General features: G+C 45.3%; 1 protein-coding gene across 1 annotated transcript; it reads left to right on the top strand.

Annotated features, from left to right (window-relative positions):
* The first annotated feature begins 29,115 nt into the window (after nt 1–29,115).
* Nucleotides 29,116–51,193, top strand: LOC138497974 (lymphocyte antigen 6E-like). Its single transcript, XM_069621748.1, has 4 exons — nt 29,116–29,205; nt 31,478–31,594; nt 46,083–46,303; nt 51,047–51,193. The coding sequence occupies exons 1-3, from the start codon at nt 29,154–29,156 to the stop codon at nt 46,277–46,279; spliced, it is 366 nt and encodes a 121-aa protein (XP_069477849.1). The 5' UTR covers nt 29,116–29,153; the 3' UTR covers nt 46,280–46,303; nt 51,047–51,193.
* The last annotated feature ends 20,896 nt before the right edge of the window (nt 51,194–72,089 follow it).

Raw genomic sequence — 72,089 nt, 5'->3', positions numbered from 1 at the left:
AAGTGCGAGGTTAACCACTTTTAAAGCCCAGAGAAGAATATTCTCTGTACCTCTTAAGACTATTCAATCCATCTATCGCCCTGACCATGTCCATCTCACTTGTTCTCTTTTTTATGAGTGTTACAAAATCAGGGCGATCACGCATTGCATCCACAGTAAGTTCTAATTTGTACAGGTAATCTTTTGTAAAGATGTACAAATCTACAACAAACATATTTGGATTTATTCAAGTCTTTTCCCAATAGTTGTAAACAATAATTTGAACAGAAAGCCATCTTGTCTAGTTTGAAGTATAGAAGAAGCCTTTTAATCGACCAGCATGCGAACAGAGGCTGTAAGCCATACTCCAATCTCAGGGCCTCTACTGGAACCCCCTTGGGCATGTTCATAATTGAACGGAGCAATTTGGCCTCCATTTTATCAAGCCGGTCAACTTCCACGTTTGACAAGGTCTCCAAGGCATACAGAATGGCCGTACATGTACTAGTTCTATATATTTGGATGAATCCTTCTATGTTGCTTCCACCACCATGGTCAACATAGGTTTTAATGGCTTTCCATCTCCTCCATATTTGTGTGCATATGTGATCCTCATATTGAGAGGCGAGATGGTGTAAACCTTATAGGAAAGTCCAAATACAGAACTTCTTTAACAGTAACCAAGGCTGTACTGTCCAGGTGGCACTGTGGTTTTCTGGGCGTAGTTTGGGAACCCTTCAGGCACATGGTTCTAGTTTTATTTTGATTTATGACCATAACATTTACTTTAGCATATTGGCTTACGACATTTAGTGTGCGTTGAAGGCCAATCTGCATCTGGTCAAAAATTATGATGTCATCTGCATATGACATGCTCATAATTTTAACACCATTTATGGTCGGAGGAAAGTTTCTAACCATCTTAAATGCTTGTTCCATGTCAGCCGTGTATAAATTGTAAAGGATGGGTCCCAAGACGCAGCCCTGTTTCAGCCTGTGGTATGTGGAGATATACTTTGAGAGGCACCCCTCTTGGTTAAGACGGACTTCTACCGAAGTATTTGTGTAAAGAATTTGGATATAATAGAGCAAGACAGGATCAATGCCTCAGTCTTTTAATTTTTCCAAAGCCTACTTCTGGAAGCCAAGTTGAAAGCATTTGAGAAATCGACATAACAATAAAGCTTTGTCTTCCCTTTGGGCCATAATGCCCTCAGGTACTGTGATGTCACAATGTTAGTTGTTGTATTGTATTTTTTCCTAAATACTGTTTGGAATATGCTCAGTATGTTATTTGTTTCCATCCAGGTATTTAGTTGTTCCAATAAGACATTGGCGAATAGTTTCTAGCTTGAGTCCATCATTGCAAGAAGGCGATATTTCTTTGTTATAAGTCTATCCCCCTTCTTTAGAATCGGCACCAACATAGACTGGCACCATCTCTCAGATATTTGGCCAGTCTTGAGTATTTTCAAGTAGTATAATTCCATAATCCTGGCCCAGAGGATTGGATTATCCTTACAGACAAGGTTGGGGGATGCCATCAGGCCCCGGGGCACGAGAAGCTTTAGATTTTATTATTAACCTTTCTAGGTTTTCTGCCGTGACCTGAACTTCTAGTGTTACTTTTAGTGGCAATCCCGCCTTGCCCCAGGCCATAGGCACCTCCAATTCCGTCTCCATCCTTACACTTCCAGATGGAGAATACAGATCTTGTATATATTTGGTCCAAGTTTCCTGTGAGATTGGATTAAGTTCGATCTGAGAGGAGGAATTTCTAAAACTATTAAATTTACGCCAAAATGTAACATTATTGTCTAGTCTCAACCACAATAACAAATTCTGCAAATTTGCAGTTCTTACATATGCATTGTGTTTTGTGCCAGTTTCTATATTTTGTGGCAAGATTAGTCGCCATCTTCTGTTTGGTGTTAGGAGATATCTCATATTTCTTTTAACAGCTGCCTTGTCCCTACGATGCTGTCTCTTTCTTTCCAAAACCATTACATCGAAGCACTTATGGTAGCTGTCATGAGGGTTATTAAACTGGTCTTTGCTGGGATTTATACAAGATGTTATCATAACCCTAATCATTTCCTTCAGATTCCACTCATCTGTTATTAACAAAGTGTCTACATTTTCAGCATTTTTAGTTAATGTGTCATTCACAAGTTTGATATCACTATGTACCCGGCGTATTCAATTGCCCACTAAAATTTTTGTTACTTTAGCGCATTTCTGAAGTGGCTCAGAAATAACATTTAAGATTGTTGACCAGTGTAATGCTCCATGTTTGGTAACCCTATTATGGAGTACTGTTATTGGGCTACACAACAAGCTCATTTACATATCCACTATAACATAGTCGATTAAGGATGCCACAATGCCATTTGTCCCTGTGTATTGTGGTTTCAATGTCATTACTTGGCGTCATACCAAGAGATTCAAGGTCAAAAAATTCAAACAATATATGCCAAGAGTGATTCTGCCCCAAGTTGTTACTATCGGACATGTGTAATAGTTGCCTATTAAAGTCACCAGCAAGCAATACGTGGCCGAGAGGTGATGTTTCCGACCATCGAAGTATTGCATCTGTTATTAAGGACTGTATTGTCTTAGTCAAAGAGCCTCCCGGTGGATCATAAATGTTGATGATTAGAATTTCAACAATAGGGAGAGTTGAGGTCTGCAGTATGCCCATTAATACATTTGGGGACTGGTTTTCATTTGTAAATAGCGACAATTTTAGGTGTGCCGTAGCTTCTATGGCAAGGCCTCCACTCGCCCTCCCCTTCTTAGGTTGGGTGGCATTGTTGAAAAGGATTTGGTATCCATCAATATGGAAACTCTTCTTACACCATGTTTCTTGCAACAGAAATAGATCCGCCTCTTGCAAGAGTGTCTGACCTTCTGGATGAAGCAGGAAGGAGCGGTGCCCTCGTGAGTTCCATGATACCCATGACAAGTTTAAAGTAGCGTTCCCTTGTCAGTTAGCTCCATTATATGAGCATGATGGCATCCAGAGGAATGAGTACGCTGTTCTGTCCCTTATCTGTGAGCTGTGATTTTGCAATGCTCTTAATGCTGCTCTCTCTGTTGACTGTGTTAAGGTTGGTATGCTTTTCACTGCATTTTTGCAGGATCCAACTTATGGCCAGACATTTTCTGACATCCTATTAGTGTATATCCTGCATTCAAAAGCATATCTGCGTGTGTTTTCAGTATGGCAACCATTAAAGGTGATGCGAACTCTACCAGTGCCCAGTTTGTGTTGCTATTCCATCCTGGCTGTTCGATTTTCAGTATATCTATAGATTGAATGAGCTCCAAATATGGCAACTGCTTGAAGAGAGACAGTACAGCTGATCTGTTTAGAAATGTATTGTAAATCGTTGGATTATTCCCTTCCAAGATGACCAAGGTGCCCCTGTCTTTTAGGGCACTGGGGGAGGATAATCGGCAATGCAGGATTTATTTCTGCTGGGTGCGAGAAAATATGTGGTTCATTTTCCAGCTTTTAGGGGGGGCTTTACTGACCACGACAGATTTTGTTAAGGCTCGTGAAGAGGATAGTGCTTTGTTCTACGGGTTGCCCTTTTTTGGGGCCCAAATTGCATGATTGTGGATTTAATGGCGGATCTTTGTCTTTAGACCCCTGCGAATGTGCTTGTTTTTTCAGGCTCTTCAGGTGCACAGTTTTTAAATCCAATGCCCTTACACACACACTGTTTCACCGCCTTTAGATGTCCTTTTACGTTTGTTTGCCTTGGTACAACTTCAGGTGTCTGCAGAGTGGGTAATGTGTGTGTTTTCTGAGGAGTGCGTTCATTTTTTAGGACCTTTTTTAGCTCAGCAGGTGGAGAAATGTAAACATCCTCAAAATCCCAACTCTGATTAGGTTTTCCCGTGGGCCCACTAACAGTCAGTCTCTGTATAGCAACTGGTTTTCCTTTTGTGAGGAATTCATTGATTTCAGCCAGTGTGAGGCAGTATTATTCTGCCCCATATCTTTTTACTTGTCTCTGCAAATTGTGATGATGTCCACTTTCCTAGATAAAGATGTGATTATGTCTAAGAGTTTCAGAGAAGGTTTTTGACTAGCGCCAAGCTCATTCATTATGGATGCCAGTATTGAAGCTTGGCCATTCATCTTACGCTCTAGTGCAGCCATGTAGTCCTTCATTGCAACTTCGCCAGCCAACCTTGTTCCACCATCAATGTCTGATTCAGTATCAGCGTATATTTGTTTCAGTATAATTACCCATCATTAAATTCACAACAATAAGCAATATTTCATATAATTCAGTACATATCAGATAAACTGGCAATCAATGTTCTTGTAAAACAAAAAGATTTATTTGTGGCCCAACGCGTTTCTCTTCTTCCGAGGGGTAGTAATACATTTCAAAATAATATCTAGAAGAAATATTAAATAATAAGCATTAATGCATGCTATTCCCAAAACATTTCAATGATAAAGCAAAGACGCATTTGAAACACTATTCACAGTATGGGTGTTTGTGACATCATATTTTATGCTTTTGTATTTATGGTTAGCCTAATGACCTGTGTACAAATCATCATTTAGAAATGTTTAGTTAGTTGTTGACAATGACTCATACCGGTCCAAAATCCTAACCGGACATTAATACACTTATTGAAAATGTGTGTATTCAATTGGTAAATATATTCTAAATGAAAGAACCTTAATTGTTAATACAACTGTCTGAACATTATGCTGGTGGTCTTGGTAGCTTACCAAAAATCGCGGCATCTGCTAAGTGCAATGATGCTATGTTCAAGTAAATATCCACAAGGATGTGGGTAAATGATCCAATCGTCCCGATCAAGTGGGGTACTTCACAATACCTATGTGGAAAGTGAAAGGTATTGTATCAAAATACTGAGGATTTATTAAGGTAAGTTAAAGAAACTTATGAAACTTACCCAAAAATGGTCAGTTGAATAGAAAGGAAGGATGATCATTAAGGCAGAAGTCCAAGGTCCCTCTAGGGTCGAAGAAATGATATGGCTGTACATCTGCTAGGATCGCCCAGTCAGGTGTGTTGTGATATTCAGTGTAATCAAACAAAACCTAATAACAAGAAGTATCTAGATCAGAAAGACTGAAAAAAAGTATTTGGAGCAACGAAGTGTTAAGAAACCTAACCAAGAACACTTACTAGGTTCAGTTTCGCCGGGTCCCATCCAAAAAAGGATTCTGGATGCTGATAGGTTACACAATGGGCGCTATAAATAGTAGCCTGTATTCATGACATCATCGCGCAACAGCGTGTTGTGACGGAGGAAAAGTAAACAGTGTGATGTCATTGTGCGCATGCGCAGTGCGACTGTCATGATCTCTGCTTCCAAAAGGTCAGGGTTTTCCCAACTCCCTTGGAAGCAGATCCATAACCCAGGTTCCGAGTGCCAACCAGTCCCAATTGGGACCTTTTGGACCCAGTCCTGGCGCCAGTGGCACCAGGCTCATAAATATGCCCAGTCCCAGCGCTGGAAGCGCCGGGCTCATAATGCTTGGGTGGACTTACCTGCAGCAGACCATGCTGCTTACTTGCCTGCCAGTTGAGCCTCTGATCCTCTTCTGTTTGGAACTACTTTTCCTGTTGGGTGGGGCAGGAGCCACTCCCTAGATTCAGAACACTGGAACTCTTCTGGAAAGCAGGAACTCTTTTCTTACCTAGGCGTGGCTGTGGAAGGAGACACCTAAGCACTACAGGAGGCTATTTAAACCACACCCGATGGATGAATCTTGCTTTGCGTTATTCTGCATCCTCTGCAGCAGAACGCTCATCGTGTCTTCTGCATCTGATCCTGGGCCTAAGGAAAAAGGCTTACCATCCTGAATCCAGTCTTCAGCAACACCTATAAAGACAAGAAAGAACAGGTTAGCATTACGGTCTTCAGTGACAGCTCTTCACTTACCTGGTCCATCGGCTGTCACCAACGCCTCGCGCTGCATTCCGGCATCTGAAAGACAAAGGCTTACCTACTCTTCGTGCGCTCCGGAGGTCTTCACACTGCATTCCAGCATCTGAAAGACAAAATCTTACCAACTCTTCGCACGCTCCGGAGGCCTTCGGCGCTGCATCCCGCATCTGAAAGACAAAACAAGGTGTGTTTAAAGACATTGGGGAACTTTAATACTCACGTGCCATTACTCCTTTCCACATCTAACCCAGTGGGTATTCCGGCACCCTGCAGCCGCTCCGAACTTGTACCTGCAAAATAAAAAGACAGAGCGCATCGTGAAGCAGGCAACAAGCGCTTACTTACGTGCTTCCAGGCGCTTCTATTCATCACACGGGCTCCATCTTCAACTCACTTCAGCCCGTCATCCGCCATCGCCGGAACCCTGCAAAACAAGAAACATCATTACTAAAGACTTTAAAGACATTAGAATTACTCGAAACTTACCGTTCGTGCAGTAAACGACGGACAGCAGTCCTCTGAAGTCAAGAGGCCTGCTCCCCTTATCCAGTGAAGAAACTGGTTACAGCACCCTGCCCCGAGGCAGATGGAGAGCACGGCGTTCACTTACCTAAGGTGAGAGCGTTAACCTTTGGGGTTCTACAGGAGAAGAGAAAGGGAAGAAGAGAGAGACATTCAATAACCCAGTTCCTTAATCCCATATTTTCTATCTGCAGACATCTTACCCTTCGAGTCAGACATACAGTGCACAGAGGTCCAGCCCAAAGAGCCAGCCGTGTGTTACACATCATCTTTGAAGATACGGTATACGCCCAGTCAAGACCGGCACCTCTACGGGAATCAGGTGAGCGTTACAGCGACATCAGATTTGGAAGATCTTATTCCTACGGCATAGCCATCAGAAATATAACTGATCAGGCGTAATCATGCGCATACGTTACGCCATGATTTGAAGAGAAGTAAGTCCGTAGACAAGAAGTTAGTAAACATTATAGTTTAAAATAAGAGGAATAAAGTCTCAGTAAAGAATTGTGAAGAGAAGTGTGTTTGAAGACAAAAAGATAGTTTACATTGATGAAAAAGATCTGAATAAAAGAGACACCAAGCTAAGAAGTGAATCTGATGCGAGAATATTAGATGGTACGAAAGGACCCAATCAGATATTATAGTGATGATAGCAACTTAATAGTTAAAACCTTGATGTAATAAAATAGAGTGTTTAGCTCTGCCTACTCCAGTGAGGAGGTATATCATTCATCAGTTTGTTTTTATATGTGTTAAAAGTTCAAGTCAAGTGCTGGGTTTAAATTAAGACCTGTCTCAAAAATTGAGATCACAATCTGTGTGTTTGGACAAATTGAGCACATAGTCCAATAACTCGAATACTCTGCAGTGTTACATGATTCAACCAAATTAATCGTGACCTGTCTCTTAAGAAGTTCACATTTAGATTTTTTGACATTCTGTGAAAAAGAACACAACCATATTGTAAACAAGAAAAGCAAGGAAACGCGCAGATAAACTGGCTCATCTTAAAAGTTTGGACATATGCAACACATAGTCCAATAACTCAAGCACTCTCTGGTGTTACATGAATTTACCAAATTAATCATGACCTGTCTCTTAAGGAGTTCACATTCTGATTTTTTGGCATTCTTTAAAGAAGAACCATAGCACATTGTAAACAAAGAAAGACAAGGTGACATGCAGATAAACTTCTTATCTTAAAAATGTACTTATACGCTGATGCGTTTGTATAGCTCAATTTGTTTAGGGTCAAGGTAATCTTAAAGAAAAGGACCTAAGTAGAAGTCCTCATTGAGTCCAAGTGGGGCTAATGAATCCAATTTCTGGATCCAGTATAGTTCTTTTTGGCAGATGCGTTTAGCCAGATCAACGCCTCTAGGCAGTAGACGGATCACTTCTAAGATGGTCCATCGAAGTTGCGAGATGTTATGTCTGTTTTCATGGATATGTCTGTACACAGGAGATTTGATATTACTTGTTCTGATGTTTGATTTATGTTCCATTAGACGTTCTTTTATTTTCCTTGAGGTTTTATCAACGTAATATTTACCACAAGTGCATTTTAGAGCGTAAATCAAATTTTTACTCTCGCAAGTTGCATAATCTTTAAGTGGCATTTTCTCACTACTATTAGGGTGGCGAATATGATCTCCTTTCAAGATTTTGGAACAATGCTGACAATTTAAGAATGTGAATGTTCCATGGTTTTTGTTTCGAAAGAAACATCTGATGTTGTTTTTTGTTTTTTTATGCCTTGCTTAGTGAGTCTCTCAGGTTCCTACCTCTTTTGTAGGCTAACATTGGTGGTTCAGGAAACAATTTATTGAGATTAGCATCAGATTTAATTAGGTCCCAGTTTTTTAAAATAATTTTCCTGATTTTAAAAATTTGGCTAGAGTATTTCAGAGTATGTATCAGTCTTTTTAGGTTTATCTTTTAAAAGGTCTTCCCTTTTAAGTGGTTCCATACGTTCTATGGCAGTATTCATTGTCTGTTCTGGGAACCCTCTTTTCATGAATCTTCCTTTCATGTTCTTCAATTACAATTGTTAATTGGTTAATATCAGATGTTATCCTTTTGGCCCGCAAGCATTGGCTATACGGCAGGTTCTGTTTTAGGTGAGCTGGGTGGAAGCTTGAAAAATGTAAAGTGTTATTAGCATTGGTAGGTTTCCTGTAAATTTCAGTGGTGAAATTGTTACCGACTCTTGAGATATTAACATCTAAAAAATGGATGTTAGGTTTGCTGATTTCTAAGGGAAACTGAATTTTTTCGCGACAGCTATTCAAATAGTAAAATAATTTTTGTAGTTCTTCTTGAGTACCATGCCAGATACCAAAAATATCGTCAATGAAGCGTTTCCAAAAAATTAGTTTCGTTTTCCATGGTTCTTTGTCCAAAATATGAGTTTTTTCAAAATGGAACATAAAGATGTTCGCATAGGCTGGTGCTACCGACCGAGGAGCCATGGAAGTGCTTGAAATCTGTAGGTAGTATTTTCTGTTAAATCGAAAATAATTATTATACAGAATGATGTTGATCAGTTCAATTGTTGTAACGCTCACCTTGTATCCACAGGGACACCACTCGACTGGTCTGGGATGCTTCTGGGACCGCTGCACCTTCTCCGGGGCTCGCCTGCTCAGGGCCAGTTCTGGAAAACAGGAGTTCGGTTTAGCTACAACCCTCTCTCTCTCTAGGAGCCCACCTTCCCCTTGCTCCCCTGCTGATGCCTCCCTGGGAGCCCTTCTCACCTTGGTTTTCGTTAAGGTGTGCTCTCCGTCCTGCCTTGTTGAGCAGGGGCGCGTCGTCGCTGGGCACCGATCCGCTGAGTTACTTCACTGGCGTGGCCCTGGAGTCCAGACCGGCTGTGACTCCACACTTAAGGTAAGTCTCTCGTTTGATGATTAAGAATGAATGTCCGTAATTGTGGTTGCCCCGAATAACCTTCGCCTTCTGTCTTGCAGATGCAGAAGGGATGATGGAGACGTTGAGCTGATGTGGAGAGCTAAGCTCGGGGAGGTAAAGTAAGTGCAAGGCGCGACGCTGTGAGCATCCTTTGAAGTGGGCTAACCTGTGCTGTTGTTCTTTGCAGGTCGCCGAAGACTCCTGGAAGATTGTGGCCGAATAGAACAGTATCCGTACTGCGGTAGACTTCCAGGACAGTTTGGTAAGTAAGTGAAGCCTGGAGGTGATGGAGCCGATGAATAGTCACTTACTAATTGTCTTCTTCTCGTCCCTTTTCCTTAGGATGTTGCTGGATGAAGATAACGAATTCCAGAGAAGACTCCGGATTGATTGAGGAGCTGGATGCTGAGCAGGTAAGGATGTATAACGTGGTTCTTCTTCTTCTTCTGTCACCCATGCAGGCTGAAGATGCTGAGCAGGACCCGGTGCACATCACGCTGCAAGAGCAGAAAAATGCGAAGCGCGTGCCTCCAGTCGGGCGTGGTTTAAATAGCCAGCAGGTATCCCAGGTGCCTTCGGGGTGGGCCACGCCCTGGATGCTAGACTGCATGCTGCAGTTCCAAGTTGATCCTTGTGGGGGCAGCCATGTTGGTCCACTTCCCAATGAAAACTACACCTGCCATATGAGCCTGGCACCAGCAGAGCCAGGACTGGCTCCAGGGCACCCGAGAGGGGCATGATTGGGCCCTTGGGGCTTTGTTAAAATGCTGTGGCGAGGGCCAGAGGCCCCGAGTGTCCTGGCCAGGGGTTAAGGTCGTGACAATTGTAAATTCTTTGTGTATAGAGATATCGTCTTGTTGAAGCAAAAACCATTCCAAAGCTGCAATCCCTTCTACATGGAGGATGGAGGTGTATGAACTATTGACATCCAAAGTAAATAGTATAAGAGTCGGTTAATCGTTAGTAATTTCATTCAATAGACGCAAAAAATGTGAAGTGACTTTCAGGTATGTGGACATTTTCTGTACCAATGGTTTCAAGGCTCTGTCAAAATAGATAGCCAATGGGTGAAAGATGCTCTTGGTCCATGGCACTATAGGTCTGAATGGAGGATCATTCATGTTCTTGTGTACCTTAGGTAGCGCATAAAGTACTGGAATCACTGGGAATCTTTTGTTAAGGAATTTACTCGTTGAATCATTATCTAATACCATGTATGATCCTTCATCACGTAGTAATTTGAGACATCCTTCACTGTACATGTCAGTGTCCATCTTTACCAGAGCTCTGCCTTCATCAGCCGGTTTGAGTGTAATTGTATTGTCCTCAGATAGTCCTTTGATTAATTTCAATTGATGTCTCCTAATGTTGATTTTGTTTGAGGTACTGTACTTCAGGCGTCTTAGTTCTTTGGTGGTTTTCAGCTTGAATAGGTTAATGACTGGATGATTAATTTGAGGATGAAATGTACTTTTATTTTTTATTTCCAGGAATTCATGTTTTTTCAGTTGTGCAGTGGATTCTGGTATGGAGTCGAAAAAAACGTAAAATTCCATTTTCCGGATAAGTTAAAAAAGATTAAATTCTTCCTCAAAAATAGTAGTATGATTGGTCGGAATGAATGAAATACCCAGATTTAACGTGTATTCTTGTGCTTTACTCAGATGTTTTGATTAAATATTGAAAATAATTGAATCCTTTATTTGTTTTTTTGTCTGGGCTTTCTTTTTCCCTCTGTGGGTTTGTTGCCTCCCTCTAAAAAAGGAGGAGGTTCTACTATTGGTGCTGTAGACATCGAGGGATTTGCCGATATTCCGCCCTCCCTTGTTGTAGGTCCAATGTCAGTGGTACTTGTATTGTCACATTCACTGCTCTACCCTAGAGGGACCTTGGACTTCTGTCTTAATGATCATCCTTACTTTCTATTCAACAGACCTTTTTTTTAGTAAGTTTCGTAAGTTTCTTTAAGTTACTTTAATGAATCCTGTGTATTTTGATACAATACCTTTCACTTTCCACATAGGTATTGTGAAGTACCCCACTTGATCGGGACGATTGGATCATTTACCCACATCCCTGTGGATTTTTACTTGAACATAGCATCATTGCACTTAGCAGATGCCGCGATTTTTGGTAAGCTACCAAGACCACCAACATAATGTTCAGACAGTTGTATTAACAATTAAGGGTCTTTTATTTAGAATATATTTACCGATTGAATGCACAAATTTTCAATAAGTTTATTAATGTCCAGTTAGGATTTTGGACTGGTATGAGTCATTGTCAACAACTAACAAAACATGTCTAAATGATGATTTGTACACAGGTAATTAGGCTAACCATTAATACAAAAGCATAAAATATGATGTCACAAACACCCATACTGTGAATAGCGTTTCAAATGCGTCTTTGCTTCATCATTGAATTGTTTTTGGGAATAGCATGCATTAATGCTTATTATTTAATATTTCTTCTAGATATCATTTTGGAATGTATTCATATGCCCCTGAAGAAGAGATTGCCTCGAAACGCGTTGGGCCACAAATAAATCTTTTTGTTTTACAAGAACATTGATTGTCAGTTTATCTAATATGTATTGAATTATATGAAATATTGCTTATTCTTGTGAATTTAATGATGGGTAATTATAATGAAACAAATATACACAATACTACTAAATTACCTGGACTCAAAATGTTTTGAGCCTACTGATAGTGTGCAGGTGACGGGAGTTCCTACTTTGGGAACTTATGTTCTTTGATTCATATTATGCAACCCATATGCCAGGGTTGGTTATTATCTCCTCTGCACCTTAAACTTTTTCAAATATTCTGCTTAGAAATCCCAAAATTCCATAAATTATTGGACAACAAAATCGGAGAGCAGGTCGATTTTTTTTTTTTTAGTTGGTTGATTCAGTATTAGCCCCAGAGTCCGTTGTGTTAGAAAAATCTGAATGTGAAGCAAAGACTGTCATGTCTGGTGTGTATGACAGGCTTATGACATCATTCATGTCAGTATTTATTATATCCTGTCTCGGAAGGATAGCACAGGGGAACCTGCTCTCCTTGGAAGCAAGACGACATGGATCAACAGATTTCGATCCTTGTGTCCGCGCTTAGAAACCTCTGGGTATTAAGCGTGTTATAAATAACCGATCATATATATCCGGCAGGAGTTTCTCACCCCCCATTGAAGCTCTTTTGAGATTTGTTACAAGATTCAGTAATGAGTTGTTATCATCAATTGAGTCGGCCAGCTGCTTTTTATTATCTTCTGCCAAAGTTTCAGAGGAATGTCTGATCGTATGGCTATCTTTAACTCCAAAAAATGCAGTTATTTCAGCTTGTGAGGGGAGATCTATTTTTGAGCTTTTTATTGCGTTATACTTACTGCCACTACGTAAATTAGTGCATTTATGCTGCTCTCCAGCGTTCCGCAAAGTCCCCTTTCGCGTCATTCCTCAGTTGATGTAAATTCAAAAGCGTTTCTTATTTTTTACATTGTTGAAGATCCCGTCAAAATTTCCACGTTCTGTGGTCAAAAATAGTATTGTGGAAAGTAGGGCACGCTTACAGGTTCATTGTCCAAAGTAGCGCTTTGAGAAGTTTATGAACCACCAAAATGAACAAGCTTCCCAAAATGCATTGTAAGGCGCTAGCGTATTTTTGCTTTTCCAAATGTCAATACAAGGACAAGGTAGTAAATATCCTTCATGTAAGCAGAGCACGCCCACTCATAGCGTCTTACCTCGTGATTAAATGTTCCGGGGCAAAGCAGTAGACAGAAGCAGCTTCTTTAGGTTGTCAGCAGGACAATCACAGCAACAAACTTCCAAGATGATCCCGAGTGCACGTCACCCGAACACCGGAACACACTGCAGCACACCACTGCGCTCCGCCGACAGGTGAGCTTAAGAGGGGAAAGCACCTCCCTCACGCAGTCAGGCAGTGTAGAGATAGTGAACAGACTCAACCAGAGTCATGCGAAGACACTCCAGCTCGAACTAGCACACCGCTGCGCTCCGCCGACACGGGAGCTTAAGCGGGGAAAGCACCTCCCTCACGCAGTCAGGCAGTGTAGAGATAGTGAACAGATTCAAACAGAGTCAAGTGAAGACACTCCAGCTCGAACAGGCATACCGCTGTGCTCCGCCGACATGGGAGCTTAAGAGGGAAAAACACCTCCCTCACACAGTCAGGCAGTGTAGAGATTGTGAACAGACTCAAACAGAGTCAAGCGAAGACTCCAACTCGTACAGGCTGATGTCTTTGGACATTGTGCATACTCATGAACACCACATGAAATGAAATTGGTGCCAAATCCTTTGGGGTTGAGGGGGCTGAGGGGGCTGAGGGGACAGCTTCCTCCTCAGGGCTCAAGGGTTTGCTTCACTGGTTGCCTTGTCCGGGGGGATTAGGCCTGTTTGATTGGTGTTGTCGCCCCAACTCAAGCTTGGGTGCCATGGTCATGTTTTACCCTCTCCTGTGGAAGCTGAAACCTCTGGGCCTACGCCACTTACTGTGCCACATTGACATGAGCTAGCTGCACCTAGCGGTGATCGAAGGGGAAAGTGAGCTGTGCTCTGGGGCTGCAGGTGAGAACGGCATGGCTTGGAAAACCAGTTTAGGTATTTGGCTTGCATATAGGCATTAGGCAGGCACTGCTACAATATGCCCAGGTAATCAAACAATTTCTAGCTGTTCCCATATTATGGCTGGTAGTAACATAATGGGAGTGCCTGGCAAATGCATATCCCATGCTTACGCAAAGGCCAAAACAGAGTGAGCTCAAAGTGATCCCAGGATGATATGTATTGGGTGCGGAGGGGCAAGTAGGGGGTGGAAATGGCCATTAGCATACCCCTGGGTCGCTAAATAACCAAACAACACCCAAAAGCTGTGTGTCCCTCCTGACATATTAGGCATCAAGGGCCCCACCTCAGTGCAGTGAGGTGGCTCCCACAATGCAAACCAGTAGTAGAAGTGGTCCCCTTTTGTGCTTTTATATAAACTTAATATAAATGTGATATAAAAAGGATATTAACAATGGTTGATATTGATTTGATATCAAATGCATATTGACTATAATGTGTTTTCTAATTTATATCAGTTTTGATGTAAAGTGAATATACATTTTATATACAATCTATATATAGATGGGTGTGGCTGTGAGCGGCGCTCACCGATGTTGCTAGATCGAGCGCCGAGAGTGAAGCGAGCTCTGAAGACAGGCACTGTGAATCTAGGGTTTCTTAGAGTGAAGTGGTGATGATATCACAGAGGGGTTCCGCCCCATGGTGATAGGAATTGGACATACATTTTATATCCACTTGATAAACCCCCCAAGGTTTCTGATAGCAATTTTATTGAACCCCATTAAACCCATTCTGTGCCAGCGTCAAGACCCATTGATCAATCATTTACAGGACTTTTTGGTAGTTGGAGCCACTTTGTCTTCATGAACAAATGTCAGCCCAAGGCCGTCCCTTTTGCTGGCTGTGGGCAAACCTTCACAAGGAAATCTCCCACTCCCAGCCTGGATGTCACATCTCCCATTTAATTACCAATTGAAATAAAATGTCCTGCTAAGGGCGTCAAAATGCAATGTTCTCCAGACCTGCTTGCTCTGAAAGCATTGACTTCAAGAAAAGTTACCCTTGGCTGGAGCATGACTAATATGTGTGAAAATGGGAGCACCCACTTCAAAGAGCAAGCTTCCAACACAAAGGAGATTGATTAAAAAATCTCTGGGTACAAGCTGACCCAGTGAAAACAAATGGCCGGAAGGCAGGAGGAGGCCATTTGTCTTACCTGTGGATTCACAATTAATTTAAAAGGACTATTATCATTTAGGCCTTTTTTCTCAGCCACCATAAGGTGGATGGATGTCATCTATGTACCAATTTTTATGTAATTTCCAGGCGATTTTGGGGATATAACATTCATCTACCTGTGACTCAGAGAGCTTTAATGGCCAGTTAAACTAGGTTTCTGGCTGATCTGAACATGTTCCAAATGTGAGAGTTGGTGGGCGGATGGAAAATGGACTTAGGGATATGCTTAATAACTTTCATATTCATAACTGTTTTGCTTTTTGTGGAAATAACAGAAAGGTGCCACATGGCCGTCATACATGGTACAGATTTGGTGGTTGGCTTATCTAATTCTCCATGATTAGCTGAATCAGAAAATATGTTTAGTATGGCAGTTGCTAGTAAAATTATGGAGTTGTTATACATAACTAGTTTTTGCCAAAAAGTTGAAAGGAGATCAAAGGGCAATTACAAATGGGAATTGCCATATGTTGCTCCAGACCCCTAAACCAATCCTGACTTGGAGGCTGGGTTTGGGAGAAGAGAGAAGGGTAACTGTCCAATCCTAGTAGCAGGAATTATTGCAGGGTACTTCTCCAAGATTGTAAAATGTGTGGTCTCATCGCTGCTATATAAGGGGGAGTGCACTAGGACAGAGAGACACAAAAAAAAAGGAGACGGAAAAACAGACAGACAGGAGACAGAGAGGGCTGCGGAAACTCACCATCTGACAGCTGGAAGGAAACACCAGAGGAGATTGCTGAGAGTGCATCTTGGTGGAGCTGTCTATCTCTTCGAAGGCCTTAAAGCTGACTGGGTCCTATGGTGGAGAGCAGAAGTCCTTCTTTGAGAGTGGAGTGACTAGACCCCTGCTCTATATTTCCAGAGTGTCCTGAGAGCTGGTAGAACTGAGCCATGGGAAACAAAAAGGTGGGGGAGTCTGCTTACCTTGAATCCTTTCTCTTTATAGTGGGCAGGGGGCAATACTGTGTAGATCCTTAGTCTATTTAACCAAAAATATTAATTTCATTTATTCCCCATTTGGCAGTACACTACGGGGTGAATTATGTTAAAATATGAAATTAACAAAGCTCACTTCCCAGTGTGTGCTGAAAACTATAGCCTATAAATTAATTGGGAAATGCTGTTGTGGTTCCAATCTTCAAGAAGGGCGATCGGTCCTGTCCTATGAACTACAGGCCGTTTGCCCTTCTTGACGTCGCTGGAAAAATCTTTGCCAGGTTCGTTCTAAGGGATTTCAATCTATGGAGTGTAAAAAATCAAAAGTGTAATCCCTTCCAAACTGGATTTGTAGCAGGAATGGGAACAACAATAAATGTACTTACGATTAAAGCAATCATAACACACCACAAGCGCATTAATCAACCCATTTATCTCACATTCGTAGATCTGAAGGCTGCCTTCGATTCAATATCCAGAAAATTACTGTTCTTAAAATTGACAAATGCAGGTTGTCTGCCTTACTTGATAAATTGCATTAAGGCTTTCCACAAAAACACGAAAATGCAAGTAAAACTTGATTTAGAGGGCAATTTGACATCTGAGATTGAAACACAAAGAGGATTGAGACAAGGTTGTGTACTTGCCTCAACGCTTTTCAATTTCTTTATTGCAGATGCACAAAAAACATTGAGTGAGTGACATCAGATGCCCCAAAAATGGGAGGTAAAGCTATCCCAGCTTTGTTTTACGCAGACGACTTGGTTTTGCTTTCAAAACCTCCACAAGGTCTTGAATGCAGTAGATGAGTATGTAATGCAGAACTATTTAACCATTCATTTAGAAGAAAACAAGGTAATGGTTTGCAACAAAAAGAAAAAACATACTTGGAAATTGAATCAAGCTCCTTTAGAGCAAGTCTCTGAATATGTATACTTGGGTATAACTTTGGCAGACATTAATGATGAACAAATATATAACAGATGTATTGAGAACAAACTTGCAATCTCAATGTCCCAGGCAAGGCTCATTCAAAACAAATATGGAACATTTTCAATCAAACCCATTGTACAATTTTTCCAACAAAAACAACACTGATACTCTTGTATGGAGCTGAAACCAAGAGGGTTATAATGGAGAATGTATGGAGTAGATTAGAGGCCAAATTCTTGAGGGGATTATTGAAACTACCGAATTGCACCCCAGGACCAATGATAAGATACAATTGGGATTGATCTCCTTGAATGCCAGGCATTAAATATCTCCTAGCAGATAATCCTAAAAGCATAATCAGGTTGCTGTTGAAACATATGAGTCAAATAGATGACAAGTTTGTAAGTGGATGGAGGAAGAAAATTAGACACATTTTGGAAAATGCAGAAATATCAACTGAAATGGTAATCCAAAACCCAGTAAGAGCCAAAACCAAATTATTCCAGCATGACTGGATATGTACTCAGGAAAAAAGTATGAAATTCCAAAATTTTGTGAAACAACCATTTGCTGCAAAAAAATATGGTGAAATAGAATTGTATTTGAAAAAATCTCCCTCCATCCAACACAGAAAGAAATTTCTCCGTCTAAGAATCAATCTATGGTGGACGCGTTACGTTTTGATGAATCGCAAACAGATAAATGGTGAAAATAATGTTTGTCGATTTTGCACTAAGGTTAACAATAAGGAGACATTGAAGCATTTACTACTAGAATGCGAGGCTCTGAGTCTGCTTCGCATAACCCTTATGAAGTCACTAGTGAAAGAATATAGAGAGCTCTCAGCAGATATGTTGTGGAATTATATATTTAGCGGCCAAATTACCTCACATAGATATGCTGTTATAAACTTTTTACATAACTTAGCTCTGGAGGTAATACACTGAATCATGGATATCATTTGATTTACTTATTTCCTTACTATGACAAAGGATTAAATCAGATATAATTGAAAGAATTTAGAAATAATAAGAGCTTTAAAATCACAAAATTTACAAAATTATAAAAAGTTATTGTGACTTATATTTGGTCAATGTAAATAAGTGAATGTCATGTTGATTTTAACTGTCTTGCTTTTGGATTTGTCCCGTTCTCTGATATGTGATATGTGTAAACCTCTGTGTATTCTTATGAAAATGTATGATTGTAAAGTTGACTTTGTCAGCTAATTTCAATCAATGAAAATAAAAATAAAAAAATTAAAAAAAATAATTGGGTAATCCTTGTTGTCCTGCTGACCCTGACCTCTTCAAGGAAGAGGGGTGTCTTTGTTCTTAAATCAGTCCAATCTTTTTATCCAACTTCCACAACACAGGCCTTTTAGTAAGGGGGGGTTCTGAAATCCAAAATTCCCCAAATCATTTAAATGTTTCTGTCTGACTTGTCAACATAGACCAACACAAGGGGGGGGGTCTGAAAAACAAACCGATAAATCATCCTGTGTTTATCATAAACCAAAAGTGTGGGCGAAATCATAATTATCAATCTTGAAATCCTCCTGCTAGCCTTTTAAGCCTGCAGGAAAATCAAAATCGCACAACCTTACATGATAATTGCCTCCAAGATTGATCAGTGTAATTACTTCGGGAATAGAAATTTGCAGGAAGTGAAGAATTGTGACGGTGCTCTTTTTAATTTCCCTTTTGTGATTTATTTATGCTGAAAGAAGTTGATTGTGTTGTGCCACGGATAAAGTGGTGTTTGACATTTTTGTGACAATTTCTATTACTTTTAATTTAAATAAATACCAATATGTTTCCCATACACCGGCCTGGTTCTTGGCTCATTGTTAGCTCAGGGGAGAGGAATCCAAGGGGCATGATATGTGTCTGAGATAGGGCTAAAGAAAAGAATCAGTTAAACATTTTTTTGCGTAACCATTTGAGTGGGGTGGGAAGGAACTCCCCGGTTGAGGGGGGCTTCTCAATACACCGTTACAGCTTACTATATCCCTGATAAGCAAAGGTGGGGGAGTTTGTTGTCAGTAAAATAACGTGTTGGGAGTGGCATGCTGGTCTTCTTTGACACCCAGGAAGTAATTATAGCCCAGAGAGACCGGATGTATAGCAGTCGCTTCTGTTATATGCCAAGTTCTTTTAATGAAAATGTAAAGTCATGATTTCTGTTGGCGTGACTAGTTTAGTTTTCATGAGGCACCTTTGTATTATGTCATTTATTCTCACTGGTTCCTCCATTCAGGTGCTTCTTACCTGCGGATTACACAAATAACTCATGGTGCTCTGGTAGGACAGTAGTACATCTCCTGTGATGTTTGTTGTTTGTTGCCGGTTGCTTTGAAACATTTCCTGCCCTTGTAGATGGTGCAGAGTTAAGAGTCTTTTTCCACAACTGACCCATCCTTCCACCTGCACTGCATATAGTGCCTTGGCATCACGAATAGCACAAGGCTACCACCTATGCCCAAAGAGAAAAAGAATGACCATACCGCAACAAGCAATCACAATTCTACACTCTATCTACATAACAATGACATGGAAAACAGAATCAAAAGAGGATGACCAAAGAGAAACTGACTTCAAATAAATTAATTCTGCACATTCAACTAGCCTGTCACTGCATCGTAGGCTCACCTTGTCCACAACCAGTGTGACAAATTCGACCATCCGCACGGGAAAAAGTGTGTTCGTCGGGGCTTTTATGATTGTTTTAAAAAGAGTGAATGATTTGGCCATTCCCATGCACATTTTCCACGCACACCGCACAGCTGAAAAATAGTCTTGTACTCTGGGAGGACACAGATTACCAGCGCTGCCCTCCCATGTCATGTGTAGTTGACACCTGACAGCCGTGGGTACATCGAAAGCCTTTGGCCATTGGCAGCCTGATTAGAATTTCAAGGCCCCAGGGATTTTCATCCCTATTGTGAAACCTTGCTGGTGGCAGCAAATACTGAAGAATGTTAATTAGCAGGCCTTAGGGAAGGCCTGTGTGCAGGGAGTGACAATGGAGACCAAACACCAGTCACCTCTTTTTAATGCAAGGTGTCAACTTGGTACTAACACCCCTCCTTGGTATGAAAGGGCAGTGAATGTCCTGTCTGTAACCACTCCTTTGGGAGCAGGGAAGTATGTGAATTGTAGGAGACGAAAGTCTGCCTTCAACACCCCCTACTTTCAAGGAGGCCCATGTTGTGATCAAGCGCTGCATAGGGCTCAGTTAATTAGGGAGACATTTTAATGCACAGCAGACAGGAATATGGGTGGGACTTAAAAGTATATGTTGTCATCCTTCCCCTCTCTGTTGCTAAGCGCCCTGGTTCTGACCAGAAGCATCACTGAAGATTGTTGGTTGGGACCAGGATTGTTCCATTAAGGTGGGCATAGCCCGCACCAATCGCTGGGGAGCATTTGGCTTTAAAAGAGGGCAGAGCCCCTCACTGAGCAGATCATATGAAGACTTTGCAAGGAGTAAGAAGAAGGATTCATTTGGACCCAAGCTGAAGGTAAAGTCTACCCTACATCTTCCGCCAGTGAAGGAAGGCCAGGAGTTCCAAGAGGGAAGCAGGGGCCCTCTCCTAAACATCTACCAGGGAATAGAGGGAGATACCGGATTCAGAGGACCCGTCCAGCAGCTCCAGAACTGGTACCCAGACAGTACACCGCGTGCCCTCCTAGGTTCTGACAGCAAGCTTCCTAGGTGTGAAGTGCCGGAGAGTCTCTGGACAAAGGGCAAGGCCTTTGCCTGCTAACGACCTCCTCTTTGGGGGGTCCGCCTTGATAGGACACAAGCCCTGTGAAGAAGCAAAGAGGAGTAGCACCCAAGCATCATCCAGCGTCCATCTTTTTAAGGGCAATTTAGAGACAATCGAGTCCTTGAACCGCATCCGAGTGCACCGCTGACTGTTGTCATACCGCAGTCACCAGAGCTATTTGAGACACCTCAACCAGCATTCCAGATCTGCCAACCAGCACAGAGACAACGATTCTTGGACCCCAGCCACCGGGCCTGAAGACATCCGCCCAGTCTTGCTTGCCGAAATGCTTGCCGCCTGGTACCCGCAGCTGTCTCCCGCCACTAACCCTGTCTCACGGGCTGCTAAGCGCCCTGGAATCGTCTTGATGCTGTTGAGCACCGAGAACTTCTTCAGCACCAGGTACATTGTGGATCTGCCCCCCTGGTCCTTTTCTGAACGCCCCTAGAGACTGTTACGACTCTTTGCCCCTTTGGTGTTGAAACCAAATAACCTTGAACAGTAAGACTGATTGCTTTACTAACTACCCTCCTGTCAGTATCTAGTGTGCATCCCTTTCCTTCGTGAAACTGTCTGTCCTCTGTGTTCCTTTACCGTGGGGGTTGTAATTGCAGTGTGCTAGAACTGTCTGATGTAGTAATAATAAAGTAGATATTTATATACAACCTTGACTGGACAGTCCCATTTATCATTGGGTAATAATTGTATTTTCGCTGTGCTGCAACTAACCAATGATCCACGACCTTGTGGAGATAAGTCTGCCGTTTTGCCCACGTTACCAGAATTGGACAAGGAGGTCTTATAATGTACTGGGCTAGAGGTGTGGGGTTGATTGATGGTTTAGAAAACCGATATTCCTCCCTGGACCACTGGTGCCACGGAAGTTGATTCGTCACAACCGGCCAGGAAGGTTATCGCACAGTTGGCCATGCATAGGAAGGTCCAGCAACAATACCAACCACCCATTCTAAGGAGAGTGGCATCAACGGACCACAACACTGACTAGAGGGTTTACCCGCACGGCTTCTGGGAAGGAACGGGACAATTCAAACACTGACTTGCAACCTATGTTACCCAGTAACCAAGACTACAATTAAGCCTGACGATGGCATTGCTCCATGGAGTGCGAATACCAAAATGGACCTATCAGGCATGAACACAACCAGGCCCCTCAAGACAACGAACGCCAACTTACCCACGACAAACACATGCCACAAACTCTGCTCACCAGATAACAGAAACAGGTGACTTGCAAAGATAAAATGAACCCAGGGCGACAGGGGCTTTGAATTAAAGAGGAGTGCTGTACAAATATTCAAAATCACACAGTTAAACAACACTGGCCATTCCTATTGTCAATGACAATTCTTAAAACCAGCATTGGCTAAGGCCAATAGTTTTGGTGTTTACTGATGTTCTTTCCATTTTGCATTTCTAAGAAGGAGAGTGCACAGTTTCAAAGGAGGATGCGATAAGGGGTGTAGGTGTGCAATACAATGGGAAGGGGAATAGAGCAAGGGAGAGAGCCATTGATAGAGGGTGCCATCGTTGATGAGCTATAGGAAATATGAGCGAGAATGAGCGAGATGGTAAGAAATAAAGCGAGAGTGTAAGAAGGGATAGGGAGAGGGGGAATGCCAGTGGAGGAATAGAGGGGTAGGATGCGGTAAGGTGGGTGGGGGGAATAAAGTGTAAATAAAGGGGTTAGTGGAGCCAGAGAGAGTGGAAGTAAGGTGTGTGGTGGGGGTAAAAAGAGAAGGGGTAGGTTTGAGTAGAGAAAGAGGGTGACGTATGGGTGGTGGGACAGAGAGGGAGTGGGTTTGTGGGGTTAGAGAGGGTGAGGATAGGGTGGGGTTAGAGAGAGTAGGGTTAGGGTAGGAGTGGGGGCAGGGTGCATGAGTGGGGTATGGTGGATGGGGTAGAGAGAGTAGTGGGGGTAGAGAGTGGAGTTAGGATGGGTGAGGGTAAAGTGAGTGGGGGTAGAGAGAGTGGGGTTGGGTGGGGGTGGAGAGAGTGGGGTGGGTGGGGATAGATAGGTTGTAGGTAGAGAGAGTGGGGGTAGGGTAGGTCGGTGGGGGTAAAGAGGGTGGGGTAGAGAGGCTGGGAGTAGAGTGGTTTGAGGTAGGGTGGATGGGGAGAGAAAGTGGGATTAGGGTGGGTGGGGGTTGAGAGGGTGTTGGTAGAGAGAGTGGGTGAGGGTATAGAGAGTGGGGGTAGGATGAGTGTTGTTAGAGAGAGCGGGGATAGAGTGGTTGAGGGTAGAGTGGGTGAGGGCAGAGAGAGTGGAGGTAGGGAAGGTGGGTAGGTGGGTAGGGATATATAAGGGGGTAGAGAGGGTGGGGTAGAGAGAGTGAGATTATAGTGGATGGTTGGGTAGGGGGCAGTAGTGTGGGTGGGGGTGGGGGTAGCGAGAGTGGGGGTAGGTTGGGTGTTGTATAGAGAACAGGGGCAGGGTGGGTGTAAGGGGTGTGAGAGAGCAGGGGGTTGGGTGGGTGGGTTCCTATAGTGAGAGCAGGGGTAGGGTTAGTGGGTTTAGAGAGAGAGGTGGTAGGGTGGGGGCACATAGAGAGAGCAGGGGTATGGTAGAGAGAGCAGGGGTAGGGTGAGTGAGTGGGGGTCAAGAGAACGGGGTAGGGTGAGTGCAGGTGGGGGTAGAGAGAGTGGGGTAAGGTAGGTGGGAGTAAAGTGAGTGGTGGTATGGTTGGTTGGTAGGGGTAGAATGAGTGGCGGAGGGGTAGGAAGGGTGGGTGCCAGTAGAGCGAGCTGCAGTTGGTAGAGAGAGCGTGGATAGGGTGGGTGTTTCTGTAGAGGGAGCACGTTTAGGGCGGGTGGGTGTAGAGAGAGCAGGGTTAGGGTGGTTGGGTGTAGAGAGCGTGGTTAGGGTGGGTGGGCATAGAGAGTGCGGTTATGGTGGGTGGGCGTAGAGAGAGTGGGGTTAGGGTAGGTGGGTGTAGAGTGAGTGGGGTAAGGGTAGGTGGGTGTAAAGCGAGTGGGTTTAGGGTGGGTGGGTGTTCGTAGAGAGAGAAAATTAGACTGCCTCAATAGCCTGCTCAATGGATCTTCCCATTCATATATAAAAAGCCTACAGGTGATCCAGAATGGAGCAATTCTGGGCTGTCTGTGGCCTTGGCCGACGCACCCTTGTTATTTGATGCCCGTAGAAGACTACACTGGCTACTTGTCAGTCAAAGAATCAGATTCAAAGGCACCATGCTAGTCCATAATTGCCTGACAGGTAAAGCCCCGAATTACCTGTCAACTAGAATCTCTAGAATTCCCCTTCGGCGAACTCTTCGTTTCAACAAAGACATTCTTCTACAGCAACCAGGAGTTCTGCTGAAGAAGATTGGCGGCTCAGGCTTTCATGCCTGGGCCCCGAATCTTTAGAATCAGCTCCCCTCTGCTCTCAAGTGTTGTGAGACAACCGCCCAATTTAAAAAAAACAACTTAAGACACATCTTTTTGATCTGGGTCCAGGCTATGCCTTTTTCGCCCCTCGACTGACTCAGATTCCCCTCTCTATTATTGCTTTTTGTTTTCTGTTGTAACTGCCTCGTGAGCGCCTTGATGCCCAGGGGGTATGGCACAATATAAGAATTTAATAGATAGAGAGAGCGGGGTAGGGTTGCTGGACTGGTGGTGGTAGTGAGAGTGGGGGTAGGGTGGTGGGGGTAGAGAGAGCGGCGTAGGGTGGTGAGGTTAGAGAGTGCAGGGGCAGGGTCGGTGGTGGGGTTAGAGAGTGGGCAGGTAGAGAGAGTGGAGTTAGAGAGAGTGGAGTTAGGGTGGGTGGGGTAAGGGAGCGGGCTTGGGTGTGTGGGGGTAGAGGGAGTGGTGGTACTTAGGGTGGGTGGGCATAGAGAGCAGGAGTAGGGTGGGTGGCAGGGTTGAAAGAGCTGGGATAGGGTATGTGTATAGGGCGTAGAGCGACCAGGGTTAGGGTGGGTGGATGGTCTTAGAGAGCGGAGGTAGGTTGGGTGGGTGGACATAGAGAGTGTGGGGTTCTCATAGAGAGAGTGGGGTTCAGGTGGGTGGGCATAGAAAGAGTGGGGTTCAGTAGAGAGAGTGGGGTTCAGGTGGGCGGGTGTTAGTAGAGAGTGGGGTTCGGGTGGGTGGGTGTTCATATAGAGAATGGGGTTTGGGTGCGTGGGTCGGTGTAGAGAGAATGGGTTTCGTAGAGAGAGTGGGGTTAGGGTGGGTGGGTGTAGAGATAGTGGGGTTAGGGTGGGTTGGTGGGCGTAGAGAGAGCGGGGTTAGGGTGGTTGAGTTGATGTAGGGAGAGCAGAGTTTGGATGGGTGTTCATAGACAGCAGGGGTAGGGTGGGTGGGTGGTCATAGAGAGCGGGGGTAGAGAGAGTTGGGGTAGAGTTGGTGGGGGTAGAGAGCAAGAGTAGGGTGGATATGTGTGGTCAGAGAAAGCTTGGGTAGAGTGGGTGGGTGCAAGTAGAGAGAGCAGGGTTAGGGTGGGTGGTTTAAGAGAGTTGCTGGTAGTGAGAGGGTGGGTAGGTGAACCTAGAGAGAGAGTGGGGTTGGGTGGGTGGGTGTAGAGATAGTGGGGACAGTGTGGGTGGAGTAGAGAGTGGGGGTAGGGTGGGTGGGTGGATAGATGTAGTGACAGCGGGGCCAGGTGGGTGTAGAGAGACCTGGGAAAGGTTGATGGAGGTAGAGAAAGTGGGGGAAGTGTCAGTGGTGGTAGCGAGAGTGGGGGTAGAGTGGGTGGGGGTAGAGAGAGCGGGGGTAGGGTGGGTGGGGGTAGAGAGAGCGGGGGTAGGGTGGGTGGGGGTAGCGAGAGCGGGGGTAGGGTGGGTGGGGGTAGAGAGAGCGGGGGTAGGGTGGGTGGGGGTAGAGAGAGCGGGGGTAGGGTGGGTGAGGTTGTAGAGTGCGGGAGTAGGGTGAGTGGTGGGGGTAGAATGTGCATGTGTAGGGTGGGTAGGGTTAGAGAGAGTGGACGTTGGGTGGGTGGGGTAAGAGAGTGGGCTATGGTGTGTGGGGGTAGAGAGAGAGGTGGTAGTTTTGGTGGGTAGGCATAGAGAGGGCAGGAGTAGGGTGGGTGGCAGGATAGAAAGAGCGGGGGTAGGTTTTGTGAGGGTATAGAGAATGGGGGAAGGGTGGGTGGGTATTGGTAGAGAGAGTGGGGGTAGCATGGATGAGGTATTGGTAGAAAGGGCTGGGGTTGGGTGGGTGGGGCTACAGATAGTGGGAGTAGTGTGTGTGGTTGGTGTAGAGAGAGACGGTAGGGTGGGTGGAGGTAGAGCGAGCAGAGGTAGGGTTGGTGGGGGTAGTGGGAGCGGCGTAGGGTGGTTGGGTGGAGATAGTGAGCACAGGGAAGGATTGGTAGAGGTAGAGAGAGTGGGGGTAGTGTCAGTGGGGGTAGCGAGCGCAGGCATAGGGTTATTGGATAGGTGGCGGTAGAGAGAGTGTGAGTAGGGTAGGCTGGTGGGGTAGAGAGGTTGGGGTAAGGTGGGTGGGGGTCGGGTGGATTGGGTAGAGAGAGCAGGGTTAGAGTGGGTGGTTGGGGTAGAGAAAGGGTGTAGGGTGGGTTTGTTGGGGTAGAGAGAGCAGGGTTATGGTGTGGCGGGGTAGGGTGGTGAGGTAGAGAGAGCAGAGGTAGAGTGGGTAGGGGTAGAGAGAGCAGGAATATGGTGGGTGGGGGTAAAGAGAGCAAGGGTAGGGTTGGTGGGGATAGAGAAAGCAGGGTAGGGTGGGTGCGGATACAGAGCCGGGGTTGATAGGAAGAGCAGGTGTAGTGTTGGTGGGGGTAGAGAGAGTGGGGGTAGGGTCAGTGGGCAGGGGTAGAGAGTGTGTGGGTAGGGTGGGTGGACGTAGAGAGGCTGTGGGTAGGGAGAGTGGGGTTATAGTAGGTGGGTAGGTTGGAGAGCATGTGTAGGATAGGTTGGTGGGGTAGATAGAGTGGGGATAGGGTGTATTGTTGGGTAGAGAGATTGGAGTAGGGTGAGTGGTGTTAGAGAGAATGGGGGTAGGATGGCTGGGGGTAGAGAGGGTGGGGGTAGAGTGGGTGAGAGAGAGGAGGTGGGAGAAGTGTGGATGGGGTAGAGAGCAGAATTAGTGTGGGTGGTTGGGGTAGAGAGAGCAGGGGTAGAGTGGGTGGGTGTAGACAGAACAAGCAGTAGGGTGGGTGGGGGTAGAGAGAGTGGGGGTAGAGAGAATGGGGGTAGGGAGGGTGGGGGTAGAGAGATCTGGGATAGGGTGTTTGTTTGGGGTTAGAGAGAGTGGGGGTAGGGTGCGTTGGTCGGGGTAGAGAGAGCATGGTTGGGTGGATTGGTGGGGTAGAGAAAGCAGTGGTAGGGTGGGTGTGGCTAGAGAGAGCAGGGGTAGGATGGGTGCCTGTAGAGTGAGCGGGCGGTGGTAGACCGAGCTTGGGTACGGTGGGTGCGGTAGAGAGCGGGTTTAGAGTGGGTGATTGGGGGTAGAGGGAGCATGGGTAGGTTTGGTGGGGGTAGAGAGTGGGGTAGGGTGGGTTTCTGGGGTAGAGAGAGCCGGGTTGTAGGGTGAGATGGTGGGGGTAAAGAGAGCGTGGGTAGGGTCGGTAGGGGTAGTGAGAGCAGGGGGTAGGGTGGGTGGTTGGGGAGGAGTGAGCAGGGGTAGGATGGGTGGGGGTAGATAGAGCAGGGTAAAGTGGGCAAGCAGGGGTAGCTGAGAGCAGGGGTCAGATGGGTGGGGATAGAGAGAGCAGCGGTATGGTGGGTGGGTTGTCTTAGACAGCGCAGGGATTTGTGCGTAGAGAGAGTGGGAGTACGGTGGGTGCGTGGGGGTAGGGGAGGGGTATGGTAGGTGGGTCGAGATATAGAGGGTGGGATAGTGTGGGTGAGGGTTGGTGGACTGGGTATAGAGAGCAGGGTTAGAGTTGGTGGTTGTGGATAGAGAGAGCAGGGGAGGGTGGGTGGGGTATTGAGCGGGGTAGGGTGGGTTTGTTGAGGTAGCGAGAGCAGGGGTATGGTCGGTAGGGGTAGAGAGAGCGGTGGTAGGGTGGGTAGGGGTAGAGAGAGCAGGGGTATTGGAGAGAGTGTTGGTAGGGTGGGTGGGGATAGAGAGTGGGGTAGAGAGAGCGGGGGCAGATAGAGAGAGCAGGGGCTGATCGAGAGAGCAGGGGTAGAGAGAGCATGGGCAGGATGGGTGGGGGAGGGAGATGAGGTAGGGTGCGTTGGCGAGAGAGAAGGGGTAGGGTGGGTGGCGGTAGAGAGAGTGGGGGTCGGGTGGGGGTAGAGAGGGCGGGGGTCGATAGAGAGCAGGGGCTGATCGAGAGAGCAGGGGTAGAGAGAGTAGGGGCAGGGTGGGTGGGGCTAGGGAGATGAGGTCATAGCGAGTGCGGGGGCACAGTGGGTGGGGATAGAGAGCGGGAGTAGGGTGGTGGGGGTAGAGAGAGCGGGAATAGAGTGTGTGGTTGCGGGTAGGGTGGGTGGGTGTTATGTTAGGGTTATTATTACAGCCCTCAACAACATTCTACCGACTAAACCCTTGTGAAGTGTTAACTAAACACGCCGAACGTGAGCCTACTACATGAACATGGCGTCAATGTGAGGAAACCAGCCTCAGTGCATGTTAACTACCCTTCACACTACACACTAGTAAAATGGCGCCTCCAAATGTCCATCACTAAGTAGCAACAGCAAAGAATCTTCCTTGTTATGCATTGAAAGCACCGTATCTTCACCTGACTGGATCCAACCACCCCTGTCCCACTCCCTCCTTCAATGTAAGTGTCATTCCTTGCCATTCCCCTGTACAACTTTAAGTTCCTCTGCATCAGGCCTCTCCGTGAGACTCATAGGGCCCCTCTGGCTTTAACCACAAGTTACTTTCCAAGTCGAGAGATACGGCAGTCCTGGTTCTGATGGACCCCCAATCACAAGGAGGAAGACATTTGCTCTGGTGGTGATGTTTGGTGGGGAAATATGCAGCGCAAAGAGATTATTTCTAAGGTTGGCCACTCCATAGACGCACCCATTGTAATGTATGACTCCTTGGATACCATAGGGGTTAAGTGCAATACACCCAGAGTGTATCAGCAGAGCTTTAGCCGATTCCGTTGTGAGGTTTCGCATGAATAGAATGAAAGGGCGCTTAATGACACCTTAGGAAACCGCAGTGCACAGTGTATAATTATTGATGGTTGACATTGTTGACATGGAAATTAAACATGTTTGACGCAATTATTTTAGAGGATGTCAAATTGTTAGCAACCTCCTCTGTTTCCAGAGACGCTGAAGTCAAACACAGAGACAGTATATAAACCCGGTCCATGGTAAACCCCCGACACATCCTCCCTGCTGAAGGCACCAACCACCTGTGAAGATGAAGGCATTTCTGATCTCCCTGCTGGCTCTGGTCCTGTGTGTGGAAAGAGGTACGGGTGGATAAGGGGCACTGGTGGGAGAACCCTGATACTAATCCAATCACAGCACAGGGATTTATCCGTGTGTGTATTTATTGGAAGAACAGAGATGCCAATCTCGACCAGAAAACGACTTGCTGATGCGAGAAGCATTCCCTCAAGGGTTCCTGTACATTATCACAAAGTGAAGCCGTTTAAGAGGGTGGGAACAACGTGGGAAATAGACCAGAGACAACACACACAGATAACAGAAACAGGTATCTTACAAAGACATTGGGTGTAATAGAAAGAGAGTGGGGGTTATGCACTGGTGTGATCAGAGGACACCGTCTGATTTATTGATCCTGACTACCTTATTTGCATGACTCCTCTATAAGCAGTGAGAATTTGCATCTCCTCACCTGTACCCCTGAACCAACCGCTCGCACCAGTCCAACCACCGTCCCTTCACCATCCAACACTGGATGGCAATGTGCTGCCTGGTGTTTAGCTCTTGTAAGACAGGAGCTTACTTTGTGCCGGCCTATGGGCGTGCACCTACGCTACCCTTTCCCCCTGATCTCTTCCCCAACCCCAGTAGTATGCAACCTAGGGGGCCTCTTTGACACCCCCTTAAGCTTCAAGGGTTCATCACCTTCATTGCCAGGGCTACCATGCTCATATTACCCGTCACTGATCTACGTTACTCCTTTGTTGGATGGATTACTGCCCCATCATCCTCATGGCACTCACCCTCTACTCATCTGACCCTTTTGACAAGGTACTGAGCTTTTCTATATTAACACCTTACACCGCATCGCTTGTTCCTCATGCGCCTCTGCACACCACCTTCGCGTGGAGTGGCTTTCCAGGCTTAACCAGTCCCTCTTTTTATTTCATGTCCTGGTTTTTAAGGCTATTCAGGGACACCCCACTCCCGCCTTCTATGCAGTGGGTTCAATCTCTTACTCCCTTCATTTGCAAGCCTTATTAAGCCTCTCCAATCTCTGGCCACAATGCACTGTCTCCTGCCTTCACCCACTGGCTTCCTAACACTTGAAGCCCGTACTCCCTGATCTCAAGAAAATGAGCACAGCTACAGGATTCAAGGTCACTCTTAAAAACGCCCCTTATCAACACCAAGAACCACTTCCTCTTACATTGGTATAATCCCTTCCCCAAAGCCAGGGGTGTTGCTAGGTCTGGACAAGAGCCGGGGCTACTCTGATGTCAGAACTGTCAGGACTGGGGGCTAGCTAGTCTTTTGGCTGTAGCTCCTGAGATTCTATCCGGGGCTACAACCAAAAGACCAGGGGCTACAGCCCTCTTAGCCCCCCGAGCAACGCGTCTGCCCAAAACCTCGTAACCAATTCCTCAATGTCTGTCAACTCTAAATATTTTAATTTGCGCATCTGATGATTCTATGTGTGGGTCCCCTTTCTGCCCTCTGTTGTCCCAATTCTATGCTCTCGCCACTCCCTTCCACCAATAAGTTCACGTGGCCTCCATTTTGTTCAATGCTCCTCTAATGTAAAGCCCGAGCAATGGGATTGATGCAGCCTTTATATTCACTCTCATCCAGTGATTCTTTTTGGAGCCCAATGATCTTCTATAACAAATAACAAATTCCCCAAATTGATCAAACAGGTTACCGAACACACCTGCAACCTACGAACTAGGATTAGGTGGCCGCCAAGAAGGTACCTATGCCCGACATAAGGCAAATGAGGGGTGGCTCTTCGAGGCATTTGGTTTTGGATAGCTGACAAAATCCTATTATTTTGATTACATCGACAGAAGGGTCAGGGCGCATGCAGGAAGGAATTTCTCATGCATTTGTACCGGGGTGCTCCTTACGCCCCTATGCCTGCAACAGCAGACCCTTATCCCTACCCTGTTTTAGTTTTCTTTTAGACTGCTTCACCAGCACTTAGACCATCAGTCTAGGCACATAATCCAACTGTTATGGCAATGGACAGGGGTGTTTTGAGAATTAATGAGCAGTTACCCAGGCGATAGTCACCAGGGAGGTGATTTTTTTTTTCCTGCATCCTACAAGCCTTTCGCAGCATTTTCTTGGACTCGTGTTATTTACTATTCTAGCCTCCATTCATAGAATATTTGGGGAAAGAGCTTGATTTTCTTCAGGGTGTAATTTTGGGGAAATGTCCCCCGGTGACAGTTTCCTTGGCAACTTTATCACTGGATACTTGTACAACTATAGCCACACATCACAATCAAGAGTAGACACCTACAGCGATCAGAGTGTCACCATTTCTCATCACTGTTTATTTTACATTTTCAGCGCACTCCTTGAGGTGCTACACGTGTATTTCAGAGACTAGTAATAGCCAGTGCATGACAGCCACCAACTGCACATCCGGCGAGACCAACTGTAAGACTGATGTGATCAATTACGCAGGTAAGTGGTGGCTGGTGAATTATTTCATTGGAAGAATACAAATATTTTTCACAAATGTATGTGAGCTGCTCATCATTGCACTGGAGCCAGAACCAATGAAGCGGGTGTTTGGTGGGGTTCTCCACCTGAGAATGTTTTAAAATATTGTTTTAAAATGGTACATTTTACAGCACACATTTCTTAACACATGTGGGTACAAAGCCATTCAATTAGCAATCGGTTTTGTAGAGTAACATATGACAAAAATGCAATAGATGTTACTTTACCATCAGGGCATTTCCAAATGCTTATTCGTGATGCCCATGCCAAAAATATAGGCCAGTATTGTGCCAGTGTTAAAATACATTTTCATGCTGCCTGCATCCCATGCTGGTATTCCCATTATAAGAAGACTTGGCTATGCTGGTTGTACCAATAAATGCCAGTGTTCCCATGTAAGAACACCATCATGTTACTCTGCCCATAAGGCCAGTAATGCTACTCTAGGAAATCATGTTTGTTGGATGAGCCAACATATCACAGCATTTGATTATGAGACCGTTCATTTCTGCTCTTCCGATAATGGCAGGAATTCCACTGTAAGAACACATGTGCATACTAACTGTGCTAATATATCCTAATACCCCCATGTAATTACACACTCATGTACTTTTTGCCCATAATGTCAATAATACCACTTTAAGAAAACATGCCCATGCTGGCTACATCATTATATGTCTATATCTCTGTTTCTTTGTCTTTAATGCTAGGAATACAACTAAATGACACATATCTATGCTAACTTTGCCAATAAATGCCAATACCCCCACATACAGATACACTAATGTTCACTTTGCCCCTAATGGCAGTGATGCCATTGGAAGGAAACATGTCCACACTAGCTGCACTAACATATGCGAGTACTCCCAAGTAATTTGTTATTACACACTCATGTTTGTTTTGCCCATAATGCCACTTTAAGAACACAGGTCCATGCTGGCTATGCAAATATATGCCAGTATATACGGGCTATTAAGCTACCAGTACCTCAAGAGGACCTGGAAAAATCTGAGGAAATGAGCTCAGAGCATACAGCACACAACGAGAGCGGAGTGTGCAAAAATGCCTTCACATTTACGGAAGTCTCGGAGGAAAGGATTTGCCTTTTGCTCTCCGCCTTAAAGCCTACTAATGATACGCTCTTTGCTATCCCATCATCAGTCGTGAGACGAATAGCTCCAGACATTGCCCCTTTTATCACAAAATGTGTTAATAAAACACTGATGTCAAGGGTAGTACCTCTAGCTCTGAGAAAGTCAGTGGTAACACCGTTGTTAAAAAAAAGCAAACCTAGACCCAAAAAATGTCCAGAACTATAGGCCAGTCGCAGGACTACCATAGCCCTCAAAAATTCTGGAAAAAGTGGTGACTACACAATTGCAGAACCACGTTGACCAGGAGAATCTGTTAAACCCATTACAGTCTGGTTTTCGCCCAGGCTTTGGGACAGAGACGGCGTTACTAACAGTGTGGGACGATTTGTTGGAAACAGCGGATCAGGGGGGCAAATCCTTGTTTGTCATGCTTGACTTGTCCGCTGCGTTTGACACGGTGGACCACAGGACTATACTGAGACGCTTGAAGGAAGTGAGAGGTGTGGGGAAAAGGCCCTGCAATGGTTTAGATCGTTCCTTTGCAGTAGAGAACAACGAGTTCGATTGGGAGATTTCCTGTTGGATTCAGTACCACAAAGTTGTGGAGTCCCTCAGGGATCCTCCCTCTCACCACTGCTCTTTAATTTGTATGTAAAACTGCTTATGGACATCTTAAGAAAGCACGGCATACAGTTTCACTCTTATGCAGATGACACCCAGGTGTTTCTGAGAATACAGAATCAAGAGGAATCTTATGAGAGAGTGGAACAGCGTCTACAAGAGATACAGAGCTGGATGTGCGCAAATCAGTTATTGCTGAATGCCTGCAAAACTGAAGTAGCTGTTTTTGCCTCAAAATATCATTTACAAAAGGAGAAACTGTTCCCCCCTTGCTTTTTGGGGAGAATTTCTCCCAAATAATTAAGAATTTAGGCTGCATTTGGGAAGATAACATGGAAAGTGGAGCTCAGGTGAGTGCCAAGGTGCAGGCAGTTTATTACTCATTACGCATGTTAAGCCATATCTTACCCTTCATCGCGAATGAGGAAAGAACGGTTGTCACCGGTACTCTTCTTAACTCGAAGTTAGACTACAGCAATGCATTATTGTCAGGTATCCCAGCTTACCAACTGCGGAGGTTGCAGCTGGCCCAAAATGCAGCGAGCGGTTAGACGGGTGCACAAGTAAAAAAAGTCAGACTCAATCTCTACGTTGAGGAAAGTCCTGCATTGGCTGCCTGTAAAAGAGAGAATAGAGTTTAAGATCCTCTGCCTGGTCTACAAGGGTGTGAATAATATAGGACCAGTATACCTATCAGATAAAATCAGAAAGTACATTCTTACCTGACAGTTGTGCTCGGCAGACCAAAATCTGCTTTGTATTCCAAGCACCAAATGTGTGAAGAAGGGAGATCGTAGATTCTCTGTCTATGGGCCCAGCGCCTGGAATAAATTACCTAGAGATATTCGTGACATCAATAGACATCCGGTCTCCCGGAGGGCTGTAAAGACTTATTTGTACTGCTAGGCCTTGACAGAATTATTCCTTCTTCTTTGCTATGCAATCCTCATATGATCTAGTGGATCTCTCATAGACACATGATTAAATGAAACATCTGCGCCCAGGCACGATTCAGTTTGTTTAGGTGCGCGATACAAATACCACAATACAATACAATACAAAGTATGATTACATAGTAGCACTCATGTTCACTTTGTCCATAATGCCATTGTAGGAAACGGGTGCCAATGTATGCAGTAATTCCTATAGAATTACATGCTAAGCTTGGATTCACCCATAATGACAGTAATGCCACTGTAATAAAGCATGCCCATGCTGAGTGTGATAATATGTAAGTATGCCCATATAATTACACCCTAGCGTTAGCTTTCTCAATAATGCCAGCCAGCATTGCCACTGTAATACAACATGCCCATGCTCAGTGGTCGAAGTGTACAAAAAGAAGTAGTGGAACTATGTTCCCTACTTGCCTGCACCCACTCTACACAAACCCCATCACCAAGCCCCCCTCCCACACACAATACAACCCCCCAAACACATGCACCTGCTGTTTAAGGGGACGTTCAGTGTAGTGCACTGAAAGTGCAAGTTTCCACTTCTTCCTACACTTTTATTTTAAAACAAAACACTTACGGAATGGTTTCTTTTTAAAATAAAAGTATATGATCAGTAAAACTTAATTAATAAAAGTAGAGGAGCACCGCTCCCAACCGCTCCCACTCACTTTGACCACTGCCATGCTTAGTGTGTATTAATATGTCAGTATGCCCATATAATTGCACACCGCGTTAGCTTTCTCAATAATGCCAGCATTGTCATTGTAAGAAATCATGTCCATGCTGGCTATGTCAATATATGCCAGCAACCCCATGCAAGAGTGCACTCATGCTCGCATTAGCCATAATGCCAGCAATGCCACTGTGAGGAAACTGTATAAACAAAAGAGGGACTCCAAAACGTACAGGCACTCAAATGGAGCAGACAGACATCTATAAACACAAGGGTGTGCCTGAACATACAAAGTCAAAAAATATCATTTGTGGAGCTAACAGTATTATTCTCCTGGTAGCCTAAACAATAGATTAAATCAAGAATATACCAATATATGGTGAAGGCATCAGGCCTCAGTGCCCCAGAACCAAGTTGGCAGTACCCCCAGACAGAAAACTTGAAGGTTACCAGAAAGGCGCCCTTAAAGTGTAAAGAACGTACCCAAAAACTAAGTCACCTTGTGAGAAAAATAAGTGAAAGATGTGATCATGTAGTGAAAAATTTGTGTAATAGAATACAAAAAATGCTGTGCAAAGGAAAGGCACATAAATCAAAACATGGCGGAACGTACCTCAGGGGGCACATCATGTGCTCACCATGCAAGATGTCGTGCATTCAGCACATTATTTGGGTTTAGCAATTGGAAAAAGAACTGAATCTGGAATTTTCCCCTAAAGTGAAAGAGGAGGAGAACAAAGACATAAAGGTGGCGATAGTTTATGTGCAGCGGTAATTTAATACGGCTGGTGTGCAGGTATGGTAAAGGTAACAAAAACTCACCATAGGAATATGTGGATGCCGGGCACGAAAACTCCTAGCCTGGGGCTGGTGGTATCAGGCTATGGGGTGATGAGTATGGCAGTACTGCATAATAGTAAAAAATGACAAGCCCCAACATGTGAGTTAGGCAGTGTAAATAAAACGCCCAGCGCGTGGGTCAGTAATGGCTTAGTGAGAAAAGTAAGTAAAATGGAACTTACTGTTGACTTCTATCACGTAGAAGTAGCAGATGGCTTGCTTCTAAAGAAAGCTGCGGCTTGCTTCTAGAAAATGCTGAGTGTATCCGCTATTCTTCATAGTGAAGAAAAAGGCAGCCAGTGGGGTGTAGTAGCACTCAACTGGAAGGCATGTAACACTGAATGGAAAAGGTAGACAAAGAAAGAGGACTGGGACTAACAAAGTGAATTGGTAACACTGAATGAAAAAGGCAGACAAAGAAAGGGGACTTGGACTAACAAAGTGAATGGAAAGCAAAATGGAGCCCTTCCATGAATGACCGGACACAAACAAGGGACTAACACTACCATTGCAGGCTTGCTGAAACTCTAGTGAAGCCAGGCATTATGTACTATATGCAAAGGGTACTAATCCTAGGGAAAAAAACATTAGAAAGCGAAGAGGGGCAGCACACCCCATAGCATATGGAGTGTTAATTCTACCAAATTCGAAACTGCATGAAAGAAATTTGAAAACCAACTAATAATAAACATTGGTAAAATGAAACATATAGAAATGCATAAATGCAAAAATTATGAAAAAATTGTAAAAAAGTTTTTTTTGAAGAGGACTAGTTAAAAAATTAATTAAATAAATATTGCCTTAGTGCCAAAGCGGAGATAGCTCATTAAGACCATTGGAAATGGTGTCCAATTGGAAAATCCAACGAGCCTCCTTTGTGGACAGAGTTTGAGAGGGGTTGGAAGAGTTTTTGACAACATCAATCACGCACCAGCGCAGGTCCTCTGTAGAGTGGCCGTATTCCATGTAATGGCTAACTAGTGGTGAGTTAATTGACTTACATCGAATCCTGGAGCGGTGCTCCGTAATTCTAGTGTGTACTGGCCGTGTAGTTTTTCCAATATATTTAAGCCCACACGGGCATTCAATGCAATAGATAGCCCAGGCAGTCTTGCAATTTGAATAGTGTCTCAGTTCCCAAAGTTTGCCATGCACCAGGACTGTTTTTGTCTTCATCGCAAATTTACAAATAGAGCAGGACCCGCAGGGAAAGTTACCCGTCAGTGGGCGAAGGTCCCAACTGGTCGTAGTGGATCTAGAAGATTTTAGTGAAGAGGATGCATGGACTAGTTGGTCCTTGAGATTCTTTTGTCTCTTCTTTGCGAAGATCGGCAATGGTTCAGCTGGTAAAGCTAATTGTGCCACTGACCAATGCTTCTTAATTGCTTTTTTAATGAGAAAGGAATGGGGACTATAGGTAAGGGCACATACTAGTTTGTCCTGTGGCTCCACATTTTTAGGTAGTAGCAGGGTGTCCCGAGGGGTGAATCTTGCTCGTTTATTGGAATTGGTAATCAATTTTTTGGGGTACCCTCGCTGGCGGAACTTAGTGGTCAGGTTAGTAGCATGTTGGACATAATCTGCTATGGATGTGCAGTTCCGTCTGATGCGTAGAAACTGGGAATAGGGTAAATTTTCTTTCAGAGTGCGTGGGTGGTAACTGTCGTAATGCAGTAATGTATTACGATCTGTGTGCTTGGTAAAAAGAGAACAGACCAGTTGGTTGGCCTTATGTTGAATGAGTAAATCAAGAAAAGGGATTTCGATATTGCTCATATCGTGAGTAAATTTAATCGTCCAGTGGCAAGAGTTCAACCAGAGAAGAAAGGAGTCAAGTTCCTGGGAGGTGCCGTGCCAGATGAAGATTATGTCATCTATATAGCGCCTCTAGCTCTCGATATATTGGCGATATGGATTAATATCAGAAAGAATGAATTTGGACTCAAAGTCAGCCATAAAAATGATGGCCAGGCTGGGGGCGAAGGCCGCACCCATTGCAGTGCCTTGGGTTTGCTGATTAAATTGATTTTGATATACAAAGTAGTTCCTGGTAAGTGCCAGGGAGAGTAATTCCATGAGGAATTCAGTGGGAGCTTTGAAACTTGATGCAGAATGGGTCAGATTGTTTCTGATACAGTCCATAGCCTCATCATGTGGGATGTTAGTATACAATGCTGTGATATCTAGTGTGACCAGAAGGCTGGTAGCTGGGTCAAAGGTCTTGCCTTCAAACAGAGAAATGACTGCAGTACTATCTCTTAGATATGTCTCTGTTTGTTGGCTAATGGGTTGTAAGTATTTGTCAATGAATTGGCAGACTGGTTCCAAAACGGTACCACAGCCTGCTAATATAGGCCGCCCCGGTGGTTTAGCCAAGTCTTTATGGATTTTAGGGATGGCATAAAATTTAGGGGTGGAACAGTCGAGTTTGTTAAGAAATTGTGCTTCTTTTGGAGTGATCCAGGAGTGTAGTAAGGCATAATCTGTGATTTCTGAAATCATCTTCTGGATGTCTTTAATTGGATCCTTGCGGAGGGGGCGGTAACTGCCTGGTAGACTGAGAAGGTCTTGTACCATAGTATGGTATTGAGACTGATTTAATATTACTATGCCCCCACCCTTATCCGCAGGTTTGATGACAATTTTTGAGTTACTGCTGAGGGATTTTAAGGCTAGTCTCTCTGCTTGTGTTAGATTGTAGCGAACAGTCCTATGCTGTTTTTGTAGCTGGTTAAGGTCTCTTAGAATACATTTCTCAAATGTAAGGAGTTCAGCCGGCATAGTGCTGTCTTCCGGGATGAATGTAGAGGGTGGGTGTAACCCTGTTTCACTTTCATCCGATGCACCCTGGTTATCTGAAAAAAAGATCTTGAGTCTAACTGACCTAAAGAATCTTTTGATCTCGGAGTGCACACTGAACCAATCAGTAGGATGTGTTGGAATAAATGAAAGACCTTTGGAGAGAACTTGAAGTTCCATCGCTGTGAGCGGTACTTGTGATAAGTTAAATACTGGTAAGTTTACTGGTTCGTTGCTGGTCGATTGCTCCTCCTGCGGTAGCGTGGCCGTCTCTGGGTTCGTCCCCATGGTTGAAATTGGGGAGGGAACCAACCTGGGCCGGGGCTTCGTGATGGACCTGCCCCTAAAAAAGGTTGAGGGAGTACTTGAAAAGGGTTATAGAAGTGACGATAATAGAAGTCACTATCCGACCCTGATGAACTACTGCTACCCGAGAACGTTACTCGGCGTCTTTGCTGTGCACCCCCTGCTTGGTTCCTTTGGTTTGCAGTGATAGATGTGTAGTTAGGGTCAAGATATGGATATATCACCTCAGTTTTAAATTCTGCAATGTCTTTAGCCAATTTCTTTGTTTTCTTTGCCAAGGTAGTGTCTTTAAACTCCTGGAAGGTTTTATTAATTTCTGCTAGTTTGTCCTTAGCATTTGTGATTGAGGGATCATTAATAAACAGTTGTTCCGCTGTATCTAATTCCTGCTGGACAATAACACCTAATCTTTGGGCTGTTGAAATAGTTAGCACCATTAGATCCCGGCTACATTTTGTCGCAATATAGCTGAAGTTATTCTTGTATTCTTGGTCATCTAAAAATACACACGGTTCATTTCGGACAATTAGTCCAGCCGGGATGGTATTCTTTTTAAGGTACTCCTTAAGGAAATGACCATGGAGAGTGGTACGAACATTTTTCTTTTTTAATTTAAGTAAGTCATTAGCAGTGTTTGGGCTAGTGCCTGTCTCATCTAAGCCCGTAGGGTCAAAAAGTGAGGGGCCACGAAGTATGTCTCTAATCTGATCATCATCATAGCTCAAGGTTAAGTTGTCGGCCATACTAGGCCGGCCCGTTATTATGGTGATAGAAAACTATACAAGAGAAGAGTATTAATGACAGTTTAACAAAAACACGGGGGGAGGAAGAAAAACCTCCTTGGGTTGGGGAGCAGAATACTCAGATGCCAATAACAGTGGTGATCCCTTAGCTACTTGGGATCAAATTAAGGTAAAAAGCAAATTATGAACCTCTATACGCAGCCTTGGCTGCAAATACAATATAAACAAAAGAGGGACTCCAGGAAACTGGTCTGTGCTGGCAGTGCCAATGCGTGCCATTAACCCTCATTGTTGGCACATTGATTACACTGTCCTCTCCATTCACTTGCATTCACTGCCCCGTATTCCCCCTGACCCGCATACACTGCAAATATACACTTAGCTCACACACAGACACATCCATGCACACACATCATGCATGCATGCATGCTAACACTTCCCTCCTCTCCATTCTTCACCCTGTGGTACTGGAGCTGCTCTGGAGGACTGAAACGTGCACCAATCAAGAATGCGGAGAGAGTCAGTCAAACACCTCTTCTTCATTTCTGGTTTTCTGGCATCCGCAGAGTGCCACCAGCTGCCCCCCACCAGGACAGCCTGTACCGTGGGATGCGCAGGAGCACCCCCTACATGCTTTGTATCCTGCTGTGCCCCAACCAGCATGGCCAATGGGCCATGCAATCTGTGGGAGCAAATCTCTACTGTCCTTGTATAGCTCATTGGGCATGTGCTGGTGGAGGTACATCACACTATGGGAATCCATTTGCCCCCGCTACACAGTCAGCCCAGGAGCTCTCTCCTCAGCTGCTCAGTGCTCAGGTATTCACTGGGCCGACAGTGGCTCCTCTACTAATAGGTAAGGGACCGTTAAGCCTGTGCTTCAAATAAGGATTACTTTGGGGTCATTGATTTGGACCTATGAACAGCACAAACTATTGACTGACTTAAAATGCAGCTCCATGCACTCCCCATGTTGACAGATGTGAAGATTTAAATGTGGTGTGATAAAATGATTTACTGACAATCACCTTATTTGAAGAAACAGTAAAGTTTGGATTAGAGCTCAGGTCTTAGTTTGGTGCCTTCTAGTCTAACTCTACCAAGTGACTCTTCTCTACCATCGGTTACAGTGCCAAAAGATCATCCCCTTCTTGGTGTTCTCTGTTGCTGAAACCTTTGATGCTTCTGACACCGGTGAGGAGCATACTGCCACTCTTCTGTACACTTATGGCTTCTCCTAGCAACATGTCTGTGCTCCAAGGCTTTAGGGTATGAAGTCAAATGATGACAGTAGCAGTCTGCAATGCTGGAGGGCACAATGGCATTGCGCCCCAATTCCCTACCGTGGTTGAACCAAGGTTCTCAAAATGTTACCTGGAACCACTCAGATCAGTGTTGATGGGCCTAGTCGCATAATTCCCCCACCATTGGCTCGTTTCAGTATTGGTAAAGCCATTGGCCGAGTGCCCCGTATTTATGACCCTTTCTAATGTGGGTGATGAAGTAGAATTGTACACCTTTACCATTATCCCTTCTGGCATTAGTGTGCATGCTGGCAGCATGCTTTTCCCAAGGTATAGACAGAGGGGGTTCAGGGTTGGACTCTGGATTCAGCAATGCACTCTCACCCTGGCCTCCTGCCGGCCCCGGTGTGTATGTAGGCTTCTAAGGCTATTCTTGGAAGACCATGCCCCGAGGCCCTCGGGTGTGTTGGCGCGGTATAAATAGTAAAGTAAACGGTATCCACCTGGGCTGCTTCACATCTCATCTAGCCTGACTGTCATATCAGTAGGATTCAGCACAGGCAGCACTGTCCCTTTCTGACAACATATCAACAAAAAGGCCCTAGCAGCCTGATACCAGCTAACCCTCATCCAGAAGATAGAACCCTTCCTTCCTTCCACCTGAGGTCTTTAAAACCAGCACAGGCTCCTGTAGTCTTCCACATCGATGGGGGGGAACAACCTTCTTAATGATATTGTACTGACAATCTTTTTTGACCAAGGGCCACCCAACACGCCGAGGCACAACTCATATTGGGAATAAACAAATTCAATCACATTTCCCCCATCTTAAGTGAGCGGCACTAGCTTCCCATCTCAACCAGATAGGGTGACCAGACAGGAGTTTTTTAAATTTTAGAAACCCTGTCCCGTGTTTGCAAGGGTGGGTGGTACCGTCCCGGTTTTTGCCGGGACACAATTTTGACATCCCGAAATCGGGTCCCGGCGGGACTCTAACCGCGCGAATGGGGGCGTGAAATGCTTGTCACTCCCCCATTTCCTCCCCCTTCCCCTCCCCAGCTGCTCTCCTTCAATGAGAGGAGTGTGCCTGTGAGGACACCCCCTCACCGCAACAGGCCAGAAACATAGAAGTAGGACTACAGTTTTATTTGTATTTACTTTCGTCCTACTTCTATGTCTATGGCCTGTCCCGGTTTAAAAAAAAAACAATCTGGTCACTCTACAACCAGAGTACGTTTTAAGATGGCCTGCATCATCTATAAGGCTAACACCAATTGCATACCTGACTAACTAGGTGCAAACCTGTAGCTCAGGTGGGCCAGGCCCCACCAAGAGCCAGGCCATTGCTAGGCTCAAGACGAAAATGCCACACAAGGAAAAATACAGGAAAGAGGCAGTGATGATCTGGGCTGCGCCACTGCTCTTGCCTTTCAGAAAGGAAGTCAAGACCTTACTGTTCAGTCAATACTTAGGTGCCACCTAGGCTCTTGGAATTCCTGCATCACATTCCACACTATGGCCGAAACATTCAACGCCACTTAGTCTAATCCCCCTCCCCCCCTTACCTACTATAGTCCCCTCAATGAAATGTACAGCTCTCTGTTCCTTCCTGCATATGTACAAGCTATATAAAACCCAAAGACAAATCAAGTTGAAGCAATTTAGTTGGTTAATTTTCGGAATCACATTGGTCATGTCCAGGTGCACAGCTCTTAGGAGTACTGCACCCCAGCACGTCCTGTGCCATACTCGCCACACATGGGGTTTTGCTAGCAAAAGGAAATCGTTCCACTTGATAAAGTAGGCATCCACAAGTCAAATCAGCACTGACAAAGCCAATTGTGGGTGCAAGCTAAAATTGAAAAACCAAAGAAATTCGCCAGTTATTGCAAGCTTTGCAACCATAACTCATACCCCTGCCATGCACTGCTAAGACTAATACCCAGAACATCAAAGATGTCATGACACATTTGCAAAAGCATGCTTTTGTGTCCTTGCCAAAGCTCCTCACACAAGTTTGTTGCACATCCGTTTGTGTTTTGAAAAGTGTCCATTTGTAGGTACAAAAGAATGTGATATAACTTATCCCCCACTTGACAAAATCCATTCAAACTTTGCACAAACATTCAAAGTTTGGTCTATAATCTGTTTTACAAACTTTCATGTATATTAATCAAATGGCACCAGAGTTATAAGCATCTAAAAAAGTTGGACCCCACTAATTTCGCCCCCTATTGACAAAATCCCAACAAACATTGCAGAAACATTCAAAGTTGGGGCTATAATCTTTTTGCAAACGTGTATGCAGATTCATCAAACGCTACCAAATGTATAAGCTGTTTAAACATTTTGGCACCCCCGTATTTGCCACCTCTTGGCAAAATGGCACCAAACTTTGCAAATGCATTCAAAGTCGGATCTACAATTACATTTCAGAATGTCATGCAGTTTCATTGATTGGCTCTAGTACAAGGAAAGGCTCCCGCCTGGGGAGAGCGGACTGGATCCCACGATACATTACATTTGTATGAAGTGGTCCCCACACTTCTAGCTTCTCCTTAAACAGGTCCACTGTGGCAGAGTCAGGGCCTGGGATTTTAAAACTCTTCTGGAACTTGCTTATTTCTTCTATTCACGCCACATAAACTGGCTCATATTCATGTTAAAATACAGGGACATGGAATGTTTAGCATAGGCTTTTACAAGAGTATGGACACATATAGACTCAGGATTACCAAACTGTCTATTGCAATAAACTATGATAGACCAGAATGCCTTGCTGTCCTGGGCATATGTCACCATTTACAGGCACGCCCTCCAAATCAACACTTCCTCCTCCGTATGTTGGGTCCTATAATGTTGAATAGCTTGAGTTTCCTTTGCTCAAATTGTATGGCTTCTATTTGCACTCTGTGTTTCCACACTCTCTATATAACAACGAGATATGAATAGACAATCTATCACACTGTTCCAGTTGGGTGGGTAAATAAATGAGATGTTTCCTATCGTCAGTTTCCTGTAACTACAGACCACATCTGTATTATGGTGATCAGAAGACATGGGTATATGATGTCATTGCCTGGTAAATGTCTGTCTGATTCCTATATACAAGCCAAAATGTTTGGGGATTTTTGATTTCTTGTTTTAGAGAGGACTCCAGTGCAAGGAACAGATGCATGACACAGATATTTCTTATAAATGAACAGGCTACAGAAACACTTTTTAGGAGATTTCTATTACACCAGGCGCTCAATTACAGTGGCAGGCAGTCATTAAACAGTCAAAGGAATGCATAGATATTACACTGGCAGGCGCAATACAGCACAAACATTGGTGTTATTTGTGATAGTTCCTACTCAAAGAGTTCCCAGTGGGGCATGTTTCATCAGGCGGAAGCAGTTAGTTGGGGGGGATGCCATTGAGATTAACATGATAATGGTTATTCAATGAGTTTGTAAATGGCCAAACGCACCCATCCGATGTGTGTCCCACCTCACATGCCATCTCCATCCTATCTGTGTTCCAGTGCACGAGCTCTGGCTTACACATAACAGCCAAAACTAAAATAATATGGATGTAAGGCTCTGAATCAATTATAACAACCAGCATTGCTTCGGTCAGCCTTCCAGGCCATTGTTTGCAAATCAGCCTTCACCCTGACACTAATGGAAACAGCCCTGCTCAAACTGCTACTCCACAAGACATAAAAATGCCTGCCGTGGCTTGTGTTCCAGTTCAGAGGAGACATGGCCTACCAGTAGAGGTTGAACTGTACCTTTTGGTAGCAGGACCAAGGCTCATTTGCTAATGGCTTGTCCCCTTTTGTAATGGCAAAGACAAGGCTTCCCAGAGCAATGACAGTGGTAATGTTTAATTCAAAGCCTGGCATCTATCACGTTTTGATTTTACTACACTCTCCCCTGTGTGCAAGCAACATCACCTGTCATGTATTGCTTGATACAGATAACCATTTTATTAAGCATGATGGGACTAACTGTTATAATCACACAAAAAATAAACATACTTTAAATTACAGAAATCAATTTGTGATTTTAGGTTTGAGAAAATAGCTACCTTGTTACTGAGATGTTTGGAATGTGTAGGTAAGATGAAAACAGTGCAGTAAAAAACAAAAGCAACAGAGGATCTTGCTAGAGAGTTGCAGGATGCCTGCTTGAGCAAGTGTGCTACCTCACTTAGAGGTGTAAACGGTCCTCCATCTCCCTGGTCATTTGTGCTTTCCTGACTGTGGGTGCATTTATCACTGCCCAGGCCAAGCAAACAAACCCTGGTCAGGTCGACTGCAGTGCAGCCCTTGAGGATGCTAATCGCACTGAAGTTGCTGCAGCATGTATAGAGTGAAATCCCTCTTGCCTACCCCCCACAACCCACTTACAGTGGGGGTTAACACCACTGGCTACGGCACTGTTCTAGGGGGGAAGAAGGGCTTTGGGGGAGCCTGGCATCCATGCTGGAGCCGGCCCTGACTTGATCCCAAGCTGTTGACATTGTTAGTGATTGTTATAGGAAAGCAGTTGATCTACATGCTTGCATGCTGAAGAGGAATGCAGGGACTTATATATGCAGGACAGATTTCGGCCTCCACACATGCAAGGTTAGAGACCCAGTGCTCCCGAGTGTGTCCACATGTCGGCTGCGGGCACCCAACCCACATCCAAGTGTGCAGTACCACCAGAACTGAAGGGCAGCCTGCTTGTAAGCCATCATGTGGTGCTTTCTATCACCAGATGGATATTGCATTCCGCCATGGGTGGTCCTGTGCCGGATGAGTCATTGTGGCATGGCTCCCTTGGTCTCCATCTGTGAATCTCTGATGCACAATCAAGGCTCTGCCCTGACACATGATTAAAATGAGCGCTATGCAAATGTATGAAAAAATGGGTTGCCACATGTTGGTCTTTGTTAGCATTGTAGGTAAAATGCACACAGCCCTTACTAGTATTCACAAAATGGTGGCACCAATCACATATGGTCATTCTAATCTGCCTGGATGCAGGGAATGTGAAAATGTTAAAGCTATCTAAAGTTTGTTTCAAGTCACGTGAAGGGAATGGTAGAGCACTTGCTGCCTAACTTCAGAGTTAACATTTTTGGTTAAACTAATTGTACAGCACCTGCACTTTCAGAACATCTTATTTCTTCTACTTTACAGTGGGAATGTCCATCACCAAGTCATGCGCCTCTACCTGTACAGAGACTGATGTCAGTGTGGCTGGGGTAGGCTATAAGACGGCATGCTGCAGCACCGACCTGTGCAACACCAGCGGAGCGACTGGCGTGAAGATCAGCTACGTGGTCCTGGCAGCCACAGTGGGCTTCATTGGTCTGCTGCAGAGAGGCGGACTTTAAGGCTTACAAATAATTAAAGAGTTGGTAAGGTTCCAAGCGGACATATTAGCTCCCATATGCACAGAAGAGTATTTACCATACAGCTGAGGTCTGCAATCTGTGGCTCTCCAGATGTTTTGGACTATAAATCCCCTGATGCCTCACCATTGACTTTACTAGTTATGGCTGATGGGAGTTGCAGTCCAAATAGACTGGAGAGCTTTGGTTGCAGAACCCTGCCATAGAGCATGAAGGGACACTCTCTGTAAAGTGCCTTTCTACTGGTCCTGGGACTTGCCAATCTAGAGTAGGCTTTGAAAGTTCTCACATGTTCCGTCTAGGAACTTCCCACCTGAATGCATCACAGTTTGTCACCCAACATCACAGTTTGAGAAGTACAGTCAAAGATTGTTTTTATCTGGAAAGCACTATTAACCGGACCCTGCATTGCCGGTAATAAGAACAGTGCCAGTTAAGGAAATGCTGGATAAGAAAGATTAGTAGCCGGATAACAGAGCAAACAGGCCAGGAGTTTTGGTCATCTAGGCCCTTCTGCTTGATTTGGCTCGGACACCTGAAATTCGGTTAACCAGCAGTTTTGATGATCCGGTAGCATTGGGTTCCAATGGAGCTGGATAATCAAGCTTTTCCTGTGTCTACATTAGATGGTCGACCATCTCCTACTTCTTTCTCGCCTTTCTTGAATCTCTGGGTAACACTGTGCTATCACTGATTGGACCGCTCTCAGGCCGCGTCTTAGTCCCTCTACATACTTGGCTGGATTCCCCTGACCTATGGGTTGGTCCTGTCCCCCTTTTCTACAATCTGTAAGTGGCATTGCGAGCCCAACTGTTGAGTAATATGCCACGCACTTCTTCATGTATGCCAATGACAAACAAATGCTCCTTCTTTTGGATGGCGACGGCCATGCCATCTCTGAGAAATGTAAATTCTATAGAATTTCCATAGGTTCCTGCATGTGCTGCAAGAGATTGAAGTTAAAGGGGTCTAAGGCTGAGATTGTGGCACTTTTCCTTCAGTAAGACTTATAGCCCCTGCCTCATGGCCTCTGTCTGGGTCATTGCTTCCCTTGGTTCCTGTCCTGAAACACCTGGGCATAAAAATCATCACAGCCCTAACTTTTAAAAACATTTTAAAATCTTTTTATGAGCATAAAGATAACCATACAATAAATACAATCACGTGACCAAAAACCAATCGGGAGGACGAAGGCTGTACATACAAAAGAAAAGGCAACCACGGCCAGGAGGGTCGAAAGACCGTATGCAGTGGGCTAAATCACCGTAATCCACCCATCATGTCCGGACCCGTCACCGCAACGGGATCCAACCACACACCCTCCCACGGGAGCATGTCGATCCAGCCTAAGAAAAATAACCACTGCACAAACAGATGCTATACGGCATCTAACCTTGACTCTCATATTGTTAATGTGGGCGGAACCTGCTTCTCCACTTCTGCAGCCTTTGCTGCTTTCTTTATGCTTATTTTTTTAATTTCCAGCTGAGGTTCTGATAGTCAACAGCGTTAGTTACAGCAGGTTAGATAATGGCAAAGCCCATTTTTTTTTAAACCTCACTAAGGCCAGTGGAGTAACTTTGCTGAAAAGGTTGGGGGGACATGACATCTGAATGGAAGTGGACCCTGCTAAATGAGTGGGACAAAATGGTGGGCCTCAAAAGTTGGAGGGCAACAAACACCCTTGTCCCCCTCTAGAATTACGCCCATGTCTAAGGCATCCATTTCCCGGCCTCAGAGAATTCAAAATGCTGTGGCTGAACCGAGGCCTGATGGTGTCGTACAATGTTTCCTGCGCAATCCGTTCCTTACACTGGCTCCCTTTAGAGCAGTGGTAGCCAAACATTTTTATGCTGAGCCCTCTCCCACCATCTTTTAGTACAAATATTGGCAGTGGGCCCTCTCAAAAGCAAGAACATTTCATATGTCTTATTGAAAACAGTCACTGTCCTTCCTTTTTAAAGAACTTTGCACCGCCATCACATCCTTCAGACCTCTCTGGGGGTGAGAGGACACGGTTTGAAATCCAGTGCTGCAGAGAAACGTGTTAAATTCAAAGCTCTGTGCCTTCTTTTTTAAGAGTTTATATTTTAATTGTGCCCAGTTTGTTATGAAAAGATTCTGCCACTTGCTATAGTAATAAGCTCTGTGGCTTAAGGTTAGAGGATGGGAGAAGGAAGACTAGGGCCAGGTACCACCACCCACTCTATGATTCAGATCCTAGAGGGGACAAACAGTGCATCACCCAGGTTCCTCACTCCACACCTAGCCTCATGTGCGAGCCCTGCAGAACTGGTGTCACCAGGGCCAGATGTGCAGAGGTTGTCCCATGAACACTTAAGTGAAACACTCGGGCGGTCCACAGACCCACAATCGCTGATGTCCGTGAAGCACGCCAGACCCCTTGGAAATGGTTCATTGCAAGGTTCAAGATGCAAGGTTCAAGATTATAAGTGTTGCTTGCACCGTTAATTGTGAGCCCTCCTTGCTCTCATTCAATGGGCTCCCATGTCTACCAGGAATCCAAAGTCTTAACTAGTTGAGAGAGGAAGAAGAGCCTGGTGCTGGCTGGTAGCTATGACCACCGTCTGCGGTGTAAATTCTTACCTCCTCTCAATCATTCTATCTGAAGTCTGCTTGTTTCCAATCTTCTTGATGAGACCGCCTTCCTCCCCTCTTGAGGATTATCTCCTTCTTCACTTCATCTCCTCTGCTTTTCGCCATTCTCCTTGATGGCCACCTCCTGACCACCTCCATCATCCTTCCTGCACCAACCCATAATCTCCAGTTATCTAGACCTCCAGCCTCTAACCCCGCAGTTCCCCCTCTGAGCTTTGTGTTTTTATATTTTGATGTTTTCCAATGCGTAATAAATAATTAAGATACTACGTTCAGCTGGTCTCTAGAACTAACCGAGGTTGAAATTAGTCTCTTGCCATCTGGTAGTAATTGATGTCTGCGCTCTCAAGTCCGACTCCCCTGACCCAACCCTCATCAGGGCAGTAGGCCATCTTGCATCTTTGTTGCTGCACTACGCAGCCACACTCGCATTTAGTGGCTCTGGGAAAATGGTGATTTGCCGTGAGAGCATTTCATATCTGCTCAGTGCTGACACCAACGAACCTTGATACTCACGGCTCCTGGGTTCCTGCATGAGCGGAATCTGTGTCTGTACAGTTCCTCCTTGTAAACCATTCCAAATCATTGAATCAAGTAGTCCATGTGGACCCATGGTTTCTTGCCTGCAGGTGGGTCCCATAAGGAAGCATTCTTGAAAGGAAGAGGATAGCTCAAGGGCAACGCTCTTGTCTTGGAGCAAACCCGGTCCCGTGCTTAGAGGCGTGATATGAGAACCCAAAAGTCTTTCTCCATCTGCTTCTGGACAGAGGCACTGTCTACCATATTGAGTGTTTTCCCTCACCTTGCTGTAGCTATTAACTGTTCCCTTCTCCATTTCCCGGGTGACACACCTCCACTGGGCACTCGACTCTCATTTGCAGAAAGGGTGGCCATAGCTGTGGGATCTCAGCCATCTTATGGGTACAGGTGTGTCCTGCCCTATGAGTTATTAGGGACCTGTTCTTATATGAAGGTCGTGGGCTGTTGTTGGACTGGGGCGCGTGGATTATCCCCGTGATCCCCCTTTTTGAAGCCTGCATCATAGAGCTGCTCATGGAATGTGGCCCAAATTGTCTCCCTAGTCCCATCACCCAGATTCCAACATGGCCATATTTACTGCTGTATGGCTGTGTGTATGTAAGGTGGAAGAAGCAGCATTGAGCTGGCTGGTGGAAGGCATAGGGAAACCTCTACTGGGATGCAGTGATCAGCAGCTGTTCAGATGTACTTTGAAGAGTGGTCTTTATATACTTCCTCAAATATATGGGGGGTTACGCCTTCCTGATGTGCATTGGTGTGTTATTCGAAAGTGGGAGTACACGACCTGAGACTGCTTGTTTTCTGGAGTTCTCCTTTGTACACCTCTGAACGTCTAGCCTGGTGAGGTTGGGACCTCTAGGGTTGCACTGGCCTTCAGAGATGGTGCGGCTGATTCACAAAAAGGTTACCTGAAGTATGTGTGTCTCACTCCTGACTTAATCTTGGAAAAAGTAATGCAGGTCCGATAGCACAGGTGGTAGAGCGCTCGCTTTGACATCTGTGCATAGCCTGCTGACTCAGGTTCGAATCCTGGCAGGGCCAAACTCAGCCTTTCATCCTTCCGAGGTTGATAAATGAGCACCACACTCCGTGGGTAATAATAAGCAGCGCTCAGATACCTGAGGGTTCGTAGGCTATTTAAATGCTAAATTATTATTATTATAAAGTCAGGAACAAGACAGCGTTACTCCTATTAACTTCTTTGTGGATCGGATTGGGGTGAGTATATAAGCCAGGCTGTTGCCTTTTACTGATTAAATTGTGTGTGTGATAATCAGTTAAGTATGCTAGTTGGGGTGAGTTCTGCTTTCCTGTTTTTGCATAGTTTTGAAGGTTATTTTAATGAGGATGGCTAGTTTTGAAGGTTATTTTAATGAGGATGGCTAGTTTTGAAAGTTATTTTAATGAGGATGGCTAGTTTTGAAGGTTATTTTAATGAGGATGGCTAGTTTTGAAGGTTACTTTAATGAGGATGGCTGTGAATTTGCACATAATAGGCACTGGGCATTGCTCTATGACATATTTAACGACTCTTTTGGCAGTGGATTTATTTTATTGCCTAAAATGTTTGTTTTCTTTTCTGTGCTTTAGAGCATGGAGGGAAGAGGAACAAAAGGATTGCAGCGGGCGGCGCATTTGGAGGTGTTCTGCGGTAATTACGGAAGGAGGACCACAACCGGGAAAGCATTGTGTTGCTGAGAATTTTGTTTAAATAAATATCTCCTGCTCAAAAAAATGCCTGCACGTTTATTGTCTTAAATACCTCAAAGATGACATGTAGTGCATCAAACAGTGTTCTTCCCTCATTCAAGGGTACATCACTTATCCACAAACAGGGCTGGTGTTGGTGGGGAGTGAGGGGATATTTGTCCCAGACCCCAGTGTAACGAAATTACTTCTGCTCTGCAACAGTATAGGGGTGAGTAGTGAATAAACCCCCTACTCAGCCCCCAAACCTTTACAAACCAACAGTGATCCCAATCATAAAGGCAAAACAGGCACAGTCAAGAGATATACCACCTTTTGCCTTTTGTAGTAATGTGGGCTGAGGGAAGGGTATATGTCCACTCATGGTTCTGTACAAAATATCTATACTTTAATTAAACACACCATCTGCAAGAATAAAAACTGTAGAAATACCCACCCCTGCGGACAGAACAGAGAACATGCAGAAAAGACAAAATTGCAGCAGTCTGGGTGGGAATACAGGGTGAAAGGCAATTTCAATGACCACAGTGTTCTTTGAAAGGGATATGCATTGAGGGAAAACGTGCACAAGGCTCCGAACCAGTCTCAAGGGCCCAATATGGACCAACGGGGAGTTATGGGCCAACAGCACCTTCTTTGCAGTTCGACTACAGTGAATCAGGCTGTTCGGTGCTGTTTGTGCGGTTCAAGGCTGTTGGAATGCGGCAGATGCGATATCCTAGGTGGGAAGCAGTGTCGCACAGGGGTCGAACAGGGCTCCTTGTGGTTCAAATGCGATGGCGATGATAGGAGATGATAGCGCATCATGAGAACGACCAGAGTTGGTTTAACAGTCAGTTTGAAAGGACTGGTGATTGGATGTGCTGCTCTATTTTTTTTTAATACAACATTTTTTATTGTTTTTCTACACATAAAGAGAACATACATTTCGCGCAGCGAGGTAAAGGTTATACCCCTTTCCCACCCACCAACAAATTCACGCCGTGTACCCATTTCAATGAAGTCTCTTAGCACTACTAATTACATTTGTTACGCCAGTAGTATATGATTTTCGATCTCTGTGCATGTCCTTGGATGTTAGCCCGATTCTTGACGGAGGCTACCTCTCAGTGTGCGTCCTCCCACTTTTGCCAAATTTTTGGGCCTTTCTCAGGACAGCCCCTGGCTGTGTAGACTCTCTTTTCCATTGCAATACAAATGTCCACATCCGTTGTCCACTGCTCATAGCTTGGTTCCGTTTCAGAGCCCCAGAGTTGCGCTATATTTCTCTTGATTAACGCAGTGGTTGTGGATAAGAGCAGTTTTTCGTAGCGTGACAGTTCGACCTCATCTTCTATCCCCAACAGTAACAGTTTTGCATTTCTATGAATCGTTTTGCCCAATATCCTTGAGAGATCATCGCAGCATTGCTGCCAGTATTGTTGGATTATGGTACAGTCCCATAGTATGTGATAATACGAGCCCTCTTCTCGTTTGCATCTCAAACAGGCTGAAGAGGTGATCTTGCCCCATTTGAATAGTGATACCCTCGGGTAATATATTCTATGCAATATTTTTAGTTGGATTAATCTTAGCCTGGAGGAGATCGCTGTTTCTCTGGGGAACATCAGGGCAGTTACCCATTCCTCTGGGAGTATGTCACCCACGTCCCCCTCCCACTTGGCTTTCAGGCTCGACAGCTCCCCGGTGGCAAAGGATGTTATGGCACTGTACATGATGGATGTAACTTTGTTTTTAATCATGTCCGGAAATAGGTTACGTTCTAAAGGGGTATAATCAGGCATATCAATCATTTCAGGGAGATGGGTCTGTAGCGCGTGCTTGAGTTGTGTGTAGTGATACTGCTCATTTATTGGCAGTGCGAAGGTAGTGATTAGGTCTGTAAATGGTATTATTTCGTTTCCTCTCACTATGTCGCCAATTTTGGTAATGCCCAATTGGGCCCAAGAGTGCCATTTTGGTAGTTTATTCACTTCCGGGAGTAGTTTGTTATTCCACAGCGGTTGAGCTGGGGTCAACTTTTTGTCCCAGCTTAAGTATTTGTGGGTGTCTGTCCATGTTAGGGATATGTGCGACATCATGGACGGGGCAGCAGATCGGTCTTTTTTCCGGTAGAGGTATCTTATTACGGATCTTTCATATTGGTTGGGATCTTGTTCTCTGTTGTGCGGTAATGTGCGGTAATGTTGTGTTCTCATGGAGTCTATCGTTCACTATTGCCATTTGACTGGCCCAGTAGTAGGTTTGCAATCGGGAAAGTCCAATTCTGCCTTCCCATACAGATCTTTGTAGTGTGGCTAATGCTAAGCGAGGATGACCTCCATTCCATAGCAGTTTTCTAAGCGTCTGATCTATTTTATGGAATTCGCTGGGCGCTATAGGTAGTGGCGCGTTTTGAAGTATGTAGAGGAAACGGGGGAGCGCCATCATCTTAAAGAGTGCGGCTCTGCCTAGTAGTGTTAGTGGTAGGGACATCCAGTGACGGACGTGTTCCTTGAATCTCGTCGTTATTGGGTACAGGTTCTTGGGCACATAGGCCCTCATTCCAACCCAGGTGGTAAGTTCCCTACTTTACCACCATGGTGTAAACTCTGTTTACACCATGGTGGATGGCGGATTTACCGCCCCATTCCAAGGTGAGTGGGGCGGTAAATCCCCAATCCCCATTTACCCTTCCCCATTCCCATTTTTGCCCCATAGGGCATAATGGGAGTGGGGAAGGCGCTAATTACGGCACCGTAAATTCCGGTGCCGTAATTAGCGCCAAGGACGCCTAGCGCCTTGGTACTTAACGCCTGCTAAAAGCTTAACGCCTGGGTTGGAATGAGGGCCATAGTCTGTTAGGTTATTCGTAATTTGGATGCCTAGGTATCTGAATTGCTCCTTTTCCACACAGTATGGACACTCGTCTATTTGCTTCAGTGGGAATAGTATGGATTTAGTCCAGTTGACGCGAAGGCTGCTAAACGTGCCATATTTTATTAGTAATCGCGTCACTATGGGGCAGGATTTGCGTGGGTCTTTCAGATATACTAACAAGTCGTCTGCATATAGGGATACTCTATCCTCCCAGTCGTCTGACCATCTGAAGCCACTCCATGTTTGTGTAGATCTTAATAAAATTGCTAAGGGCTCAATTGGGATGTGCTGCTCTATTGATCGGTGAGATGAAGTGCTCGAGGGGCTGCAGATTGTGACAACCACTAAAGTCAGTTTGATGGTCGAGTAATCGGTGAAGACTCTGAAGACTGAATGCACAGGTTTGATTTGAGCGGTTCGATATGGCATCTGATGATTGGGGCTCAAGGATCCACCAGGGTTGGTTTGACTGGTGATGATGATCAACATCTAAGATGCTGGTGGAGCGAGCGGTGGTTCGAAGGTGGTACATAGAACAAGATCTTGGTGTTCGAGCTGAGGCAATGACATGCTCAGCTTACAGCTGTACAGTGCAAACAGGTACAAACATGAAATTCGAGTTTGGAGAGCTTGGTAAGTGGCAAAGGCAGCTCCAGAGGGTCCTGCTGGGTCAAGATGTGGTGAGTTTGGTTTGATGACAGTTTGAGCGGTTCGATGCGAGGAAGCATAGAGCACTTGGCTGTCTTGACTATCAGGATGCTGTGAGTCCCAATCTGGGGTCATGCGGACAAGTTCAGTCCTTGTTCGCGGTTCCCAGCAAGGGCGGCTGGTGCACACCTTCAGGGTCCTTCACCACAATAAGGTACTGGCATCAGTGTGGCTGGCAGAGATGCAGGTCTTGTTCCAGCAGCAGGTTCACCCCCTTCTGTGTCCCGTGGATGAGTAGGGGAACAGAGCTTGCCTGTGCCTTGGACACTCACTGGTGGAGGCCACTGGAAAGTCAACCCTCCCAACAGAGATCCAACAAAATTCTTCTTAGGTGTTTTTTCCAAAGTGAATCTGAGAAGTGGTGGATGACCCCTTCTTTTAAAAGAAAACACCCCCAGGTGATTGGACTAATGCTAGACTGCTTTAGCGGTTTGAGGTTGGCATGGTGACACGAGATAAACACAGAGACAAGGAATCAGCTCAAAGCCACTCGGCCCCCCCTGACTGCAATGGACTCTCCTGACCTTAAAAAGAGATGTATCACGAACATTGTGTACACTACCAGTTTTGCCCTCTCAGCTCTCACATGCCGTGGCCTAAACACTGGGGTGATTCTAGCCACTCCGTTGGGGGGAACAACTGTCTAGCAATACATTTAGCACACCAGTGGAGTCGCCCCTAAAGAAGGTATCTGCAAGAAAAAGAAGTATAGATGAAACGAGTCATTGCTCCCCCACATATGTGAACAAACATTCAGGAATCCTCGCCCACCAACGCTACAGATGTAGGAAAGCCAACCGACCAGAGGCAGCTGAGGAAAGGAAACGATAAATCGGATCCTAGCTCGGACTCAGAATCACCATATTCAGAATCAACACCCACTTTGAGAGTTAATACAAGGTCCAGAGCGAGCTACAACATTAAGATCAAGAGATTGGACCTAAACAATTGTGAAAGCACATCCAACTTTCAGACTTTTATGTAGTCTGATGTCCGCTTCAACCATATTTATCTCTCCCTTTTTTAAATTATTATGAATATATCAATGATGACTGCAAGGACCAGGCTTGACCCATTCAAAGTTGATCCTCATTGAATCTTTTTTAAACAGCCTACAAAGTAGACTGGATCAAGAATTTCAGGCGGAAAGTGCCTTGCAACAACTGCTCTGCGATCATATGAGGGAAGTTGGAGCAGATAAAAACTTCAACTTGAAGCAGCAAAGGAGAATTTGAAATGGGGCAAAGAATCATCAAAAAATGGCACCCCCTGCGGTTTTTAAAGAGACTTAAATCAACCAGCACCGAAAGTGCCTCAAATGAACAGGCTGGTGTAAGTGAACTGAACGTCGGGGAGCTGGGCGAGTTACACCCCTTTGGCAATCAAACACCACAATTACCATTCAGCCTGGTTTCCTGGTCTTACGCTTTCTATTGTCGAGGTTCCTGGAAAATTACAGTTCCTTGACGAATCCCCTCCTGTTTTGCCATTTTGAGCCTCTCATTCAGCTGCTGTCTTGAAAATGTGGTTTCCTCGTGTGCTTTACCCTCCTCCGAGTGTGCTTTCTTGCTGCGGCTATTATCGGCGTGGGGAAGCTTAATGGGAGTCAGGTTTGTGTGATGGTCAGTAATTGTCTGACCTCATCTGACCATAGCATTGGGACATGTCAGGTATACTGCTCAGGTTTTAGTCTGTTTTCTCTCATAATGGGCTGTCCGTGAGAAAGTGTTCGTGTTGTAAAAGGGGTTGGGGGTAGAGTTTCGAAATATCCTACATGGTATGATGGGGTAAAGGTGTTACAGGAAAGGGTACACTGCATCTCACCATCCAGTGCCCCACTCCTACTCCCTGAAGACCCCTCACCCAGGTGATCCTCCCACACTGGTCCACCCCCAGGAACCGGATCCAAAAGCGATGGCGGTGTCCTGGCCACCTGGATGACAGATCCCCGGGGACTAGTGGGTAAGACATCTTCTGGTTTGTCACAGAGGCTAAGACCCTAAACATCAATAAAACACAGTAACACCCTAACCCCGCAACTGGAGATTCGATGATCCTGAGTTCCTGGAACACGAGAGGATTTAGCCATTTGTTTAACTACGAACAGGGAAACCTTGTAAATTTTGACATCTTATGTTTCCAGGAAACATGGCTCTCGATTGCTCCTGTGGGGGAAGGGTTCGTTCAATCTTTGCTTAAACCCCGCTAAGAGGGGTGAGAAGGGCAGGCTGTTTACGGGCCTATTGACGTTGATAGAAAAAAGGGTCGGGGAATGAAAATAATTAAAACTAGAAACCCAAATCCCTACATGCAAACAATCTGGTTAGGAATAGAGTCCCAAGTAGAAAAGCTTGCCCGTTTGGTGATAATAATAAATCTGTACTGCTCTAATGGTTTGGAAGTAGGGAGGCTTTGTGGCCACTGTAATGAGATTGATTGATGATTTTAGGGTGAACCTGCATGATTAGTTGATAATTCTGTGTGGAGACCTTAACATAAATTGTATAAGAGAAACGCAGCAAGGTGGAGACACACTGTTGGGGACTAGTCTGGGAGGGAAACAAAAAAGCTAGGGTCGACACCTAGTTGAGGGTTTTGTAGGAATGTGACATCCACATGTTAAACGGCCATACTGCTGGGGACATACCGGCGGCTCGTACCTGGGGAAGAGATAATCAATGCTCCACTCTAGATTACTTCTTCATCTCTACTAGTGTTTCACCCTTGATTAAATCTTTGGAGGTCATTAAAATGGAAAATAGTGACCATTATTTGGTTCAGCAGACCCTGGGGCTACCAGTAGGTGGTAAAGCGGAGTTATGGGAGCATGAGGTGGCTGTGGGACAGGGAAGAAATTGACTTCTCTTAAATAAAAAAATAATTGTTTCCCTTAATAATCAATACACCACAGCTTTGCGAGATAGGAACATTTGATGTGATTATGTTCCACTGTTGAGGGATTTCTGGGAGGATAAAGGGGTGGATTGAAATCCCAAATCAAACCAAAGCATCAATACGATACCGAAGTGGTAGGAAAAAAAGGGAATTCAATAGAGACATAAGATCATTGCGGTGTCTAAGGAGTTCGGAAAGTTTACTTCTACTCAAAAAGCGGAGACAAAAATATGAAAACTGGTTAATAACCCACAAGAGTGCCAGGCTGCAATGGGACGCCGAACACATGCCGAAGATTTTTTCAACCAATGATTCCAGGAGTCTATGGTGCCTTTTAAATGACGCTCCAGGGAACTGCTCTGTCGGAAGAGACTTGGGTCTCCTTCTTCGGTGCCCTGTTGGGCAAAGATGGCAAGAAGGAGACCCAATTGAGGACTACATCGGAAGGGGCAAGGTGGAAACTGGGCATTACGAAAGAGGAGGCCGCGTGGCTGATAAAGAGGACAAGTAATTCTAGAGCCCCGGGCCCAGATGGCCTTTTGAACTTAATGCTTAAACAAGCTCTGGAGGAGTGGGCATGCTTCTGCATGAACCTATTTAATGAGATCATGGTCAGGAAGGTGGTGCCGGATTCCTGGAAAAGGGCAGTGGTTGTCCCGATCACTAAGAAGGGCAGTAGGGTGGATCCGAAAAAACAACCACCCTATTGCCCTTCTTGATGTCTTGGGGAATATTTTTGCATCCCTTATCTTGGTCAGACTAAAGCGATGGGTGACTGGTTCGGGATGTTATGATGCAAGACAAACAGGGTTTGTAAGGGAGGTGGGATGCCGTCTGAACCTGTTTCTGTTTAACATCCTTAAGGTTAGGGCAATAGAGGAGAAATGAAAAATGCAATATTGCTTTCGTTGACTTCGCCCCAAGCATTCGACAGTATTGATCGTGATCTGCTATGGGCCAAACTGGCTGCATGGGATGGTCCCAGTTACCTTTTAGCGCCAATTAGGGCCCTGTATTCTAATGCGTGTATGCAGATCAGACTGACCCAGAGGTCCTTCTATCCAGAGAAATCTCTACATCGATGGGTTTGACACAGGGTTGCCCCCTCGCCCCAGAGCTGTTTAATTTATTTATACCAGATGTAAAGGCGGCGATGGAGGGGAATGGTGCGTTTCCACCTAAGATCAACAGGGAGCCAGCAGGCTGGATGCTATATGCAGACGACTTGGTCATTCTGGATCAAACATTGATTGGCCTGCAAAGATAATTAGACACCCTACAGGCCTATGTCCAGAAGAACGGCCTGAAAGTCAATGCGTCGAAATAGATGATATTGGTGCTAGAAAGCCTAAAAGGGCACACTCGCAACTCCTTCACTTGGCAATTGGGAAATTAAAGGGTTAATACAGTGGAAGACGTTAGATACCTGGGAATCCAGATAAACTATAGCCTAGATGATAACTGTTGTGTAATGCTTTGCTGTGTGTGATGTGCAATGTAAGGGGAGGAGATGTGTTGTGTATGGCTTGGCTTTGCAGAAGGCATGTTGTGATGTCATGTGGAATGTTTATGCCTGAGTGATGGAATGCATGGGTGAATGTTCTAACCTGGTCAGTTGGTGAGCCCTCTGCCTGGGTGATGGGCTGCCAGTGTTATGTCCTATATGTAATTTATATGTAACCTGATTGACTGCTATAAAGATGCCTATGAAGCTGAAAATAAACTTAGCATGTCAACCTTAGAAATGCTGGGAGCTGCTTCTTTACATTGGCGACGAGGATGGGATACTAAAATGCCAAGGTATGACAGGATATGTGGGTAGTGTGGCTTTTAAGATGTGCCAGCTGTAATACCTTGAGAATTTGCAGGTTAGGGGTGTGAATTCCACCCATGAACTCTTAGCTATGCGGTACTACTGTGTGTGTAAAGTGAGTGAGGGTGCATGTGCATTGTAGTGGTAACCCATTTGAGGATTTTCAGTTCTCTAAGTTGTAGCATTTTAAGCATGGACTTTTAGAATTGGACTTGGGATGGGTTCATAATATCTAAGGTCCTGATGACTAGAATTAACCCTTTGAGGATTTTCAGTTTACGTTGCTAGATTGCGACATGGACAATTAGGATTGGACTGGTTCGGGATTCATGAAATCGGGTGTTTTAAAAATAGAAAAATGCATCAATTCAAATGTATAGAACAATGCAATGTGAACTGCATATTGTGTTTTGTGATGTATGGTGTAGAGTATGGAACATCTGTATTGATCCGGGCAGTTTAGTCATTTTGGGGATAGCGCCTTCAATTATCCCTTGTATGGGTGTATGGGTGTCGACATGATAGTCTGGTGATTGAGGGGGTAGCGCCTCCCATGTTTTTGGTTTTGGGTGAAGATTATATGAAATGTATAAGTATGGTTGCTGATGGTGTGAGTGCCAGGTCAGCATGTCTTACCTCTCAATGTGATGGCTGGGGGTAGCGCCTTCAGCCCAATATTCAGTATGGATGTGGATGGTATGATGCTGCTAGGGTATTTGAGAGATAGTGACACATGGTATGGCATCTGGGGGTAGCGCCTCCAGCTTGGTATTGGCGTGATTGTGATCAGTCGCACATGGTTAAACAGTGTACGTGAGTTTCTGGTGGTAGCACCACCAGTTATGTCGGGGCGTGACTATAACGAGGTTATGCATGGTCACTCCACGTATGGCTGTATGAGGTGGTAGTGCCACCGATTGTCGTAGTCTGACTGAGGGTAGTCAGGATAGGTGAATGGTTTGGTGTTTGGGTGGTAGCGCCCCCAGTAGGTGTACGTGACCATGGGTGGTAGCGCCCCAGTAGGTGTACATGAGTCTTGCATGGTTAGGGGTATGTGGATGCGGGTGGTAGCGCCCCCGGCTGGGATATGGGCGTGTCTGTGGTGTCAGGCACTACATGGTTGTGTTACCCCAACTTTAAGTGTGGTTTACTTATGAAAAATAATGTTTTGCTACTGCACATGCGGCTACTTTGGCTGCACCATATGTGTTTTTACGACTCTTTCCAACCTCATCAGGTTCCGGAAGGGGACAATGAGATTTGTTGATGGTCTCGGTGTGCCTGGCCGATTTCATACTCGAGAGATCCTTAATACTCGTAAACAAGTCTTGGACAACGAGGAAGAATGTAGGCTCTGTAAGGCCCATAAAGAAACATTGTCAAAGCTGGACAGTAAAGTGTCAAGTGCTTCAAACTTGAGAACGCAATTCTTGGGCGAGTTTGTACAGGAAACACCCTCCAAGAGCGCACCTGAATGGTGGGAATAGCTGTGCTGGGGGGGAAAATGTTAAACACATTTTTTGGCGTTGATAAAATTCATAGATGAAATGTTTAAATTGGTTTAAGTAGAATTAGCAGACCACAGGGAGAGTTGGATCTTAGTTGATGGGAGAACTTAGGTTTTGAGAAGTGAAGTGTTAAAATTGAATGTTTATGAAATTCTAAAATTGTACATATTGTGTATTTTGAACTGTGAATTGTTATCCTTTTTATATTCCTTATGGTATTTTAATGAGCAGATCATTGTCTTGTTTTTGTGTTTTTTTCTTTTTTTCTCTTCACATTTTGTCAAAAGTTTGTAATAAACTAAATGCTGTAATAAAAAATATATTTAAAAAGAAAAAAACATTTATTTAAGACAAGGGGTTGGGATGAATGTCTAACGTGCCCTATTGTATATGGGAGTAGTCTCGGGCATAAAAAAAAAAAAAAATAGTCCAAAGTCTGTCCGTTGAAATAAAAGAAAGGTCAGTGTCTAATCTAGGTCTGCCCTCACTACCTAGAAAGATATTTTGTAGGGGTTTGGCCAACATAAAAAATGGTCTAGCAAAATATGATCAGGTTGGCACTGCAGGGATTCTGCAGCCTTCTTCTCAATGTTCATCAGACGATGTTGGAGCTGTCCCACAGCTCCCTTCCCCAAGCTTGAATGACTGGGGATCAACAAAGGTTCCGCAAAGTTCAAAAGTGTCATAATCCTTCCTAAGGTTTTTCCCGGGTTCCCTTTCTTGGGCAAAGCCTGCACCTTTCACAGGTATTCTTTTTCCCCTCACAAAGTTCAATTCACAAAACAGGTTTCACTCTTCACACTGTTTCTTTTCCCAGACTTTCACAAAGTTCGCACTTTTGGAACATATCTCCAATGCTTTCCATCGTGGACCACAATTCCATTTGCACCACAGTTTCACAAAGTTCACTTTGTAGGTTTGGCACAAGATTCTCTTGCTCTTGATTCAACAGGGGTTCCCTTCCCCAACAATTCCACATCTTCAACACTTCACCAATTCTTCATATAAGAGACTTTTGAATGCGAACAATTTAGTCAGCTCTATGTGTGACCACTCCAACACCTCAGCCTTTCGGGGATTGTGCCCCCAGCACTCTTTCACACTTCTATCACAGTTCATCAACAGGGATGTGCCCCAGTCCCTATTTGACTTATTATCTCTTGTTATTTTCAGTGCTTCAGCTCGCTCTTCCTGTCTCGCGCAGCACCCCTCTCGTACTTTCCGTAAGCTCTCACTTCAAGTCTATCCAAGCTCCCCTGGACTTTCAGAGAGCAAGTTTCACTTCAACAGAGTCTCTCAATCAGTATTTCGTACATTACAACACAGCAGACAATTCAAGCTTTCTCTTCAGCTCGTCTCTTGCTCCTACGCTTGTCCTTCTTTTGTTAATCATTTCTTATCTCTCGCGATTCACGTCTTTCACCAACCGGGCTCCCTTATGCCTTTGAACTCACCGGTGTGATCAGTGCAGCAGTTGCGGTTCCTTTGTGTTGGGGTCAGGGACTGCTCACTTGCCCCTCTGATACTCCTTTGCGGCCATGCTGTCCTAGGGGAACAAGCACCTTCAAGGTCAGCTCCTCACACACTCCCCTTCTGGCTCCTTGAAGACACGGCTCCCTTGCCATGCTTTCTCTCTGCCAATTCAGCCACGCGGCTTTAGTGCCCCGGCGCTCGGTTCTCCGACAATAGGACTTGGGTTGCTCAGGCCTTTCCAGATGCCTGCTCGCTCGGCCTCTGCCTTGGGTTCCTTCTTGGGTTCCAACTTGTTTGTCTTGTCTCACATGGCCACTCCTTTTATACACCTGAGGAGTATTAAAAAGCTTCAGGGGCTTGCTCTTTCATTCATTGCCTGGCTTTATGTGATCTTGTTAACGGGACATTCATAAACATGGTAGAGTGCCTCTGAATGTATATTCCTCGTTCTGCTGGTGTTGTGATGTTTTGCACCAGGAGAATATAGGGGAAAACCGGTGTTGGGCACACAATATGCCATGTAGGCTGAGGGAATGTCGGGTAGGGGGTTGTTTTGAAAGGGGGGGTGGGCAAATTGCTGTGGGCAACCTGATGACTTATTCGGGTTCTCTGGCCTAGTCCCCTCCTTATAACGATGGTGGTATGGATAATGGTATGAGAGTGTGATCTCTTTCTTTGCCTTTTATTTCTTGAAAGGAGATATTACAGAATGTAATGATGAGTTTCCACAACAGTTTGGAGAGGCTCAGGGGGAGGAGGATAGATTTGGATTGATCTTGCGACCAACTGTTTCGCTGATTTTACCTGGAGAATTTCTTAGTCTTCCTTTCTTGTGTTTAAGATCAGCTTCTATGTGTTGGGAAGTAGAATATCCCATAATCGTTCCTCAGCAAGCCTTGTCCCCCTGTCTGAAAGAAGCAGAATACTGTGTCTCACCTGAGGGTCCACCTTGTGCACTTCCTAAGAATCCCCCATCCAGGTGATTCTCCCTCGCTTGTCCGCCCCTAGGGTTGGAATCCAAGAGTGATGGCCCTTCCCTGGCCACCTGGATAAAGGATCCCTGGGAATTACCTGTGAGAAAACCCACAGTTGGAACCAGTGAACATTGCCTACTGACATCACACCCAAAGTGCTTTGTGCTACAGGAAGTGGAGGAGGGACAGGAAGGAAAGATAGAGGCAGAGAGCAACACAATGGTGGAACCTTCTTACAGTTGTAAAGCTCTCTCTCTGGCTACACTAACCCTGCCCCCTGTCTTTATCCACAGAATCAAAGGCCTTTAGATATATAGCACTCTAGTGTGAGGCTTCTCCTGTGTGAATGGATGTGCTGCATTAATACCTGTTCCCAGGACAACTTCCTGTGGAGGGGCTATCTTCTGGGTCAGGTGTTACCTGCCGTCACCCAAAGGACAAAGAGCGACAATCCCCAAGGCTACAGTCTTTCTAGCAGTAGCAGAGACAGCCTTGTCTGGAGAAAATACCTCATTACGAGTTTGGCAGTAATTCAGCAGTAAATCTGCTGAATTACTGCCAAACTCAATTACCGTTACTGCCACTTGGTCCTGTGGAGTTACCTTGTGATTACAAGTGGTGGTAATTGCCCATTTTTGGAGTCCATAGGACTCCATGGGTATTTGTTAAGGAAAGGTGGAGGATTTAATTCCAGCTTGAGGTGAATACGCCACTTTTTCTCCACCAATCGGCGGACTTGCCACACAGTAATTCCGCCGGTGGTAAATCCGACAAAAATTAGAAATTAGAATTTACTGGTGTGGGAAAAGTGGTGGGAACTGAATTACTGGCACTTTTTTCCTGCACCGCCAAACTTGGAATGAGGTCCAAAATCCTGACAAATCTGCATTATCATACTGCTGTGGCTGCAATAATTATGAGAAATACAATCTACCATACCATAACTCAGGTATGGTTTATTGTTAGAGAGAACAGTAGACTCATTATAGGGTTTTGGTGCAGGGGTGCACGTCTTAAATGCCATCCCTGGGTTGCAGGGACTTGGCTGTCACTGCAGCTATCAGATGGCTGTGTCATCTAAACCTGCTCTGTGCTAATGAAGAACAGGTGCTGAAGATCAGGCTACTGATGCAGCAGATCACAAGTGTACACTAGAATCTGATTGATGGAATATCCTTTGAGATGAAATTTCCTTTGCTATTTTATTAATTAATAAAAAGAAAAAAAAGCCAGGGCTTCTACCCCCTTACCAGATGGACATTCTTCACACCCAGTGGTTGGAGTGGGCCCTAAAATGTAGAAGAGGCTTTTGAAATCATTTTCAGATTTGTTGGTTGGTCATACGAGTTTGACACATCAGACCAACCACACATAGGAAAAGCCATACTGGGGGTCAATGTCTTTGGTTACGCCTCCATTTTACACTCTGCCCCATTTTCATGCTGTATGCCTGTTTCAGGCGTAAGAAGGCAGCAAAACAGAGTTTGCATCTCTACATTACTTTTCTCCTCCGTCTTTGTATTTGTATTGTTTATTATTTGTATCGCGCACCTAACCCTGAGGTAGCTGGGCGCTGGAGAACTTAACATGTTTATAGTCATAAATAGGTTACATACACAGGCACACCTATACAGGTACATCAATAAGTTGGTCTACCAAGGTTACAGATAGGTCTGGGAGACAATAAGTACATAAAGGTGTCTTGATATGGGCAAAATCTTCCTCGGGGCCAGCCCTTTGAGAGCAAAAAATACCCAATTCAGCCCAAAATACAGGTTCTATTGTGCTGAGCAGTGAACTCATGCTAGTGACAAATGACACCTTCAATAAGTTTTAGTATTTATTCTAAACAGTGAATTTCATATACATTTTGGGATTCAAGTTAGAGAAGATTACAAAGCACAAAACTTAGAGAAATGCAAAATATAGAGAAACATAGAACTTAGAAAAACACAGAGAAACACAGTCTAACGCCCCTTCAATCAGCACTGGGAGACCCTGGCCCTCATAAGCTAGCTGTAACAAGCCCCGCTCAGAGGACAGCGCTGCAGGGTGCCGTCAGAGCTCCAAATTCCGGGCACTTGATCTTGCTCGAACCAAGTCCACAGGATGATCTCCCACCTGAGTCATGTGAGCATGCATGTTTTATAATCTCGTGCTGTCCGTCCATGACGCACAGTTCCAGAACTTTCCCTGTGCAAAATATAGGCTTGCTCATGGAAAAACCCAACTCTGTGAATTTCCACTGTGCTCCTTTTCTGTGCCCCTCCCTGCTAGGAGCCCATCTGCGCGAAAGCTCAGGAATGTCTTATCAGTGCCTTCCCAGAGAAAGGAAGATTAGTTTACGAAGCCATGCAGGGCTACAGTTAGAAAGGCAGAATATTCTAAGGGAAGCCGAGATGTATTAACCCTATTTGAGCAAGCTCTAAAAGGCATGCACTCATAGCTTAGTGTTCATAGCGCTTAAGACTGGCTATCTAAGCGCTATATAGGTGCCATAATGTTCCAAACACTCCAATATTGTCTATTAGCTACAGAGCTGGGGCCTTCGCCCTGCCTGTCTATCAACAATGCATAATGTGACCTATCACTCCTACTAGGCCTGCATATTCCTTGTAGCTCACTACTGCATAATGGAAGTGCTACAACAGACTACTGTCAGCATTTTTGGCACATACTTTGAATAAACTATTGGCTTTCAGCGGCTAATGCTGTCATCTAAAGCCCTGATTGGCAAAGTTGCAATTTTGTGTATCACTACAAAAGGGTATATCAAGTCAATCAGTGAAGGCAAGATACAGGTTCAGAGGTAGCTAGAGGCTTATGTATTATACTTGCCTGTGAGCCAGGATTTTACTCTAGTTTTGTAAACACTGAAGGAAGGTTCCATTCTGATGGACAAAGGTAAGGCGTTCCAAGATTTAGCCGCTTGTACAGGGAAGCTGGCTCCACCTGCCATTTTTAGGTTGAATCTAGGAAATAGGAGGAGGTGTGTTTGGGAGGATCTGGTAGGTCAGGCTGGTTGGTGTTTGGAGAAGTTGTTTGATAAATATTTGGAGGCAGTGTTACTAAGACATTTGTGGGTAATTACCCGCACGCGGAGTGAAATTCTATCGTGCACTGGGAGCCAATTGGATTGCTGTCTAAGAGCGGATATGTGGCTGGTTCTGGGAATGTTTAGTGCTGATCTTAAGGAGTTATTCTGTAAGACTTGAAGTCTATTGAGGTTCTGTGCAGAGGAGCCTAGGAATAAGGTGTTGCAGTAATCTATTTTAGAAAGCGTTAGCGTTCTCACTAGTGTCATGCAGCTTGTGTGGGAAAGGTAAGAATAGCAAGCATTGATAAGCTTATTGGTGTAGGCTGTTGAAGATGCGATAGAACTCACATGTTTCTTTAAGGATAGGGTGGAGTTGAGATATACTCCAAGAGTTTTTATCTCCTTTGCGACTTTGATTTGGTTCCTGTCGATGTTGAAAGACATATACCACTGGTCAAGCTTGTTGAGGCGAGCATGTGTGCCGACAATCAGAAGCTCGGTTTTTTCATCATTGAGGCAGAGGCTGTGATCGGCCATCCATGCCTGAATTTCCAAGTAGATGTCATTAAATAGTTTAGAATCTGCTTCATAGCAGCCAGACAGCGTGATGAGAACCTGGGTGTCATCCGCGTAATTCGTGTAGATGACACCCATGTTGTCAAGGCGGTCGAATAGGAGCTTTGTGAAAATATTGTATAGCGTTGGTGAGACGCATGAACCTTGGGGAACTCCACAGTAGATTGGAATAGGGTCTGCAGAGGTGGTGGATGAGAAAACTCTGGTGGTGCGGTTGGATAGGAAGGACTTAATCCGATTGGATGTGTTGGTAGAGAAGGCCGCTGCTGTGGTTAGGTGTTTGGTGAGGATCTGGTGGTCTACCAGATCAAAGGCTGCTCAGAGATCTAGCAATAGGAGCATGGCCAATTTGCCTTTGTCTTTCACCTCTTCCATCTGTGTTTTCAGATCCAGAAGGGCAGTCTCGTGCCATGTCTAGGCCGGAATCCGGATTGCCGGAGACCGAATAATTTATTGTCCTCCTGATGTTTCTGGATTTGAAAATATGAAACTCTATCCAGAATTTTCAGAAGGAAGGGGACGATGGTGATTGGCCAGTAGTTTGTTGGGATATTGGGGTCTACTTTAGGTTTATTTAACAAGGACATAACCCAAGCCTCTTTGAGGTTGTTGGGGACGAGGCTGACCTTGAAGGATGTGTTGCTCACTGAAGCGATGAAGGGGGATAACTCTTTGGCACCTTCCTTGATGATAGGTGCCGGGCAAGTGTCTCCTTGACATCTAGAGGGCTTTAGTCTTGAAGGAGCATCCAGTTTTAAGCCTGCATGATATTTTTATGCAGGCTCAAACCAATGGATTCCAAATGGCAGGCATGCCATAGCTACACCTGCTGTTAAAAAGCAGGCAGATTTCAATGGAATCTATTGTAATACGCTACCTGAAAACTCTAATTTGCATGCAGCATTTTACTTCATACTAAGGTAAGAGTAAGGTGAAGTGAAGTCAACAACGTGGCCCGTGTCGCCAGACCCAGAAACCTGCAGCAAAAATCATGGAGCATAAACCACTTTCGAACCTATCTAGAGAGCGGGCGGTGTTTTACTGCCAAATCTTTTCTGCTTAGGCTATATCCCATAGCTTATACCACCACATAGATCTGCGTGCCCGTCACCGATTTCCAACATCTGACCATAGATACCCTGGCTCCTACCAGAAGGTGGACGATGAAGGAGGAGTCAGCCCCAGACATGGGATCTGCTCCTTCCTGAAACAGGAAATGTGGAAGACCCCACCAACTACAGACCTATATCAAACCTATCCTACCCAGCGAACTACATCTACAAAATACTACTCAACCACTCAAAATACTACTGAACCAAATAGAAAGCCACGGAACACTCGACCACTGCCAAGTCAGTTTCAAACCCATGAGAAATCTGCACTTCTATCTATATGGGCACAGAAAAATAAATACAGACAACAGCACCCTATCGGCCCACATACTACTAGACATATCAGCCGCCTTTGACACAATTAGACACATAACACTAATACAGAGACTGGACGAATGCGTCAATAAAAGGCTCTGCTCTACAATGGCTAAAATCTTTCCTCACCAAACCGAATTGAAAGAACATTCTTTCCGCCATTTACATCTAACACCTAAAACATTAGCTGCGGCGCACCACAAGGATCTAGCCTCTCCCCACTCCTCTTCAACATCTATAGGTCCCCCCTAATCATGGTCAGACCATCTACAACTACGCAGATGATACCCAACTCATCTTCACGATAACCTCAACCCAAGACCCAAACAGCACTCAAATGCCTCACGGACATATACACCTGGATGACAAATCAACAATCTCAAACTAAACCCGACCAAAACAGAAATAATGATCCCCCCGAGAGGATAATGCAACACACAGAATCCTGAGCTTGCCACCATGCATGGGAACTCAACCAGAGGCATCTGCTGTAATACAAAACCTAGGAATAATCATGGACAACGGACTCTCACTAGAACCAAAAGTCAACGCAATAGCAAAGAAATGCTTCTACCTCCTGCGGCTAATTAGAGGGAACGCAAACAGCCTCTATTTTGGAATGCCAGAATGCCTCACAAAAAAAAACTCCAATGCATCCAAAATGCTGCAGCATGATGACTCCTGAGACTAAACAGAAGTGACCACATCACACCAGTTCTGTGATGCCTACACTGGCTTCCAGTAAAAAAACACATTAACTTCATAGACCACTGAAGCGCGTGTCAGTTGAGGCTTTCGCTGCTACCTTCTCGCCCCCTTCTCCCCCCTCGGCTGACTCCCACCCTGACATAGCCCTCTCCATGCTCTATTCCTCTATATCTGATACTCTCGATATCCTTGCCCCCGTCATGAGAATCCGCCTGAAGCCCAAAGCCAAATGTAACTCCTGGTATGACTCGGATCTCGTCACCCTAAAACGCAAGTGCAGGGTGGCAGAGAGGAAATGGCGTGCTTCATGTTCATCCTCTGACAAACTGGCCTGCCGCCTGCTCCAAAGGCAATATCGGCTCTCTGTTCTCACCAAGAAGAGAGCCCTTATCCAAGCCCGCATCTCTGAGGCATCTAACAACTCGGCCGAACTCTTTAAAATCTGCAAGGAGCTGGCCAACCCTGCTGCAGTCTCTACCTCTCTGGTCCCCTCCCAGGCCCTTTGCACTGCACTGGCCTCGCACTTCATCTCAAAAACTCAGGACATCCTGTCCTCGCTCTCCTCCTCTCACCTCCCTCCCTCTCTTCCCGGCTCTTCCTCTTGCTCTCTTGCAGCCGCCCCTCTGCCCTCCTTCTCTGCTTTTCCACCTTTTTCTGCTGATGAGGTTTCCAGACAAGTCCGATCTATGAAAGCCTCGTCTAAACAGGTTCACCCCTGTTCCTCCAAAACCATCAAGGACCACATCGACTCCCTGGCTCCTGCCCTGGCTGACTTTTGCAACCACTCATTCGCCTCTGGAGTCTTCCCATCCCCCCTCAAGCACTCCCTTGTGCACCCCCTCCTCAAGAAACCCTCTTCCGACCCCTCCTGCCCGGCTAACTATCGCCCAATCTCCATTACTCCCTTCCTGGGCAAGCTCCTGGAGAAACTGGCCATCTCCCAGCTTAACCTCCATGCTGAATATGTTGGTAACCTTCATGACCATCAATCCGGCTTCAGAGCGGCCAGAAGCACGGAAACTGCTCTCCTGAACATCCGTGAGGACCTGCTCCTGAACCTCGATTCCAACACTCCCTGTGTTCTCATTCTGCTCGATCTCTCCTCTGCCTTTGACACTGTCAACCATTCCATCCTGCTCAACCGTCTCCGTGATAACCTGGGTATCACTGGTCAGGCTCTGGCATGGCTGACCTCTTTCCTTTCCGGTTGACCCTCCCAGGTCCAAATGGGCTCCTTCCTCTCCGACATCTTTTTCTCCACCTGTGGTGTCCCCCAGGGATCCAACCTCTCTCCCTGGCTTTTCAACCAGTATCTGGCACTCCTTGCCCACCGCATCGCCGCTCTCTGCCCCCACTTCCAGTGCTATGCGGATGATACCCAGCTCATTTTCAGGCTACCCTCGGCCACCTCCTCTTCTTCCCTCATCTCCGACTGTCTGTCTGCTATCCAGGAATGGTGTGCTGCCAATGACCTCTGCCTTAACGCCAGTAAGACTGAGATTCTACTCATCGGCACACCCACTCCCTCCTTCCCTGCAGCTCTCTGGCCGGCCTCCCTTGGCCCCCTTCCTGCCCCTACCTGCAAGGCTAAAAACCTTGGGGTCATCTTCGACTCCACACTCTCCTTCTCTCCTCATATATCTGACGTCTCTAAGAAGTCACACTACCAGCTGCACCTCCTCAGAGGTATTCTTCCCTTCCTCTCCTTCCCCCAGAAGCTCACTGTCTCCCGAGCCCTGGTTCTCTCAAGGCTGGATTACTGTAACAGCCTCTATCTTAATCTGCCTGCCTCCACTCTCCGCCCTCTGCAATTTATCCAGAACAGAACTGCGAGACTTGTCCTTGGCCTCAAGCCCAGGGACCGTATCTCTCCAGGACTGAAATCTCTTCACTGGCTCCCAGTGGCTGCGAGGATTAAGTTCAAAACCCTCTGCATTGTCCACAAGGCCTTCTGGGGCCTGGGGCCTAAATACCTTCAACTCTCTCTTCCTAAATATCTTCCTTCACGAGCCCTTCGCTCATCCGTCTCCAACTCCCTCATGGTCAGCCGCTTCTCGAAGCAACGAGCTGGGGGTAGATCTCTCTCCGCAGCAGGGGCCTCCCTCTGGAACAGCCTTCCTGCCTCCCTGAAACTTGAGGAGAACCATCTCCGGTTCCGGAAGCAGCTCAAAACCTTCCTCTTCGCTTCTGCCTTCTCTCTCCCTCTCCCCTGCTAAACCTGCTTAACTCCCCACTGAAATTCTGCACTAAACCTGCATCTTGGCCACTCTCAGCGACCTCGGTCCAGGGCCCAGCCACTCTCCACTTGCACTGCCTCCCTGGCTCCCCCTGCACTGTGGGACTGTCACTGTATCCCTACAGCCCCCTTCCTAGCACTTGCTCTGCACTTACCTCGCACTTGCCACCAGCTGGCCCTTTTATTTATTATTTATTATTTTATTACGCTACTTACCGTGTACTGCACTTTCCCCCCCACCTCCCCCCCTGCACTTTCTCCTTTTCCCCTTACCTCTGCACTTGCCCGATCTGAATGACACCTGGCCTAGTAGGATCGTTTGTCTGTCTTCCCCTTGTTTCCCTCCCTCCCTGCCTCGTCGCGCCTTGAAACACTTGTGTATAGGCGCGTTACAAATACCATATCATATCATATCATATCACTGCATCGCTCACAAATCACTACACGGACAAGGAGCTGAATTTCTCCAAGCCAAAATCAACTGCTACTAACCAGGAGGAAGAAACCTAAGATCGAGCAATAATATCCAAATCGAAACAAAGCACTATGAGAAAAGGAAATTTGGAGGAACCGCATTCTCCCGTTTGACAGCAAAACTATGGAAATAAGACCGACAGAAGATCACCCAACCTTCAGAAAATGACTGAAAACCTACCTATTCAATTCACCCAGAAAAGCATAAAAATGGGCACCTCCCAAACTCATACCTGGA

This window comes from Ambystoma mexicanum, chromosome 5q (genome assembly GCF_040938575.1).
Source record: "Ambystoma mexicanum isolate Mex_15411 chromosome 5q, UKY_AmexF1_1, whole genome shotgun sequence".
Classification (NCBI taxonomy): Eukaryota; Metazoa; Chordata; class Amphibia; order Caudata; family Ambystomatidae; genus Ambystoma; species Ambystoma mexicanum.
The sequence above is the reverse complement of the archived record's forward strand: the minus strand, read 5'-3'. Positions and strand labels throughout refer to the sequence as shown.

Excerpts from the sequence above, each read along its gene's own strand:
- LOC138497974 (XM_069621748.1), top strand. The coding sequence starts at position 29,154 with ATGAAGGCATTTCTGATCTCCCTGCTGGCTCTGGTCCTGTGTGTGGAA. Across the intron at positions 29,206-31,477 it reads GGTCCTGTGTGTGGAAAGAG|CGCACTCCTTGAGGTGCTAC; the intron begins GTACGGGTGGAT and ends TTACATTTTCAG. Across the intron at positions 31,595-46,082 it reads TGATGTGATCAATTACGCAG|TGGGAATGTCCATCACCAAG; the intron begins GTAAGTGGTGGC and ends TCTACTTTACAG.